Source organism: Hevea brasiliensis, chromosome 1, assembly GCF_030052815.1.
Source record: "Hevea brasiliensis isolate MT/VB/25A 57/8 chromosome 1, ASM3005281v1, whole genome shotgun sequence".
Lineage (NCBI taxonomy): Eukaryota > Viridiplantae > Streptophyta > Magnoliopsida > Malpighiales > Euphorbiaceae > Hevea > Hevea brasiliensis.
In genome coordinates, this window is record NC_079493.1 from 10,183,302 (window position 1) to 10,255,390 (window position 72,089).

The window sequence follows — 72,089 nt, forward strand, 5'->3', positions numbered from 1 at the left end:
GGTTTCTATACCAAAGTTGTGCCATTATGTGTCTAGTTTCATGTCTAATTGGCCTTGCACCAATTGCACCTACACCTTTTAAGTTACAGTTGCCCAAACCTATTGGACTCACACCTAGGCCTGTAGGTCACCAAGGGCAGCATACCTAACTTCAATTGCATTGTCCTAAATCACTTCAATTCCTCATCACATATAGTTAAATGGTCACTAATTGACCATTATAATGTTCCTATACCATTACATGAGAAAACCCTAATTTTGTTCAAGTCTCCAAGTTCTCAAAGTACAATTTATGCATTAAACTTACAATTTCAACTTATATCATGTCCTTAAACATGAATTGAGTGAGAGAGAGAATAAATTGGGCAATAACCTTGATTTAGCTAATTCTCAAAGCTTGAGAACTCTTCTTTTTCTCTTGCTTTTTGCTACCCAAGACTTGCTCTAGGTGTAAGGGTAAATATTTGTGAAGGGAAGCTAGGGTTTTGGGGTAATTTGTGTGGGTTAGCTCAAGCTTGATCAAGCTTCCATGGAGTTTTCTTTCCTCTCTCTCTCTCTCTCTCTACATTTTTTTGGCTGCCCAAAGGTTGAAGAAGCAACTGATTTTTCTTTCTTTTTTTCTACCCATTAAGTCATTTTAAATAAGTTAATGCCATGTGTCAAAGTTTGATTAGGTGGGAGGATTTTTAATGACATCATAATGATGTCATAATTCCAATTCCTTTAATTTTCTTTCCTTTTCTTGTCTACTAAATTTCAATTTAATTTTTAGCAGTATTTATTCATATATTATGTCATAATAATTATTTACTTAACTGGACAAGTCGGCCAAAAATCATCTCTGAAGACGAAATGACCAAAATGCCCTCCATTTGGCTTATTGAGCCAAAATCATCTGTACCGATTGAAAAAACTTTTCTAAGCATTTTCTTGCCATTCTAATGTCTTAGAAACCTCAATGACCCTTCTCTGGAGTTCCAAAAATTATTTTATGAATTTTCTCTTGGGTCTAGGGCTCCTAGTTGCGAGAACCGCAACTTCCCACTAGGTTATCCATCGCTAGGGCATCGGCTCATTTAACTTAGTTGTATTTTATTTCTAAAATTTTTTCTAAATTTTTCTTATTAATATTTGAGTTAATTATGGTTCCTCACTTTAGTTTAAATATTTTTCCGGATGTTCTAGCTGTCCGGACCGACACTGATCACCGGAACAGTAGAATGTACGGAGTTGCTACAAGGAGGGTGTTATAGTTTACATTTTGTAAAATGGAGCTAGGTATTTCTTAAGTAGAAAACTTAGAGGAACTAGGCAAATGTAAGTAGAATACCTAAGCTGGATGTTTGGAATGAGATTTGGTTTCATAATAGGCAAACTTATGACAAAAGGTAAGTGAGAAACTCTTCCTATGTCTACCGTACTAGATGTTGAAGAATTATCTGAAATCCTAAAGCTCCTATTAAAGCTAAGGCTAACTCTTCCATCTTCGTACTGGGTTATTTGCCTTAATTGGATATTTGGTTCAATAATTTTGGAAGATTTTAGTTAGATAGTGTCTTCTAAGATCCATTCTTCTGGCAGAGTTATGTCTTTCCATTGAATAAATCTAGGAATTATAGTATTTACTTTTGAAAGATCAGTTTGTAAAATCAATGTTTCTCCTTTTTGGCTTTGAAACCTATGTTTTGTAGTAAAAGCAGAAATCATAGTTTTGTAATGTATTTTATAAATCAATGCAAGAGGAATAGATCCATCTCTCATTGATCCATCTATCATTTTGTAGTTATGTGTTTTCATTTGTAAAACAAGTAATTTTGTAATGTTAGTGTCGTTTAACGAACAGTAAAGTTTTGATAACATTCAAAAGAGATTGGTTCACTATACATGCTAGACTCTATTGAACTAAGCAATGTGTAATAATCTGAATTTTAAAAATATAAATTTTATATTTCTTTATATGGTATTTGAATATTATTTTAATAGTATCTAACTAATTTATAATTTTTGTAAAAGCCCTCATTTATATATTCTTAATATTATTTTTAAACATATTTTATAAATTATTTAATAGTCTAATTTAATTGAAATGATTAGTTTTAAATATTAATATTTAATCAATTAACAAGATATAACATTATATTATTTCTAACATTGATTTTAAGATTTGATTTAATTGTTAGTAATTTGATTATTATCATTATTATCAATATTGTAGATATTATTTATTTTATATTCTTTATTATTTTAATTTTAATTTATTAAGTAAGAGTTTATTATAAATGTTAATAATATTTTAATTATGTTTTGATTAGAATTTAATAAAGGTGTTTAATAAATATTATGTATGTAAATGTTAAAAGTATTAGTTTTATATATTATAATATATTATAATTTAATTTAATATATATGTTAAAAAAAAAAGATTTGAGGTGACTTTACATGTGGCAGTGGGAGTGACAGTGGAACGTGTCAGTTAAAAAAAAATTTAAATTTTACAAATGAAAATCGGGAGGAATTTCCCCCCCTCTCCCATTTCTCTCTCATCTCCTCCCCTCTCTTCTTCTTCTTCCTTTCTCCAGTGACAGGCTAGCGATGCTACCAGTAACCAAGCACGACTCCGACGACCTCCAGGAACCCAAAACGGTGGCACATGGTGGTTTTCCGGTGACACAAAAAGATGAGAGAGAAAAATGGGTCTCAAACTTTGAAAGCTCATATTTAGCAATCCCGACATCCAATTGGAGTGATTCAAGTTACTATGGACTCTTGGTGAAGAGTACTTTCAGATGAGACCCACCATGCAGGAGTTGGTGGCTGTTTCTGGCATCGGTAAAGAGAGAGAAAGTGCAGCTTTTTTTTAAGCTTTTCGGCCACTATTCCAGCGATCCGACCATTGGATCGAAAATCTGAGACCACCAACGAGCTCCATTCGATGAGAGCTTCACGATAATATAAATTTCAAAATTTTTCGATATCATTTTTTGGTGGGTCTCACCGAATTTTGCAGTGTTTTTTCGGATATTAAATGAGCTTAATAAATTCCGTAAAAATTATGTACTAACCCCTGTGTTATGAGCTTCACGTAGGTACACTCAATTCATGAAAATTCGACTATTAATCGAGTCTGTATTTTTGGGCCAGACCGACAGACGATCGAAGTTACTTCAGAACTGAGTCAAGATTATAAGCTATCCCACCGTTTCCAGATGTCTCGGATACGTTTTCAATATCAGAATTAGCGTAGGTAAACCCGAACCCTAAGTTTCCTTAATTATTTAGTTTTGAATTTAGATTAAAAATCTATAAAATATTCGTGGGTGGTTAGAAAATTATAATTCCTTTTGTATTAGCTTAGTAATATTGCTAAGGACCATGGGACAAAATTTCAGAATTTTTAGAGCTCATTTGGGTAGTTTTTGCAAAAATGGTTAGTTGTAAAGACTAAATTATAAATTTCCAAAATTATGGTTGTTGACTATTTGGATGGGCCCAGGAGGGGCCATGTGATGTGATTGAGATATGGTTGTGTGACTTGTGGATGTAGAAGTGTATTTTTGAGCCCTTTGCAGGTTGGGTAGGTCCTAGGTATAGGGGGAATTCTGTCGAATTTTCAACACAATTAGGGTGTTTTTGGTTCTTTTTAACCTTTTATTGAGTCAATTATATTAAATAATTGTAATGTAATTATCAGGTGAGCCGGGACAGCCTTCCTCCTCCACCCAGCCACCACAGTTACCTTGATTTACTTCTGTGAGTAAAATATTAATTTTAATTATAATTTCAATATTATTATATGTTTAGGCATGCCTATGCATCACTTATAAATATATATTTATGTGGTTAAATACTAGGTACATTTTATATTGCATCTTTAATTGATGAAATGTTATGGATGTTGTTTTATGGTAATTTGGAGCAGTGTGCGTGTGTTGGTGTGTGTGTGGTGTGTGATATTGGATATGGACAGAACGGGTAGACGCGGCTGGAGCTTGACTCGCTGGGACCTGATCTTTTTATGGATAAGTCGGAGTAGGCACGGCTCGAGATGATCTCGCTGGCCCTCGCATTTGGTCTATTAAGAGAAAGTCTGGCTTGAGATGTACTCACTGGCAGAGGTTGGATTAAAAGAGCTGTATAAAGGATTAGCTCCCATATATGTACTGTTTGAATATTATATGGGTGTGTGAGTGCTCCAAATTACTTTTTGTTGTTTATGATGTGATTTATATGAAAGCTATGAAGGTGTTACATTCTATTGTTATTTATGATGTGATTTATATGAAAGCTATGAAGGTGTTACATTCTACTCCTTAGGATACTTTAACTTTAGATAGCTATAGAAATTGTACTTAAATCAGTTTTTACTCTCTGAATCAAACGCTCACTCCTGTTCACCTATTTTTCCAAGATACAGCAGGTCCTTTATTAAGTTTAACCTGCTTTCTTCTTCGCAGGTCTACTGTCGGCACTTAATTGTATTTTGTTCTTTTATTCTGTTCTAGAACTCTGCATGTATTATTATTATTAGTGATGTATTCATTGGATCTGTTATGTATGTATTAACTAGAATTGTAAGCATGATATATAAGTATGCATGGATGATCATTGGGTTGAGTGAGGGAGCTGAGCTCCCAGTTGAATTAATATTGTTATGAGTATGTGGAGGGTGAGCTGAGCTCCCCAAATTGTTATATATATTATGCTTACAGGTCGGGTGAGTCAAAAACTCCCTGTTCGATGGTCCATGTTATGGCCAGACTCTGTCTGGTGATTTCTTAAAATTGGGATCAATATGGGCCTTAAGATTGAGTTAAGGAATAGTTAAGCTTATTACGAGCCTCGAGGGCTTTAGGCTGGCCCAAGTTCTAGTGCCGGTCTGGCCCATAGGTTGGGTCGTGACACAAGGAGTCTTGAAAGTTTATGAACCTAGTGTCTCTAAGAACTGCTAGGATTGAGGTGTTCAATCCTTCTTTTGTAAGAGGCTTAATTCCTACTTGAACTAAACCTATGTGGATGTATTTGTATTGTTTTCCTTTATGTTTTTGTAAATATTTTTTAGAGAGGAGAAATAGTCTCAAAAGGTTTTGAAATTCGTAGATCTCTCTCTTCGGTTTTGATGGTGAAATCGGTTTTGAAATAATTGAGTTTTGAAGTCTGATAGATCTGATCTTTTTGTACTTTTAGAATTTCCCAATTATCTATTGATTTTTTAAAATCTTTGGTTATAATTTTTTCACTATTAACTGTCTTTCTTGACTTGGAGGACGAGATAGAAGAGTTTGAAGAGGAAACAGTCCCACAAAAAATAGGATTTATATCTAAAAAAGTTTCTTAGGTTGATGTTCTGAGTTAAGTGGCTAATACTAAAGGATTCATTGCCTAACTCGCCTTTCCCACGGCCTTAAAAATGGGACTTACTACCCAAGTCTATTGACAGCCTAAAGAACACCTCGCACTGCGATATTCACCTCAAGATCATAGATTAACCCTCAAAAATTCCCCAAATATGAATACTATCCTCGGTAACACTCTTTCCCCCCTCTCGGTAACACTCTGCATTTGTATTTTTCAAATTTGATATGAAATCAAGATTTTGGCAAATACAAATTGATCCAAAAGATAGATACAAAATCGCATTCACAGTTCTCTTTGGACAGTATGAATGGAAAGTCATGCCTTTTGATTTAAAAAATGCTCCATCAGAATTCCAAATTATTATGAATGAAATTTTCAACCCATATTCAAAATTGTGTATAGTTTATATAGATGACGTTATTATGTTTTCAGGATCAATTGAACAACATTTTATACACTTAAGAAGATTCTTCTTTGTTATAAAATAAAATGGTCTAGCTTTTTCAAAATAAAAAATTTCTCTCTTCCAAACCAGGGTAAGGTTTCTAAGTCATTACATTTCTCAGGGAACCATTACTCCAATAGAAAGAAGCTTAAAATTTGCAGATAAATTTCCTGATAAAATCTTAGACAAAACCAAGCTACAGAGATTTCAAGGTAGCTTGAACTATATCTTAGATTTTTATCTAAATATTAACCGTCTAGCAAAACCCTTGCATGATAGGTTAAAGAAAAACCCTATTCCATGGACAGATCATCATACTGAAGTGGTCCATCACATTAAACAGCAAGTCCAAATCATTCCTTGTTTGCATTTAGCAGACCCATTAGCCCCTAAGGTAGTAGAAACAGATGCCTCAGAGTTAGGTTATGGTGGAATTTTAAAACAAATCCAAAATGGAAGATAACAAATAGTTCAATTTTATTATGCATATTAGAATGATTGTCAAAAGAAGTACTCTACTATTAAAAAAGAGATTCTTACAATTGTCATGTGCATACAAAAATTTCAAAGTGATTTATTAAATCAAAAATTTTTTTGCTTAGAATTGATTACAAATCTGCCAAGGAAGTTTTGCAAAAAGATATTTAAAATCTTACATCAAATTAAATTTTTGCACGACGGTAAGCGATTTTAAGTGTTTTTTATTTTGAAATTGAATTTATAAAAGGAGATACAAATTCCATTCCAGACTTTCTAAACAGAGAGTTTCTTCAAAACAGGCCATAATGCCCAGAAAGCCCAAAAACAAAGCTGAAACCCCAGCTCTTACAAAACAAAACCCTATAAAACCAATAATCTTTTCAGCAAAGCCTATTCAAACCTGGGCAAACATAGCTAAAGAAGAAGAAAAAAAATCATACAAAATTCATTGAGTCTCAGGCTCCAGAGACTGACAGCCAGATTCAAAAATGGATAGATTCATTATCCAACTCTCCTGAAGTACTTCAGGCCTTACAAAACATAACTCAGGCCACTTAGGCCAAGAAAGGTAATTTTACAAAACTTGTTTCCAAAACCTATGAGAAAGGAGAGTCTTCTTCTCAAAAAACCCTTTCTCAAAATGTTTCTCAAACTAATGAGATTTTACAAATTGATTTCCAAAACAATGTTTCCCAATCAAATTCTTCTCAAATAATTGTCACAAACAAAATTAAAAAGGAAGTCTTCATATTGGATTTTAAAATCACATTTTCAAAATGTTTTACTTTTTTTAGAGGATGAGTTTTCACATAACAATGCCTCTATAGCAGTTTCAAAAGCTTTCCCGAAAGGATGGCACTACAAACCATGGCATCTCACTAAGACCCAAGCTTATTACCAAGCAATTCTTGAGTTCACTGGTTCATCAAAGTTCAAACACTTTTACCTAAAAGAAAACCATGTTGATCTTGCCTACTCAACTTGTCATATCCAAAATGTCCTTAATCCCACTGATTGGGGACAAGAACTTACAAAACCAAAAATTTTCCCTTTAACATTTTAAAACAAGATAGACCATTGCCAATATTTCAATTATTGGGATTATCAATAGGCATGGTACAATACCTTTTTTATATAAAACCATATGAATAGTCATTCTTGGCTATTCTATTTTCAAAACTCATTTGATCCTTCCAAAACCCCTTATTGGTTTGCTCAATGGTGGAAGTATTTTAGTGCACTACCTGAAATTTTTACACCAGAAATCTCAGAGAGCTTAAACCTTTTCAAAACTCATTACAAACCTTCACCCAAAGAGAAAAGGTACCCACCTCTTCTCTTGTTTTGTTCAAAATTCTTCTTGCCTTGGGTCTTGATCTGGTTTTTTGAATATCGAATTCAAGATGGATTGAACTCCATTACCAGAAGATTTAAGTTTAAGTGGTGGGACTCACTAAATGTCCCAGAAACAATTACAAATCAAGGTATAAAAAACTGGCTTAAGGGAAAAAACCTTTTGCCACCAACTCCATTCCAAAAACTTTCAAATCAATTGTTTTTGGCCCAAAGATCACATGCTATGGCAAGATTAGCAGGAGTAAAAAATGATGAAGAATATTTTGTAATAATGGAACAACTGTAGCAAAACAGAACTAATACTTCTACATTAGATTCAGATTAAGAACCCATAATCTATTTGGGAGAAGATAACGAAAAAAGCTGTGGTATCTCTTCACATATATAAAATCTTTTGCAAAAAATAAAATTTTAAAGACCGGCAAAAGAAATTTATGGTGACAATAAATTATTATCTTCTTTTACTTTTCTTTATTTAAAATTTTCACTTTACTTTTGTACTATTCTTTTTACTTTTCCTTTATTTTTACTTTTCCTTTATTTTTACTTTACAAAATCAGACAGGATACTGTTCACCTGTCACCTTTTACTGTTCACTTTTACTGTTCACATGTGAAGGGAGACAAGAATCACTGTTCACACATGAAAAAAGCAAGTGGCAAACACTATTCAAACATTCTAAAATTACAAAACATGCCATCCGCTACTTCTATTTAAGGAGGCTCTTATTCCATGAGAAGGCATCTCTCTAGCTTGGCATCTTACAAATTCTCCATCCTTCCATCTTTCCAAAACAAGTTCTCTTACAAAACCAAAGACGACGAAGAAGCAAGAAGATCATCCATCCTGCCCCAACCTCTGCCTCATTATAAAACCTTTGTAATTTCTTTATAGTAGATACTAGGAAGCTCATGTGCTGAGCAATCCTTGTAATACTTATCAGGAATTACATTCTCCAAAACCTCTTTGTACAAAACTTTCAAAAGTTTATAAAATTACAAAGTAAGTTCTTTCAAATCTTTTACAAAATTATAAATATTTATTTCTTTGCATGATTATGGCTGGTTATACCACCTATTCTGCATATATATATATATATATATATATTGTAACACCCCTACATGCATAGTCCTATACATTTTACTGTTCCGGTGACCGGTGTCAGTCCAGATAGTCAAGGGGCTTAGAACCATATTTAAGTCATCTAGAAAAGCCACGAACAAAAATTTATGGCCATTACATGAAGGTTAATTGCAAATCAAGAAAACTAGGCATAATGGGTTAAATAAATCAAGGCCACAGCGATGGGTGACCAAAACGGAAAGTGACTACGAGATCAGTCGCTATCCTATTTCCGAGTGGGACATTGTGGCACCCCAGGCCTAAGAATTATTGCAAAGCTAAAGGTATTATGAAAACCACAAAAAAGAACCAAGAACCAGTTCAAATAATTGAACCAGGATTCCGGAAACAATTAAATACTATTAGAGAAACGGATCAGACCAGTAAGGGGCAAAATGGTTAATTCACCCTTAGAGATGACTTTTGGCCTAAATGTCCAACAAAATGTAGGAAATTAAAATATTGAAAATTAAATTCAAAGAGAAGAGGTGAGGAAAAGAAAAAGAAAAAGAAAAGGAAAAATTCAAAAATGAAAAGCTTTATGACATCACCCATTAGGTAAGCATGATGCAATAAAGAAATTATTAATTAATTAAACTATTTTGAGATAATTAGAAAGGGATAAAAACAAAATTAAAAAGAAGACAATTAGTCATCTTCTTCCTACATCTATGCCGTCCCTCTCTCTCTTGAAATTTCTCTCAAAATTCCTCCATAGCCAAGCTTAATCAAGCTTCCAAACTCCCAACTTAACCCTAAATTTCATAAATTCTCTACTAAAAACCCTTAACTAGACCTTGGTAAGAAAGATTAGAGAAAGAAAATCAAGAAAATAAGTGAAAATTAAGAAGAGTGAAAGCTCCACATAAGGTAAGTTAATTTAATCCTTTCCTTTAGTATAAGTGATTTAATTGAGTGGTGAATTGAGGAAATTATGTAAAGAAAAGTGAAAAATCAAACATATATGGGACCTAGAGAAATTCGACCACCTTGAGTATGTGTAGGGTTTGATGGATTTTGATGAAATTAAAAGTGTATTCACGTTTAATTTAGTATGTAAATGTGTGTTTCATATACTTTGATTTCATGATTTAAAGCTATTGGAAATTAGGGTTCTTGACATTAGGGAAATTGGGGGAAAATTTGGGGAAATGGTAAATTAATGTAATTTGACCTAATTGAGGCTTGAATTGGTTAATTGGTATGTTTGGGAGTTGATTGAATGCATGGGAATTGAAGTGGGAATTGAAGGTGATGCTGCCCCAATCTGGACAGCTTGACCTTTATCCATTTAAAAGGTCATAATTGAAGTTCTGTTGCTCCAATTGGTGTAAGGCCAATTGGAGATGAAAATAGAGTCATAATACAACAATTTTGATGAAGAAATCTTGCCCTAAAACTGAACACAAATTGGTATAAAATTAGATTAAATTCGGATTAGGCACACTGCCACTGTGCAAAACTGACCATATGAACAGTACATGTTCAAATGGTCATAATTTGGTGTAGACAGGTCCAAACAAGTCCAAATGACCTGATTTTTATATCAATGGAAAGCTTAGACAAAGTAATACAACTTTCATGAAGAACACAAATCCAAATTCTACCCATAACCAAGTCAAATTGTCAACCAAATTTGATTGCTCAAAATTGCTAGAACCAAAATGGTACCCAGAATTCTGGGTTTGAACCAATCCTGTCAGCCACTTTAGAAATAGCATAACTTGAGCTACAAAACTCCAAATGGAGTGATTAAAAAAGGGAATTAAAGCTAAGACATTAAGGAACAACGTTGATGAAGGAAAGTTGGTCAAATTCCCACTGTAGAAAAACCAATGAAACAGTACAAGCAAGTGACCCAAAACTGAATTTTTGAAGTTTCACTTAGGGATATTACAAATTCAATTGGCAATCAATGCCAACATAATTATGACCTAAAATGTGGTATGTGGGAGTAATTAGAACTAACACACCTATTAAAGATGAAAATGTCAACATTTTGACTTGAATTGTAACACCCCTCACCCGACTACAGTGTAGCCGAGCAAGGCATGTCATACTCGGTGCCGGAGCACCCTATCTTATCTTACTTTATTCCTTTAATAATTTGATCTCGTTATATTTTAATATCAATTATTTTTCTACGGAGAAACCAGCGGAGTTTCCCCTATTTTATTATTAGTTGACGTATTTCACTATTCACCTGCTTGAAATTTTCAATAATATTTTACAATAAAAATATTATTCATGCTCATCATATTCATCTCACATTGAATTCTTGTAATTCACATACTCATTTGTACAAATTCATTCATACTCAATTCATATGTAAAAATTCTCAAATTACATAAGAAAAATTTTTAAATTTCCTTAATTTACATAATTTATAAAATAATTACATAATTTCATAATTTACATGATCTATAAATTAATTACAGTTCCATAATCTATACTTCAACATACAATTCATAGTTTACATTACAAATAATAACTAATTATAATGTACAAAATACATAATATGATCTATATGGGCCCTATCTACATGCATTGCTGAGGAGGTGACAACCTTGAACACTCTGCAGATCAAAACTCCAAAATCTCTGTTTGATATTCACTGGGCTTTAACTTCAGTACCTGCGCGAGGAAACAAATCCATCGCGCTAAGTATTGCTACTTAGTGGTGCAATAATATAACAAGTAAAAATAATTGGAGCATATTTTCTATACTCAAGAATTTTATTGGGTTCATATGAAATTTTTCATACAATATATCTTTCATCATTTATGTTGCTCTCTATAATCACTTCTTTCATAAGTTTACAATAATCATTTATATAATGTACAAATAAATCTAAAATTTAAACTTATACTTATATTCTTAGGAAAGTCACATTTGTAATGTTATTTAAGTTATAATTCTTCTACTAGTCTTTTTATCACTTCCTTGATACTTTCTAAGTTGTTTATAATCATTTTGTAATATTTAAATTTTTTTTTGGAGCTAATTTAATTTACTTCATATCATTCTAAGGAATAAATTTTTAGAGCTAATCTAATTTATTTCAGAACTTCTTCTCATTTATTTACTTTTTAGCATTTTTAATTGCTAATATTCGTAACTTATTTTAATAAATTAGACTGCCCAAGTAACCTACGCAGACTGACTAAACTGGATAACGGGTCGTTGGCACTGAACACCGCGTTGCCTCAGGCCGTCATACCATGGGAAGCAGAACGTCAACCACGTATGCAGTCAGTATAGCTAAAAATCCATGATAACACATAATCGGGCATTAAGCCATGAGTGCGGGCATAAAGCATGAATGCGGGCATAAAACCATGAATACGGGCATAAAGCTATGAATACAGGCATAAAGTCTTTCGCAATACTCCTATAACAATACCCTATTGGCATGCCAAACTATCCAATCTGACACACATGTCTAGGCAATACAAGGGCACATAATATCATTAAATATTAATATATTGTGTTTTATGACTTCATTATTTCATGATAAATTTCAATTATAATTTATACATTCATTTGATCATTTATATGATCACAATTCACATCAATTATCCTTTTATACCATTGTACTCAAAGTACTTTTCCTTCCTATAATAATGAGAACTAATGTCTCATTCATACATTAATATGGTTCATTTATTCATTCATTATGTTATTCATATTGATCATAATTCAAAACAATGATTCACATGTATCATTGTATTCAAAATATTTTTCCTTTCTCATTTATACATTTTATGAATTCTATTTGTGATGGGCATATAAGCCCTAACTACCTATTCACATCAATTAGGTGACTTACTTTTCATTTTTCAAGCAATCCATGAATATTTCATGAATTTCAAATTTATGGCCTTAATTTTCCTTTAACAATATAGTTCTTACACTTTGTGTCTTTGTACTACTATTCACATTACTATTCACTCAAATTGTTGACTTTTTAATACATAATAAATTTATTGAAGCTAAGTTCTCCAAGATACCACATTTTGCATTTTATTTTTGTTGGTATTGATTTCCAATACCATTTCAAAGCTTATCTTATGTTATTCAAAATTTTCAGATTTCATATCCTAGGTTTACTGTTCCATTGGTCATTTGTACAGTAGGAATTTGATAAAATTGTCTTCATGAAAGTTGTTTCTTATTGTGTCTAGTTACATTTATTTTTTTGAATCACTCCATTTGGAGTTTTGTAGCTCAAGTTATGGTCATTTTACCATAACTAGTCGGATTGACCTGAACCCAGAATTTCTGGGCAATTTGGTTCTGCCAGATTTGGTGACCTAAGTTTGGTTGGAAATTTGACTAGGTTATGGTTAGAATTTGGATTTATGTTCTTCATAAAAGTTGTAGGGCTATGTCTCAGCTTTCAGCTGGTAAAATTTCAGATCAATTAAACTTTTCTACACTAAGTTATGACCATTTGAACAAATACTGTTCATTTGGTCATTTTCCAGGGACAACATGTTAGTCACCCGGATTAGGGTAATTTTTAGGTTAACTTGGTTTGGTTTTCTGGGCAGGGTTTCTTCACCAAAGTTGTGCCATTATGTGTTTAATTTCATGTCCAATTAGCCTTGCACCAATTGAACCTATACAACTCCATTTATGGCTACCCAAACCTGCTGGACTCACAACCAGTCCTGCAGGTTACCAAGGGCAGCATGCCTAAGTTCAACTCCAACATCCTTACTCACTTCAATTCCTCCTCACACACATTCAAATGGTCACTAATTGACTATTACAAGGTTAACATACCATTACATAAGCAAAACTCTAATTTTTCAGAAATCCTAATTCCCAAGTGTCCATTTCATACTTTTCATGTTATCTAACACATCCAGCACACATAGTTCAACATCTAACTCAAGTTATCTCATTACAAACCACTTCTAAACAATTCAACTCATAAAAATCAAAAAATCTCATCCTTCTCCCATGACTACAAATTTTCATACACACTTCAATATAATTGTTTTGTTCAATTTTACAACAAATTCTCATTTAATTTGTCTTCCTAACAACGATTAAAAGATATGGAAGTGAGTATAAACACTAACCTCACTTGATGACTTAACAACTTCACTTCTACTCCTTCTTTTTACTATCAATGGCTTCCTTATGAGGTGAGGAGAAATTTTAATGAAGGCCAATTAGGGTTTTAAGTTGAGAAAAGCTTAAGAAAATAAGCTTAAAAGAAAAGAAAAATGGGTTTGGTTAAGGGAGCTACGGCTATGGAGTGTTGGAGAAGAAGAAGTGTTATTTTTATTTCATTTTAAGTCTTTTTAAATACATAATTATCTCCTCTTATTTGTTTGTTGAATTTCCATTGGCTACAAATTTAATTTTTATTCATTTATGACATCATGCTTATGTCATAAATCAAATTAAACTTTATTTTCTTTTCTTTTCTTTTCTTTTCTACTCATTTTCAATTTAATTTTTAATAATATTTATTCAAATTTTATGTCATAATAATTATTTACTTAATTGGACAAGTCAGCCAAAAATCATCTCTGAAGACGAAATGACCAAAATGCCCTCCGTTTGGCTTATTAAGCCAAAATCATCTGTACCGATCGAAAAAATTTTCTAAACCTTTTGTTGGCATTCTAATACCATAGAAATCTCAATGACTCTTCGCTGGAGTCCCAAAAATTATTTCATGAATTTTATCCCGGGTTTAGGGCTTCTAATTGCGAAGATCGCAACTTCCCACTGGGTTACCCATTGCTAGGGCATTGGCTTATTTAACTTGGTTGTATTTTATTTCTAAAATTTTTCCTAAATTTTTTCTTATTAATATTTGAGTTAATTATGGTTCCTCACTTTAGTTTAAATATTTTTCCAGACGTTCTAGCTGTCCGGACCTACACCGGTCACCGGAACAGTAGAATGTACGGAATGGATACAGTGAGGGTGTTACATGAATAGTAAAATGAATAGTAATCACCACCTTAACCAAAAATGCAAAGGGACTTAAAATATTATAAATTGCATGGGGTAGATTAAGTCTATAAAATTTAGTTGTTGGATTATTTATTAGTTAGAAATAAATTTAATGAATATTAAAACACTTTAAATTGTATGTTTCAGTAGAAAGAGACACTGAGAAATATAAGGAAAAAGTGAGTCAAAGCAAAGAGGCGACTCACTAAAGGTTTGTGCACAATAACTTTTCACTTTTGATTTGTTATTAGAAAATTTATTTGATTACATTTAGAACAATTTATGCTTAATAATGTCTTGAGAAATGTTGTGTTGCCTACTTGCAAATGAAAATTTGAAATGAAAATTAATTAATACTTTGTATGAAATGTTGAATAATATGATTTTGAAATTATTTTTTATTCACACTTGGCATGGCAATACCACTATGTGCCTCTTCCATTTTATGAGGTTGAGTTTGATTATTTTCCTCCCTCTCTGGCTTGCCAGTTTGAGGTTGAGTTCAGATGAGTACTCATATAACTAGCTAGCCACCTCCCTCATTGATTTCGATTAGTGGGGTTGAGATTGCTTTGTCGTAGTGTACAACACGACATCGTTTGGAAATTTTGTGTCATGACCTAAGTTGTGTTATTGATTGGCAACACTGTGGATTCTAAATTATTTGATAAAATAGTATTATAAGTTCAGTTTTGTGAAAAATGCTTGTGAAAGGTTTTAAAATTGCTGTTTATCGATGAATGATTGTTTTAGTAAATTTTAAATTACTCAGCTATAGCTTTATTTTGCTGTAGCAGATAAGAGACAGGACAAGGCAGTAGAGTGAGCTACTATTGTGACAAGGAAGTAAATTTTGAAGATCTTGTACGGGTATTTATTTATACCCTTGTAAATTTGCTTGATGTAAATATTTTTAGTTCATATGTATTTATGGAACTTATTGAGCAATTGTACAGTAAAGTTTGTAATAATATTATTTTTGATTTTCTTTTATTAAATTGATACTTGTGTATGTAAATTAAATTGAATGTAATGATGATGAACTTTATTGAAAATGAGTTGCTTTGTGTTGAATTGTGTTGAAATGAGAACTATTGGAGTTGGGTTTGAGAAAAATTTATTGGAATTGCTTTTTTTTTAGGTTTTTGAAGAACTATTTTCTCAAATTACAGCCGGCACTCTGCCGAAATTTTTATAAAATTTGCGAAAAATCAAACTTAACCAAAATATTTGTTTATGACATATACTCCAACTAAAGGCTTTTTAATAATGTTTTAACATCACTTTTCACTTTAAATGAATTGAATTTGTTTGAAATTCCTTGTAGTATATTAATGAGTTATCGGTAGGTGAAGTTCAGTAATTCACTAGGTATACTATGGAATCATATTATACCTTACGGAGGGGTAAGGTGTGACATATATATTCATAACAGACTGGCTCTGCCGCCTATTGAATACATGTATATTTCATTTTCATATATTTAAATTCATTTCTGTTTATTTCTATTCTTTCTTTTACATTCGATTTATTTCTTTAATTATTTATTTATTTTTCAAGATTTAGATAGTAGTTTCTTTGCTGTTAACGATTCCCCCTCTCGGTCAGTGGGTGTTCGTTGGTATCAGAGCCTAGGGGGGAAGGAGTGTTACCGAGGATAGTATCCATATTTGAGGAATTTTTTAGGGTTGATCTGTAATCTTGAGGTGAATATCGCAGTGCAGGGTATTCTTTAGGTTGTCAACAGACCTGGGTAGTAAGTCCCGTTTTTAAAGTCGTGGGAAAGGCAAGTTAGGGCAGTGAATCCTTTGGAGTTAGCCACTTAACTCAGAACATCAACTTAAGAAACTTTTTTAGATATGAATCTTATTTTCTGTAAGACTGTTTCCTCTTTAAACTCTTTTACCCCGTCCTCTGAATCGAGAAAGATAGTTAATAGTAAAGAAATTATAATCAAAGATTTTGAAAAATCAATAGATAATTGGAAAATTCCAAAAGTACAAAAAAATCAGATCTATTAGATTTCAAAACTCAATTTTTTTCAAAACCAATTTCACCATCAAAACTGAAGAGAGAGATCTACAAATTTTTCAATTGAATTTTTTTACTAACCCCAATTAAACAAAAAAAAAAGTCAATATTCTAAAAATTTTAATATTTTTATTTGTACAATTAAATTGAAAAGTGGCTTGTATCTTAAAATTTCTTTTTTTAGTAATTAAAAAATTTAAAAAGAATTAAATTGTGAATAAAATACAGAAGAGATATAGATCAAAATGTTGCATCCATCCAATATTGGACTCAAGAGCTAAAAAGGATCATTGCCCCTAAAGAAATTTTAATTTTAATTTAGAGTAGTTTAAATATGGACATATTCATGATAAACTCTCATATGTTATAAAATTCTAAAAAGTTAATATTTTTTTATTGGACAAATTAAAAAAAAATTAATAATTTCATATCTTAATAATTTAAAAAAAATCAAATTATAGCCGAGGTATACAAGATTGAGGTCTAAATATTGTATCTATTGTTGACTTTTTATATCGAAAAACTATAACTGCCATTAATTTATGTTTTTACTGGCCCAATTAACCATAAAATTTAACTAGTTATTTTATTTGCACATTATACATATTATTTATCATTTTATTTTAATAATATAATTTAATATATTTTTTATTTTATTTTTTATTTTGTAATTGTATTATAAAATTTTAATAACAATACAATCCTAATAATTATAATTTTGTTTCAAATTTAATAAATAAATAATTTAATTAATAATTTTTTTTATTAATCTTTAAATTACATATACCAATAAAATAATAAATAAAATAAAAAAAAACATACCACTTGGCAATTTTTCAAATATCATTATTAAATTCTTATATTTTAAATATACGAAATGCATATATATATATATATATGAATGATAAGATTTTAATAGTAGAAATTTAAAAATATTTAAGTAAAAATTAATATAATTAATATAATAAGTTAATTTTTATATATAAAATTAAAAGAAAATATTAAAAAAGGTGTCATATGGCAATTATTTAAGCATTTTTACTATCTCTCACTCATTTGGATTTTTCAAAACACCCTTCCTTTTTCTATTACTTATAAAAATATAAAACATATATTTATAGCAAGAGATAAATGATTTGTTGCCAAAAATATAATAGCAACAAAACTCTATCACTAATTCAAATTACTTTATTATTAATAATTTTTAGTGATAAATCTACGTCGCCAACGCTTAGCAATGAGATGTTTACTAGTGATCATATAACATTATTAGCGATGAAATATCCATCGCTAAATCTTTAAATAATTTCAAAATTCAATATTAAAATAGATAATATAAATTAAAATTTTAATATTATTTTAATAATAATAATAATAATTCTAATTATATTAAAAATCCTATTATAAATCTTAATTTATTAATTCACTAAAATTTTTTTAATTTATTATAATAAAATTAATAAAAACCTTAAACAATGAATTTTACCTCTACTAATTTATTTTTAAAAGAATTACAAATTTACAATATTAAATTTTATTTTAATTTTTGCCTAAAAAATATTTTAATTATATATATAAGTGAAAAGGAAATATCCTTACCATAATTATAAAATAACTATTAAAAAATAATTATTTAATTAACGCAATTAAAAGAATTATTATTAAAAAATTAAATATTTTATTAAATAAAAATTTGCAATTTTATTGATAGATATAAAATTTTAATCTTGTTCAATGACAATTATTTTATTTCTTACAGATTTGCACTCATTTTAATATATATTTAATACTTAGTTAAATATTACCAGTTAATAATATATATATATATATATATATATATATATATATATATATATATATTACTAACTGGTAATATTTAACTAAGTATTAAAATAAAAAAATATTAATTTTTAATCAGATCAAGTAGAATAACTATTTTATTGTTATAATTTTTTTTAAAAAAATTATTGATATTAACATAAATTAGAATTTATTTTTATATATAAACCTTTTTATTTATTATATTTTCTTTAAAAATAAAAATAAAATATATTTATATTCTTAAATTATTTATTAATATAATAAAATAATTAGAAATGCATTTGAGTTTTGACTAATTCAGATGAATAAAATAAAACAACATTAGTTTTCTATCTTGATAAAATTTGCTAAACTAAAATTTTAAATAAAATTAAAAAGTTATTAGATTATTTTTATTAATTAGTATTTTTTAAATAAATTTTATTTTTTATATCAATAAATATTTTAATTTATAAATTTATTAATAATTAAAAAATGCTATTCATAAAAATTATTTAGGCTTTATTTAGATAATTAATCATTTAAAATAAAATAAATTTTGATTTTGTATTAAAATATAATAAAAAATCACAATATCATATTTAAATACGCATTCATTTCAAATTTTTATCTATCAAAACAAATTTTATATTATTATTTAATTATGTATGTATAAGTAATATAATTATAACAATATATTTCTAAATTTTATATATATATATATATATATATATATATATATGAATGAGGAGAATATTAATTTTATCTAAATTGCCTTTTATTTTTAAAATTAATTATAATTATATTTTTATTATTTATATAAATTTAAAATTCTTAATCCTATTTATATTTAATTTCAAATAAATATAAAATGTTACAATAAGCAATTAAATAAATATATATATATATATTTTGATCGTATTACAATATTAAGTAAAATACTTTATTAGTATCTAAGTTTTCAAATTTATATTTATTATTAGTTATTTATTATATATATTTAAAAATATTTTATTAGTTGCATGTTATTTTGGTAAGTTAATTTTCATTTAAGATTTTTTTTTCTATTTCAATGAAACAATATTAATATTTATAAAATTATGAATATTAATTAAAATTATATATTTTAATAACTATAATTTATAAAAACAAAAATAAAAATAATATAAATCATCCAATGATTATTATTAATTTTAAAATTTATAAAATAAAAATAATTATTATTAATTTTAAAATTTATAAAATAAACAACTTAAAAGAAATTTGGTTTAATCTATATTATATATAAGTGTATGAAGGGGGAGGGGAAACATTTGCATTGCTCAAATTACAATTCATACTTAAAATTAATTATAAAAAACATTCGCATTGAACAAATTGCCATTCATACTTAGAATTAATTACAATTATATTTTTATTATTTAAATTAATTTTAAAGTTTATATAAATTTAAAATTTTTAATTTTTAAAATTTATATAAATTTAAAATTCTTAATCATACTTATATTTCACTTTAATTAAATATAAAATTTTAATAGAAGTAATTAACTAAAATAATAAAGTAATAAATAAAAAATATTATTAATCTATCTATTATTTAAAAAATATAAAAAATCATATTTATAGCGACAGACAAATAATTTATCGCCAATAATGTATATTACAGACAATAATATTAGCTAATCTATATCTATATACTATATAAAAGTGGGAAGGGGAGAACATTGGGAATGTTAACAATACCCTTCATTATTTATATTATTATAATTATATAATTTTTATTATTTAAATTAATTTTAGAGTTAATATAAATTTAAAATTCTTAGCCTACTTGTATTTAACTTCTACTTAATTCAAAACAAAATTTTGAGAAAGAAATTCACATTTTCTAAAAATAATTGTGTTTGGAATTTAAAAAAAAATGATCAATTTTATGAAAAATAATTAACTAAAAAATTATAAATTTATGTTTTTTTTTATAGAAAGATATATGAAATATATTATATTATATGAAATATATAAATTTAAATTTTAATCCTATTAGATTTTTATTATAAAAGGAGTTTTATATGTGTGAGAAATTCTATTAGTACTAAACTTATTTGCAAGTCATGAATATGTTATATAATAATCATATTTCTTTATTTTTTTATAATTCCTTTTATTTGTGTTTTTATAATATTGCAAATAATTTTAAAAAGTAAGTATTTTGATAATTTATAAATTTGCCTCTCATTCATATATATATATATATAACAGATAGATATTATAGATAAAATGGGACAGAAGGAAATATTAAGATTGTCAAAAATATCTCTAATAATTTATTATAATGAAAATAAAAAAAACTATTTTATTTTATTTTAAATATTAATATTAATTTTTGATATATGTACTTAATTTCTATTTCACTTAATATTAATTTATTAATTTTTCATAGTTCTATATGAACTTGAATTCTATTTTACACAAAATTCGTATGTATATAAACTAGATTTATTGAAATAATAATTTAAATCATTTGAAACTAATATTATTTAATTAATTTGAAATATTATATTGTAAATTACATATCATTAACTCTCCAAAACATATTATAATTTAAATTTTAAAAAATATAATAAAAAAATAAAAATAATATTCGAGTAATTAAAAGGAAATTATCTTTTATTTAAAAAAAAGAAATTATTATGTTATAAACATATTATTTTAATTGATCATTGAAAATAAATATATTATGGTAATATTATGTTATATACAATAAATTAATATAAAATTATATATAAACAAATTAAATCACTAGTATGTACATGTAATGCACGTTTAATAAAAACTAGTTTTAATTGAAGATAAATACTAACAAAAAAAATCATTAAAGATAATTAAATTTAAACCTAATTAATATATATATATATATATTATTGCAAGTATAATTTTTTAAAAATTGTTATTATATAGCTAATATTATGCCACTTAGAAAATACTATCTCTTACATTAATAATAAATAAATGAGTAATATTAATAATATATTAATAATTAGATTTATATTTTTATTATTATGTATTAATTTTTTTTTATTTTTATTTTTTTAACATTTAAAATAGTAGTGATCATGATTCTTATTCTTTTGAATAAAAAAAAATTGATGAGAATTGAAATATAGTATTGGAGTAAATTTATTTTATTATACTGATATAGTTCTAATTTTCTATTAATAATCAAAATCAAAAATTATATTATACCCAAATCATGCTAAACACCAAATAAAGAAATAATTAAACCTGAAATTAATTTTATAAAAATATTTGTTATGATTTTTAAAAAAATATAATATAATTTTAATATAATTAAAATTTAAACACGTATGTACTGTGGTGTATTTATAATAATAGATTATATATACTATAATATATTTATAAGGGGCCAACTTTTGAACTAATAAAAATATCTTATAAATATTAATAATATAAATTTATATTTTCCTTTTATAAATTTATTTTTTACAAATTATTTTATAGAAATTTTATTATAATTTTAATTTAGAATTAAAAGCCTAAATCAATATATATATATATATATATATATATATATATATATATATATATATATATATATATATCACTTATAAATTCAATTTTAATTAGAACATATATGATTAAATTTATATTTATATTCTAATCAATAATTTATTTATAACATATATAATGTAATCTATAATTTTTAAAAATAAAATTCTTATTAAATATATTAAATAATTAATATATTAAATATGTTTTAAAATTTGTTGTATCAAATAATATGGCAGTATAAAATTTTAAGATATATAATAAAAAAGAAAATTTTATAATTGATAATATGTTAGACTAACAAAAATTCATTTTAAAAATTATTCTATTTTTAATTTTATAAATAATTTTCTTTCACATTAATCTAAATATACAATTTTATTATGTAAGTTAATAAATTATGAAAAATTAAAATAAAATATACATAAATCAATTTTTATAAAAAATTAAATTAATAGAGTTTAAATGAATTAAATTGAGCTAATTTATATTTATTATTAATTTATTTTAATTTTTATACATTTTGGTCTATTTATATTTTTAAAACTTATTATTGTATTTTTTTTATTATATTTCATTTAAGTTTATAATTAAGTTAATATTATAGGTTAATTATATAACATATAACTTTCATAAAAATGTTATCGAACAAAAAAAATATAATTTTTAAATTGATAAATGTTTTATTTATATAATTAATTAAAATAATATTAAAAATAATATTTTAATTTAAATAATTAAATATAATATTTATAATATTATAATAATATTATATGGTATATAAAAAATTAAATAATAAATTTTTATAACAAATATAATAATATGCAACACACATTTTTTACAAAGGGTGCGGATGGTGTGGTTTTCTAATTGATGATTAGGAAAATCGTGTGATTTGTGGGATGTTAATTGATAAAATATTTAACTCCTATATTTATCAAGGAAGTTTAATTTGGTTCATTTTTAATTTTTTATCTAAATTAAATTAAAAGTTTCAATTTAAATAAAAAATGAGAAAATTCAGTTTTTTTTTTAATTTTTAGATTAAATTATTTAATTTGTTGATTTAAATTCAAAAACTAAGAAACTTAATTTTTTAATTTTTTTTAATTTTTGAGTTAAATTGAATTTAAATTTAAATTTTTAAATTAAATTAGATAAAAAGTTAAAAATGAGCTAAACTGAACCTCGATTGTAATTGAGCTTTAAGTTGATGTTAATTTCAAATTCTATTTTTTTGATTTTTTTTTCTTATTTTACGTATTGGGCAAAGCCAACCGATTGGTTATATAGCTAATTTGTTGAACCTATATGAACTTCGACCTCCCACCAGAGGAGAAAATGGCCACCATGTATTGGTATAACTTTATTTTGTTTTATGCATATTCTTGGAGGTTTCTTTTTGTTTGATGTTTTCCAATTCTAATTCACTTTTATTGTTCATTTTAGGCATGGCACAATTTGTCAGGTATCTCTTCATTTCTCTTCTCTAGTGCATTGTTGAGATTGCAGACGTTATCTTCATTGCGTTGGGCATGGATCATGTTTATTTTACACTTCTGAGCGATGGGTTGTAGAACTGAATGAATGAGGGAATGGAAGAAAACATGTTGCTCACTTGAATCGTTTTAGCTTGAAAGTTTGCCTCCAGTTTGCTACTAAGCAATCCATCCATTGCCCGTATGTGGATAATGTACCTAAAAAATTGGTGGAATGCAATATCAAAGGATAAATTAGTTAAATGGTATCTAAATTTAGAGTATGTAATAGTGAAATATTTAAACTTTAATTTGTAAAATAAAATTCTTAATATTTAATTTAAGTAATATAAAATTTCTATATATATTTCAGCAATTGATTTTTAAATTATTTATACTAACGTGATATTCATTAAATTGAAAAAAATTATATTTTTATGAATTGATAATTTTAAGTAAATAGATTTTGAGTTACTAAAATATCAGTATGTGTAATTTTAATGTCGTGGTTGTAAACAGATATAAAATTAAAATTATTTTTCATGATAAGTGTCAAATTAATGAAGAAAAAATATAAATTTTAATATAACATGTGTCTTATCAATAAAAATAACCTAAAAATAAGCTACTAAATATCGATATTACTCTTAGATTTTAGAACTCATACATAAGATAAGCGGCATCTAATATGAATCTAATGATAGCTTGAATACTCAATCAATCAATTATGAACCGATTAAAATTTACTTATATTTGTCATTAAGATTCAATTAGATATGCTTCCTGACTTGATCTAGTGTTTGAAGACGTATAATTGATTTAACAGATTCAAGTTTGATTTTTATTTTTTCAAATCTTTATTATAAAAGAAATTCAATTAGACACAAATAATTGTGGTAAAATTAATATTGAATTTGACAAATTGAACCAGTTTGGCACAAATTTAAAAATTAAGACATGACACAATAGAGGTGATTGGGGGCTAGCATATTGGAATGATAAATTACATTTTAGTCCTTGATACTTTGTGAACATAATAATTAAGTCTTATTATTATTATTTTTTTTAAAATTTTACGAAGAAAATGTCTTCAAAAAATTATTTTTGGAAACTTTATTAGAGAGGAAAGAAAATCAGGGAGGAAAAATAAGGAAGAAAAATAAAAGTGGTGCAAAAGTTATTTGCTCTCTTTGTTTGGATATCTGGGAGAAAAATGAGAGGGGAAAATAGGATATGGCTTTCTCGGTATAAGTGATGATATCTATATAGATGGATGTTATATATCGTAAAATGAATAAGAACATTTAACTATTATTCTTAAGAAATGACCAGGTTTGGCTCATTCCTCGAAAAAAGTTTTGAAGGGATCCTTATTTATCAAGATTTTTTACTTTTAGTTTTTTAAATAGTAAAATATTTATTTTATTTTTTTATTTAAAATTAAAATAAATAATTATAAGAAAAAAAAATAATTTTATTTATTTTTTACTCACTTCCTTTTCAAAATAGAAAGAAAATAAACAGTGACATTTATTTATTATTATTTACCATTATTTTCCTTCTTTCTCAAATTTTCCTCATTTCCAAACAAGATAAGATAGAAAATATTTTTATTTTCCTTCGTTCTTTATTTTCCTTCAATCCAAATATAGCATAAGTCACAATAGTTATTTTTATATCTAATTAAGTCTTTATATCAATTATAAAAGTCAAATTAACTTTATATATATATATATAAAATTTGAATTCAATTTAAATTTGATTTGGCTATTAAGTATTAAATTTTTAAATAAGAGCAATTAAGGTTAGAGATTGGAAAAATCAGAGACTCAAATGTACTTGTCAAGCGATAAGCTTTTAGCTATTGAACCAAACAAGATTAGACAACATCAGATTCAATTTGCTACCTAAAAATAATTGACAGATTACTATCCCTGAACTCAGATCCATTTAGCAGTAAAGCCCCGATATCAACCAGAAGGATATATTCAGTTTTGAGTTTTAGTCAAGTATTTCATATTACTGAGATTGCCACAATGAAGAAGACACTCAGATTAGTAGAATCACATTTAACCATTTGAATGATTCTTATCTTATGATAGTATTTAATTCAATTCTATTAAAAGAATTTAATTAATTCTATTAAAAGAATTCGATTTGAATAAATTTATAAGAAAATTTATGTGTTTGAATTAATTTTTAAAATGATGGAATTTATTTGAATTTTATTATTTAAAATAATTAATAACTAAAATGAATATGTTTATATTCATATTTGAACCTCATTTATATATAAAAAATAAACATAACTTGAGTAGTATATTTCAGGCATTTAATAAAAAAAATTTCATTAATTGTTGCGTGTTTAATATTGATTAGTTGATTGATTTGTAAACATACTCTGTAATTCAGTGTGTATGATATGAAGAAATCCTAATTCTTTTATCAGTTCATCCCTTTCTCCTCTAAATTCTGATGTTCTTCTATATCTCTCTCCTTTTGTGGTTCATTTCTTCTTTAATTTGCATCACTGGTGTCAGAGTCGATGTAACGCAATTAACTATTTAATCTTAAATAAATTATTTAATTCATGAAAAACTTTTATTAAATTATTTAATCATTTCGTTAAGTTTTTCGCTAGTCAATATTAGTCAACCTATTATTAATTTTTTTATTTTAGTGAAACTAATTAATTAATTTTTATATTTTAAAAAAATATATTAGTTAATTCATACAATTTGACTCTGTTAACTATTTAGTTTCATAATTATTTTTTATACCTAAACTATCCTAATTTTCTCTCTTATTTTTTTTATTATCCCTCCTTATTTATTTCTCAATGTTTTTTCTCTTCTACACTCATATCTTTTCTCTACACTCGTATCTTTCTTCTCCTTACTCTTTCTATGTTTTTATTTATTAATAAAAATGGTGTAAGTTCTCTACAAAAAAAATTAATTATTTTCTTTAAATTTTTAAATAATTAACAAAAATTATTTTTAAGTAAAGAAAATATATTATGTCAAAAGAATTGGAAATTTAAAAATAATGTAAATTAAGATTTAGTTTCTACATAATAAAATTTTTATTTTTATTTAAAAATATATATTTTAAAATATATGAGTTAGCTAATTAGTTTCATTAAAATAGAAAAATCAAATAATAGTATTTTTTAAAGTACAAAGATAAATTAATTAATTTTATTAAAATATAAAGACTAAATAGTGGTGTGAATAGTATGGGTAACGAAGAATTTAATGGGAGAACTAAATAGTTTAACGGAAATTTTTATAGAACTAAATAATATATTTTTTAAAATACATGAACTAAATAATTAGTTTCGTTAAAATATAGAATCTAAATAATAATTTTACCAAAATTTTTTTTTGTCCTAAATTACTGTTTTCAAAATAATTCATTTATAAGCCATAATTCACACTATAACAAGTTTAATATTTTTTAAATTAAATATTTATATTAAAATTTATATAAAATTAATTAATATTTATATATATACATATAAAATATATAATATATAAATTTATATGTTAATATTTAATATAATAATTGAAAATTTTATTTAGCACTCGGTAGTTGCGCACATTTTAAAACTTTTAAACGGTAAAAAATTCAATTGAATTAAATTCTAAAATTCTTTCATTTCAAAACTTCCAAACACACAAGTGAGTCTACTCCCTCTGTTTTGGCCGTTATAGGAGAACGAGAATGGGTTTTCGTCTCATCCAATATATTACGCGACTGCCACAATTGAGATTGGCTTGCCCATTTCAATATAAATAGAGGCGACTGGTGAGGTTGTAATGGGGCTCTCAATTCTTGATTCAGCAATGAATCCTCAAGCCATTGGAACTTGCAGAGACTACTCAGTCTCTCTTGCTTACTCCTACACCTTCCCCAATTCACTCCCTACTTCAAATTTCAAATCCCATTTCATTCCTCAAAATCTAACGTTTCGAAAATCAAAAACCACTTTCTCTGCGACAAGGCCGACTCGAAGTCTTGTAATTTGCTCTGCCGAGAGAACTTCTCCGGCCAAGGCTTTGCGCCTGATTCTTGGATCGCCTGGTATCCACCAGGGCCCTGCTTGTTTTGATGCTCTTAGTGCAAAGCTCGTGGAGAGAGCGGGATTCGATTACTGCTTCACTAGTGGTACGTGTTTTCTTTTTGTTTATTTGATTTGTGAATTCTTTTGTTGATAAAAGGGTTTTCCTTGTATTGGAATTACACAGCGTTGTTTAAATGATTGCATACTGTTAACTATAGTGTTCACTAGTTCTTGGTTATGGATGCTAACAGTTTGAGTTTGTTATGAGGTTGAAGTTTTCTTGGCCGCTTACCCATATAATTCTTTGATCAGACACCCAAGAAATAAAAGATCCGATTGTTAGATATAATTTTTCTATCAGGGTTTTGTTCATTCTGGTGCTTAGATTTTTTGTTCTTGATGACACATATGCCACTACTGTTTAGTAATTTGGTTGTGATTGGAATTGATGAATCAGATGATTATTTCTCATCTTGTGTTCTTGGTCGATGCCTTTTTTCTTCTTAAGAACTTGTTTAGGGGCTGTGAATCTAAATTATTTTATTCTGATGTCTCAATGCATGTTTGGTTGAATTCCTACATATGTTTATCTTCTTGCGTATTAGTTTCAAAAAGGCAAACAAGTTTCTTCATTCCATGTTATCCTTCCATTAGGATTTTCAATATCGGCTGCTAGATTGGCATTGCCTGATACTGGCTTTATTTCCTATGGGGAAATGGTGGATCAGGGGCAATTAATCACTCAAGCTGTGTCAATTCCTATCATTGGGGATGGTGATAATGGCTATGGAAATGCCATGAATGTCAAAAGAACTGTTAAGGGATACATAAAAGCTGGCTTTGCGGGAATCATTCTTGAAGATCAGGTATGTATTATTTAAATTTTACATATGCACACACATGCAACATAGATTATTGATCTCTTGCTCAGTTTTCCTTTGGTTTTCTTTTTGACTCTCTCTCTCTCTCTCTCTCTCTCTCTCTCTCTCTCTCTCGACAATGTGCATTTTGTAATTGAAATGAAAAGAAATTGATGAATGATTGTCATATATTTACTGATATTAATTAATTAATTAATATGATAAATTGTAAGTATAAAAATAATAAATAAGTGAAATGATATATTTATTTTGCTATATCTTTTGAATCAATAGAAATCCTAGGTTTATATCGATATCGGTGAAAACTAACTTTAATCTAAGATTCCTTTTCCTTCTGTAGAATTAATAAAAAAACAAACTGAAGTACTGATACACAGAAAAGGAAATTTGGGACCAATAGCAACAACAAGAGAATTGTGTTATTCACGCCACCCTTCCCAAGAGATTACATCAGTATATATTGGCTATACACTGACGGAATACAGTTTACTAACTACACATGCTAACTAACATGAATCCTCTCCAATCTTTGCTTGACACGTGTCTTCCTCAACGTAACCCACTCTAACAACTCTAACAGCCATAACAGCCATACAGCACAGCTCCAATTCTCCCGCCTTTCCTCTTAAGCTCAGCGCACCATTTTGCGTTATTCTTATAACAAGTACTTAGTGTCACTGTAATTATGATGAGAAACAATATTCTTTTAGTAAACTTCTTTGAATAGGGATTTGTTTATTCATTATTGTAAATCACTTCTGTTTAGATTTGTGTTGCTTATAAATCGTAGCATGTAAGGTGTTCCCAAAAGCTTGTGGTCACACACGTGGTAGGAAAGTGGTGTCTAGAGAAGAAGCAGTGATGCATATAAAAGCAGCTGTTGATGCTCGGGAAGAGGTTGGCTCTGACATTGTTATTGTTGCACGAACTGATTCTCGACAAGCAATATCCTTGGATGAATCACTTTGGAGGTCAAGAGCTTTTGCTGATGCTGGAGCTGATGTTCTTTTTATCGATGCACTAGCTTCAAGAGAAGAGATGAAGTCTTTCTGTGAAATCTCTCCTCTAGTTCCAAAAATGGTAAATTTCTTTTCCTCAGTGTAAGACCAAATTGGACTTGTAATGGTGTGTGGAGTAATTAACTTTACCGTTTTATGTCTCTATAAAATTATTGCATCACATCCCATAAAAAATAATAGCTAGGTTTATCATTATAATCTGAAACAGGGATACAATGTCTTCTCAATTTTCACTTTTTCGTAAGTTGGAGTCATTGGAGTTTGCCTTGTTAGATCATGTACCTATTCACATAATTAATCATGTGATAAAATGCTTTATTGATGATGCTCACATAATTTTCACATCTCTGCTTTTCTTTCACTTGTTTTTCTCTGATAATACAGATGTCGTCCAAGTATTCATTTTTAGCATTTGATTTTCATGAACCTCATATCAAAATTATGATGTTATTGGTATTTTATTTTATCAAAGTATCAAGGCTATTCAGGAATTCTAATATGTGAAGTGTAGATGATGGTAGAGTTGTTTGATTCCTTTTAAAATTGTGTGTAATGATGCATATTTTAGAAATCAACATTTAATTTCTTTTAATCTGGATATAACTAGGTAAATTGACTCGTTATAGTCTGCTTCAGTTAATTTAAAAACAACAATGTGATAAATGGCACACAGCCTTGTCTTGAATAATCCTCTATCCCTCTTTAAGAGGTTTTAGGTCTATTCATACATATGAATTGGTCACAAAATAATTATAAATATTACAAAGATAAATACGAATAAATATGGCTAATTACATTTATAATATATATCTGTAACATTGAAAAGGGCAGGTTATTTAATGATGAGATGAATTAGATTCTACTAGCAAATATATTTGGCATCTTTAGTGAATAAAAGCAGGATGACTTTGCTGAAGTTGTATGACATTTATAGAGATATGTTGTTCTTTATATGGGATTTAAATCAGCAAACAACCACCACTATCTTGACGATAACAACCACTAGAGATATGCTGCTCTTTAAAGAAGTTATTGCTTAATTTTTTGCTCTCTCACTTCCATCTAGGCCATTTTTTAGAATATATCAATTTGTAAGACATAACTCAGATGAGCTGCCAACATCAATCTTCCTAAGTAACATGCTTTCCAGTGCATGCCATTATTATAAAGCTTTTGTATTCCTATGCAGGCCAATATGCTTGAAGGAGGGGGGAAAACTCCAATACTCAATCCTTTGGAACTTGAGGAAGTTGGATATAAACTTGTGGCTTACCCTCTTTCCTTGATCGGGGTATCTATACAAGCGATGCAGGTCATATAACTAAACCTTTGAAAGAAAGAAAAATTGTGTTTGAAAACTTTAATTAAACATTTATCTTTTGATGAATAACAATGGCAAAGCTTGATTTCAATAAATTAAAATGAAAATGTTTTTAAAAAATTCATTAGTACTGATCCTGTTGTAATTTTGATCTATTCTGAGCATAATGCATCATACTTAATTGCATAAACTCGTAAACTAGTATATTTTTATGACTATGTGATCTTTTCTTTCTACAAAGAATATAGGAATGTAAATGTTGATATTTTCTCTAATACTTGATTATTATTTTTTGCATAGTTTGTTTTTATAGTTGATATTTTCTCTTTCCTTGATTTATTATTGCAAACTGCAATTCTGGATGAACTTTCTAACTGCTGTTCGATTGAATATTGCTGCAAATGACTCTGTAATTGAATGCAAAAGATAGGTTGTTTGGTCAAGCCTGAAAAATATGAAACTCTATTGTTTTACCAAAGATTCTAACTTTTCGTGGTTCACTTGTAGGATGCATTAACTGCCATTAAAGGAGGTCGGATTCCTCCTCCTGGAAGCATGCCGACTTTTGAAGGAATAAAGGAAATATTAGGTTTCAACTCTTATTATGAAGAAGAGAAGCGGTATGCTATCAGCACAAGTCAAATGCTTAGGCCAGGAGGTGAGTGAGAATTGGACCTTTACACCTGGACCAGCTTGATTTGCCTAAGAACTATCTTACTTTGAACTTTGCTAAGATATTTTAGGTGTTCTAGCATGTCAATAATCAAAGCTTCAAAGCTAGATTTTTTTTTCCCTGGTTCATTTTGTTACTCTCCTCATTAGAGTTTCTTGTTTCTTTGTTAAGTGAAAGATTGGTTTGGTAAATCCTCCAATCTAAATACTTAAACTACTGTCTGGAAAGAGGCAGGAAACCCATCTAAGAGCTTATCTTATTGTCATGGGACAATGTACTCAAACATCACCTTTCATGTTCAGGCGAAGAAAAAGGCACAAGTTCCTTCCTTTGAGCTCTTTAACAACTATTATAGCTCACAAGTTCCTTCTTTTGCATGGACAGTTCCCAATTGAGAACTATATTAGCTTTTCAACAAAGCCATGTGACTATGGACTCTTACTTTCTTCTTTGTTTTTCCTAAATTTAGTCTTAATATAAACTTTATAATTTCCCATCTATCAACCGGCTACTATGCAAGTCTAAGATAAGACAGCCTGCTATTACTTGTTGTAATTCTGATAAATGTAGGTTATACATCAGCAAGCAGTAATGTATATGGTATACAACGGAGGTCTCCAGATGATACACAGCAGAGAAGTCAAAGTCCTCAAGATCCTGTTGTTGAAGTGATAACTCCTGATGTATACAATAACTATGGTGCAGATGGTTTAAGAGATCCATTTTCTGGGATCTGGTCTCGGACATTGAGAATCAAAATAACTGGAAGAGATGGATTTGAAAAACTTGATGTTAGGATTCCTGTGAGTTATCCCTTTCCTCTTCTATTGCTGCTTGTTGCTATAATTAGACATCTAATTTCTCTTTCGATTCCTCATCAATATTGCTTTTTCTAACTGTTAACTGATATCTAGTTATCTATGTTTCCCACTAAAAATAAAATCCGATAATGTAGGTTTGCCATTTCATGCTTTTCAAATTATTGAGAGCTGAGCAGTAAATTTACAGTATAAAAGGAGGAAATAGATCAATACCCATTTTTTAGTGAAAAGTGCAACACCCAGTATGAGCATTACCTAATTTGAGTAATCGACTTGACTGACACCATTGCTACACTTGTTAACAATATTATGTGACATTGGTAGTTGTAACACTAGTAAAATAAACGAAGTGGACACAGCAGAACCTTGAACTTCCAACTAGTTAACATTGTGTAGGTAGAATCCTACTGTGTGTAGGCTACCAATCCCACCACTGGTTATATCAATAATGGTAGATGCAAGATGGTGGAATTACCCGCCTTGATGAGTTACTCTAATAATTTTGTTGCAGCAGCAGAAGGTAGAGAGAAAAAGAAAGAAAATTTCCAATTTTATTAATATTGAAACCTCTGTATTACAGAATATTCTTGTAGTCCTGTTTATGGGCTAAACCCTTGAAGTAATTGGGAATGACAATCCTACTAAACAGGAAATATAATAAAAGTTCCTCAATAAAATAACTTCCTAAATACTGAAGATCCTAAAGTAGATTCACCAGTCTTCCTGTATAGAAAATCAAAATCTGGAAGTTATAAGAAAATATTCCTAAGCAAAACTTTAACTTAAAGGTTAAGCAATTAAGAATTGATATAAAAATATGGAAATTTATTGCAAGTATTTGCTTATTGAATAAGCTTGGGACATTTTTGAATCATCATGTGTCTAAACTCATTATTTTTCTTTCTTTTTTGTTGTGTCCATTACTTTCCATATAATTGGAACCAGTACTGATTGAGGCCAAATGTATTCTTATGAGTTATGATTGGATATATTCTAATATATTTTTATTTTTATTTTTTTTGCTTTTTGTAACATTCTAAAACCATATATTTCAGAAATTCCAATTGATTTCATGCATACAAATACATTGCATCTGTCTTCCTGCATAAATCTATGGTTAACGGTCTACAGATGCATGCTGCAGCCTCTATTTGTTCATTCCTCTTTGAAGGATCTTGATATAAGATGGGATTGCTTGTAGCACTACTAATACCCCTTATTTATACTTCAAAAATATATAGTGCCCAGTAGCACATCTTACATTCATTGTTGTAGATCATGACAGAGAATTTCGCATCAGCAGGCACATTCTATTTTCTATGGAACCTAAGTGCATTCATGACTATTTGAACAGAGAAGATGCTACTTGTGCCAGGATGGTGGAGTGTCCTCCATCCCATCACTTTTAGAGATAGACATGGGGGGTGGATTGTTTAATTAAATGAAACATTTCCTCTACTGCTCTATTTTTTCTCTTGGAATGCACAAGTTTTTATCTCATTTTGTAGTGACACTTCATATCTTCAGTTTTGACATTTTGAAATAATTCATATATTACAAAAATTAATGATCCATCTGTTCTAATTTTATCTTCTGCATCACCAATAATTTGTTTCATAAAATACACTAATATTCTCTCTCTCCTTTTTTTTTGGTGTCTTTTTCTCCATGTATTGGCAGGCTGGGTTCTTAGAAGGTATCACAAATATTGTTCCAGGTATTATCAATATCTCCCAAAATTATTCACAATGACTACTTTATGGAAATAACTGAAATGTGAGAAAAAAAATTTTGCTCATTTTTGATAAACAGCTTTGGGGGGTGTGAACATCAAAGAGCTCTTGGATGATGCAGCTGGAGAAGTAGGAGGCAAGTTGTTGTTGGATTTTAATGATACCATGGGTGACAGAATTCAAGTACTTCTAGAATAATTTTTTCCCAAGCCAATGGAAAGGTATCTTTTTTTAAATTTCTTTTTGAATTATCTTGTACATTTTTTTAGTGATACCATGCTGTACATGTATTTCAGCTTTGAGGGGTGTCAATATCAAAGAGCTCTTGGATGATGCAACCGGGAACTAGAAGACAAGTTGTTGGATTTTAAATTTTAATTATAACGTGGGTGACAGAATTCAAGTATTTCTAGAATAAAATTTTTTCCCCAAGTCAATGGAAAAGGTACCTCTAACTTTAGGTAAAACAACTTTTCAATTCAGCAGTTCTTTCTATTTCTTCTTATATAGTCCCTTTTTTTTTTGACTTGTTCAATTTAGAAGTGTTTTGTTCCTCAAATGCGAACTCTAGAAGACAATCTGAAAAATCAGACATCATAAAATAGGAAAACAGTAATTGGAAAATATCACAGTTCTTCTTTCCCTTCTGACAATGAATGAAACCCTCGATTTGAACAGCCATCACACTAGACTTGTTTTACCTCAACCTATTATTCTGTTAGAAGAATATCATTATGAGTACAACAGTGTTAGGCAAAGCATGCCTAATGACCCAATATAATGTAGTTTATGCTAGAATATTATTTAGAAAAAGGATTCGAACCAAATGTCATTATAGGATTCTTTCAATTCACAATATACCCTCAAAGTAAACCAACACTAAATTTATCGACAAGTACAACATTTCTTGTGCCATGCAAAGAAATTGATATTTTTCTTGTATAGGGACAACAAATTGAGTTTTTCCCCCTACTCTTGTCAACCTGAAATATAGTAAGAGTTGGAGTGGCAATTTAATGTGCTCTACACCATGTATAGGAGTTAAAGTAGCAATTTAATATTCTCCACCCCATGTATATTTTGATGAGTGGATTCAATGGGTTTTCTGTATATTTCATTATCAAGAAATAGTTACATATATGTATACACATCTAGTCTCTTAACTAATTAGGAATATAATCCCCATGAATATGCTATAATCCTTATGAATCTGCTTCTAACTAGGAATACAATAGTTAAACAAATATATACATGGTTGACTTCTTGTAACATATATCAAACACTTGGTTCTTTCATAATAATTACAATGACATTAAGTGCTCTAGTTTGATTTTTAATTTTAATTTAGTTAGAATGCATGAGTGCCTTCTCTGATACTTCCTTTTGGTTCCTATAAATTCACATTTATACTAATAGAACTCAAATTCAAGTATGAAGATGGTTGGTGTCACAATATCATGAAACACTTGCTTATGAGGGATTTTTTTCTCTTCTCCGTCTTTGTTAGGTTGTTGAATCAACCTCTCTTATTGTTTGTTCGTCCTTCTTCCTTAGTTTTGAGAAGACATCAAAATATCTTTGATCCATGGAACATCTTTGATGCAATTCTAATAGAAAAGAGAGAATAGAAGAAGAATACTCAAATAAGAGAGAAACATCTAGAGAGAAGAGTAGTTTCATTCAATTAATATAGTAATGATCTTCTAAAATTAGAGATCAAACTAGCTAACTAATAGCTTAACAACTCTCTAACTGATAGCTAAAATCCAACAACTCATCCCTTTACTCAAACAACATGTATCAATACTCTCCTCCTTAAGATTCCTTGTCCTCAAGGAATATAGTTCTGCTATAAATGTCCAAGAAGAGTTTATAGAAGAATGAGTAGCACCTAGCTCATGGTCATGCAGATGCACATAGTTGTAGAACACATTAATCTAACTGAAAAGAGAGTTCAATTGAAATTGAATTTCTTGTTATTTGAAGAGAAGCCTCTTTATCTAGCATTTTATCATTTTCAAATGTCCAATTGAAATTGAATTTCTTTGCAATTTGAAGAACTTCATCTTGTATTGTATCATTTCCAAATGACCAATTGAATTTTGTCTTAATATTTGTTTCATCTTGCATCTGATTCTTTCTGCATCTAACTCTAATACTTCCACCACATTTATGCCCTCTGACATGAAATCTCTTTTTCTACAAGTAAAATTACAACCAACCATTGGACCCCGAAAGACCCATGTCTGCTCAACTGCAGATGCAACAATAGTAGGAAGCAATTGAAATTGCAGGAGACCCAAAATATCAAAATAAACATAGCAAGGAGCTTCCCAAGGACAACCAGCTTTATGGCCATCATCCACCTGTTTGGCAAATGCTTCACCAGCGACTCTTTAGGCATATGCTAATAAGCTAGCTATCTTATGCATAAAACCAAGTAGAAGAAAAGCACCAAACAAATCTTGCTTATTAAACCAATTTCAGTAACAAGTAATCCATTGTTAGCTAAATTGACCCTGAGCAATTGGGTAGATTCCAAGTTAAAAACCTTTGCTACAATTTGGCTTCACAAGTTCATCTTCAGATTTTAATACTATGGCATTTTTCTCAATGTCACCTCCTTATTTTAACTCAAATAAACTATCTTCAATTTTTTCAATACCCTCAACTTGAACAACTGCATGAGCACCATCTTCCGCAATTTCATAATCATCATTTTCTTTCACAACATCAAAGCTTCATTGAATTTGTTGTTTCTCTTCATAGGACCATGTGAAATCTTCAATAACATCATCATTCTTCCCATCTTCTTCATTGAATTCAAAATCTCCAATGACTTCCTCATTTTCAACATTAGTGGTGACCCATATTGGTTCTTTGTGTGTACATTTCTACACACCAAAGACAAAGACGTTGTTCTCTCCTTTTATTTAATTCTGAGATAGTCTTTGTGATTGAGAGATGAACATCAGTTCTTAATTTCCAAAGATATGTTTTTCCAACTTGGCTTTCATTACTCTTTCCTCGTTGAATTGATAATTCCAATTCACCTCCACTGTTCCCATTCTCACAACCATTACTCCAATAATTATCTATTTCTTGGATTTGGACATCCAATTCTGGTTCAAAACTATGAAATTTTGTTTCTTCTTGAGCTAACTTCTCAAAATTTTTCATTTTCTTTTCCTATCTTTCGATAATTTTGAGTGTACCATGAATAATCTTTTTTAGTTCCATGGTCTACTATTGGTACTTTATAGAAACTAAAGAAATTAAAGGAAGAAATAGAAGGGAATGAGTTGCAAGGAAGATAAATATGAACCCTAAATTCAGAGTTACAGTTGAAGAAAAGAAGAGAAATAGAAAATAGTGAAGAAAAGAATATGTTCTTGACAGTTACAGAAAGAAAGGGATTTAGAGAGCAAAAGACTATCGGGAAGAAGAAAGAAGAGTTAGGGGGAAGAAAGGGAAGGAATTTCAGGGAAGAAGGAAGAAGAAAGAGAAAAAAAAAAAAAGAAACTTGTAAATCCACCATGGCTGAGGATCAACTTGCTTTGGTACCACTGATGCAATTCCAATTAAAAATAGAGAGAAAAGAAGAAGAAAACTCAAATAAGAGAAAAGAATCCAGAGAGAAGGGTAATTTCATTCTACAATTAGAGATTTATATATATTTAAGTAATAACCACCTCTAACTCGCTAACTAATAGCTTAACAACTCTCTAACTGATAGCTAAAACTCATAAGCTCATCTTTTTACTTAAACAACACGTATCAATCTTACTTGACAAGAGCAATAAAGGAGCAATTATAGATTGCAGGAGTAGATGCATCAATGTTAGCTCCATAACATTGCTTCTTTAGTTTTTAGTAAGTAAAGTTTCTAGTTAGAGGCTTTGATTGGCTTGTTATTCATTATTTTTTTTAATATAATTAGTTTCGATTGAAATTCAAACTCAATTAATCCTTGAGGTGACTCCAGTACCATTGAACTAAGTCTCATTAATATTATTTATTATGGTCATTTACAACCAAGTCCTTGAGGCATGTTAATCATTGTTTTACGTTTGGGTAATGATTTAGTCTTTATATTTTACTTCTGTTAATAAATTGGTCTTTCTATTAAATTGAGCCCAATTAATTGTTAATTATTTGTGAAATGTCGAGATTGCTCCATTCCTCCTGATTAGGGGTGAGCAGATATCGGTTTAAACAAAAAAACTGAACCGAACTGAGTTAATTCGGTTCAATCGGTTTGGTTCGATTTTATATTAAAAAAATTTCGGTTATTTCGATTCGGTTCGATTTTGTAGAGAAAAAATTGGTTGAACCGAATCGAATAATAATTTTATATATTCAAATCGAACTGAATCAAATCGAATCAATTTTTGAATTGATTTATTTTTATAGTGAATTTATGAATTATATTTAATTATATATATAAATTGTTTAATTTCATTGATTAATGGTAATTAGGTTCAAATCAAAATTAAAATTAGACCAAATAACTTGACAATTAAGTCTAAATTAAAAAATCAATCAAAAATTAAAACCGATCGGTTTGAATTGAAACGAACATAAATAGAGCGGTTCCGTTTGATTTTTAATCCATTTCAATTCGGTTCTCTTTCTAAAATTTGTAATTCAGTTTTCATTATTTAATTCGGTTCGATTCGGTTTGAACCGAATGCTTACCCCCACACTTGCTTGATGACCCACCACCCTACTTGCTTCCAAATGCCTTCCTCGCCACCTCATTCTCTAAGAAAAAGTACTCCATCCCTATCACTAACCCAAACAAATGGATCTTCCAAGCATACAACAACACCGTTGCTCTCTTTATTCAAATGGAAGAATATCACAGTGGTCTAAAGACCTTTGCGATGGTGGCGCTCACTTCAAAGCCCATTCAAGTGTTCGGTCGTTCCTAGTATAAGTGCGATTGGATTTCTAATAATGGTTCTTCTGTAAAAACTAGTTACTTCGTACCAAATTTGATAAATATGTAACAAAATCACAAATTTTAATTTGCTATAACATCTGCGAATTCAAGAAGGAGAATAAGTAGAGTCAAATTGTGGGATGATGTGGGTTAAACGTTGAAGGTGATATGGAGGTATAGTAATTTTATTCATTAATTATTTTTATGCCTAAGAATTAATTAAGTTAATTTTTTTTGAAATTAATTTAATTAATTTTATTTTATTAATTTAATTAATTTATGACATGAGATAATAATTAATAAAAGAATTAATGATGGTTGTTGGATAAGATATTTGAGATAAGGAAGTTGGCAACAGTTTATAGCAGTTTCAAGGAGTGGGTAGGTGATTGCAGGTAATCGCAGAACGTGGCAGAATATATTCTAAAGTCTTCTAGGAGCTTTGCAGATACTTGCATGGCAATTTGTAAAGGTTCTAAGGAGTTTCAAGAAGTGGGCAGATAATTGCAAGTAACCGCAGAACGTGGTAGAGTGTGTTCTAGAATTTTCAGGAGTCTTCCAGATACTAGTGCATTTTGGAACGGATTTATTTCCTTTCATTATGTTTGTAGAAAACACTATTATAGGCAGAACTATAAATGTCAAACACTCTACAACGTGAAAAACTCCAACCACTCAAACATCAAACAGCAACTTAATCGGACTAGAGCAGTCTTTCATCTTTATTTTATCAATCATTTATTTTTTCAAAACTCTTACATTTAATTTTAAGCCTTATACTCTCTTTTCAATTAATCAAAGTTTCCTTTCAATTTCTAGTTTCCTTTTAATTTTGGAGTGAGATTGACGAAACTGTGTTCAATATAGTTAGTTCCTACAGTCGTTTGATCCAGAAGTTAAAGCTCAATTCTAGATGATATACTCAGTATTTGGCATGCCTACGCATTTATTAAGTTGTTAGCTAGCTAAAATTATTTTTTAAGGAAATAATTTTTGGCACGTTCAGTGGGACGAAAGTCTCATTTCATTCGACATTACTTTATAATTTTCATTTTTTGTAGGTAATATTATGCCTTCAAAAATCAGAAATGCTATTGGCAAAGAAACCACTGGGTCTCAGGACACAGATGGGAGTCCTACAGCAGTTGGCCTAAATCCTCAAGTTTCACTCATGGTGGAACGATTTGAGAAAGAACCAGCTATTCATAAAGAAGAAGTGCAGAATCCAAATGTGTTAGAAACTATACATACCTTGACTCACGCTCAAACTAGGAGCCAGGTGGTCCAATTTTTGTTATTAATGAAAGAAATAGTATCAACCATTGCCGTTGTCTTGGAGAAGGGCATAGGAAGGCGGATGAATATAGCTCTTGAAAAAATTAATGCAAATACGGAGAGGATCATTTTGTTGATTCAGTCATTGGCTGAAAAATTTAATTTTCTTATTCTGTTACCTTTTGATAGCCAGGTCTAGGGTAGAGGAATTTGATGTGGTACCCTAGGGAGGTAACTCTAGTCCCAAACTTCTCAGGGCAGAGCTAAGGTAAGCCATGCCAGCAGTGAGGAAAGATACCAGATGTGAAATGTGTTAGTGATAATTTTATTGAAAAATGGGAGAAAATTCAAAAGAAAAAACAAAGGAAGCATTCTGGAGTGAAAACGGGAGAAAACAACAAGTTTGAGGCAAGTTTTGGTAGGTAGTAAGAGGAGCTATGTTTTTTAATTAATTTTTTTTCTTATCTTCAGCAGTCCTAGATCAAATTAGACTCCTTGATTAACAAGAGTAATTATTCAGAATTAATTTTGAGGCTTTTTCTATTCTATTTAGGATTTAATCATGTTTCCTACTTAGACTAGGACTAGTTAATTTTCTACTTTATCTTTATCTTCCTAATGTATTTGGGTTTAGTTTAAATTCCTATTTAGTAGTTATATTCTTATTAGGTTTGGGAGTCTAAAACTCTATAAATACTCCCAAAACTATGTATTTCATATTCAGATTTTAATTAATAAATTTTCAGCAAAGATTTTACTCTCAAATTCTCTCTCACATGTGTGTGTGAGTGATTTATCTAGCTTCGCTGCGTCAGGTGGTATCAGAGTAAGGATGGCAACTAGCATTGATGATAACAATGGCCCTTGCGACGGTGATTGGAGAGCTAGAGCCCTTAAACCATGGGACGATGAGTTGCAACGTTTGGAGCAATTATTAGAGCAACAGGTGGACCACAGATTCGAGTGTATATAAAGACGTCTAGAAGGAATTGCGGATTGCCTTGATGCTTTAGAAATCAATGGCAACAGAGATCGGGTGGTGGATAATAAAAGGCCAAGGGATGGTACAGCCCATGGTGACCCTATTGAACGGTCGATTGTTACACATAGGCATCATGTTTACAATGAGGACTCTAAAGAAGAGGATGAATATGAACCCCATGAATTCCCTAGACACCAATGACAAGGGGAATATGGGAGGAGAGGTTATGATGAGCTGGAGAACAAGGATCTTTAGCTCAAAGTTGATATTCCCAACTTCAATGGGAGTTTTAACATTGAGGAATTTTTGGATTGGATAGCTGATGTGGAAAGATTCTTCGATTACATGGAGACAGCTCCAAAAAGGAGGGTGAAAGTAGTAGCATGTCGATTGAAGGGTGGTGCTTCTGCTTGGTGGGTGAGACTGTAATCTAGGAGGGGTCGAGAAGGTAAGGGACTAGTTTGAACTTGATACCGGATAAAGTATTTGCTACAATAAGAGTTTTTGCCTCCAGATTACTAGCAAATTCTCGTCCAACAATACCAAAGATGCCAATAAGGTAGCCGAATGGTTCATGGATACACAGGTGAATTCATGAGGTTGGCTGAAAGAAACAACCTTTATGAATCTGAAGGGTAGCAGATTGCAAGATATTTGGAGGGACTAAAGCTGTCCATCGAGGATTGGATTGGACTTCAAGTATTGCTGACCTTATTCAAGGCTAAAAATATGGCCTTGAAGGCGGAGATGATGTAAAAGGAGGAGTTTTAATTCCTATAAAACCACAAGTCCAAGTGTTAGAGCTAAAACAAATGATTATGGTGGATCTTATGAGATGTATGGTAGCAACCGTACTAGCAAGTAGCTTCCAACAGGAGAAAGTAGCTAGAAAGCATCCAATGAATGAAGGGAAAGAGAAAGAGATGCCTAAAGCTGCCAATCCTTATGCTAGACTGGTCTATGGGAAGTGTTTTAATTGCAACCGGCAAGGGCATTGTTCTAGTGATTGTTGTTTGGGAGGCCATGGCAATATGATGTCAATGCATAATACTTCGGAAGAACCAATACTTATAACATTGAGAAGAAAGGGGTGAAGTATTATCTTTTGCCATTAAAGAACAAATCAACAAAGAAGGAGGTGCAGAACTTCTTAGTAGTCACTAAAGAGTTCGAGGTGGAGGCCAAGGAAACAAAGCAAGTCCATGCTTTGGTTATGAAGCAAATACTTATGGTGGAGTCAAAATCCCAAGCGTAGAAGCCTCTCGAGCTAGTAAGACCATTGTTGAAGGAGTTCGAGGAGTTGATACTGGATGACATACTAGATGGATTGCCTCCCATGCGTGATATCCAAATCACATTGATCTTATTCCAGGTCCTAGCTTACCAAATTTGCCACATTATCGCATGAGTTCTAAGGAGAGTGAGATACTTAAGGAGAAAATAGAGGAGCTCTTGCGAAAGGGGCTTATCAAGGAAAGCATGAGTCCATGTGCTGTTCCCACATTGTTAACACCTAAGAAGGATGGGAGTTGGAGGATGTGTGTAGATAGTCGTGCCATCAACAAGATTACGGTGGGTTGTAAATTCCCAATTCCTAAATTAGATGATATGTTAGATCAATTACTTGGTATAGTTTTGAAAAATGGGTACCATCAAATACGTATAAGACTTGGTGATGAATGGAAAACAACATTCAAAATAAAGGATGGGCTTTATGAGTGGCTTGTCATGCCATTAGGGTTGTCAATTGCACCTCGTACCTTCATAAGATTGATGAACCAGGTATTAAAACCTTTTATTGGGCACTTTGTGGTTATTTATTTTGATGACATTTTAATATATAGCAAGTTAGAAGAGGACCACTCAATGAACTTGAGAAAGGTGTTATTAGCCTTGCAAGAGAACAAGCTATACATCAACCTTAAGAAGTGTAGTTTCATGACCAACAAACTCTTGGGGTATGTTGTGAGTGTAAAAGGCATACAAGTAGATGAGGCAAAGGTCAAAGCAATCAAAGAGTGGCCAACTCCAATTACTGTTTTGGACGTTTAGAGTTTCCATGGGTTAGCCACACATTATCGGCGATTCATCAAAGATTTCAGCACCATAGCGGTGCTAATGATCGAGTGCCTAAAGAAGGGGAGGTTTTAATAGGGTGAGGAAGCCGCAAATAGCTTTTCAATTCTCAAGGAAAAGCTTTGCACCACATTGGTACTAGCTTTACCAAACTTTGAAAAGCTATTTGAGGTGGATTGTGATGTAAGTGGAATCGGGATTGGAGAGGTTTTATCCCAAGAAAAAGCGCTTGTGGCATATTTTAGTGAAAAGCTAAGTGATGCTAGGAGGTATTAGAGCACCTATGATAAAGAGTTCTATTCGTTGGTGCCTGCTCTTAAAACTTGGGGAGCACTATTTGATAGGTAAGTAGTCATCTTGTATTTAGACCATGAGGTCTTGAAGTACCTAAATAGCCAAAAGAGGATTAGTAAGGATATGCATGCAAGGTGGTGCTAATTCTTACAACGATTTCCTTTTAGGCTCAAGCACAAATCTGGAGCCTAAAGAACTCTACACGAATGATGAGGACTTTAGAGAAATATGGGGTAAGTGTTCTCAAGGCCATCCTCATAAAAAATTTTATATGCTTGATGGGTATTTGATGCATGAGAACTAGCTTTGCCTTCCTCAAACCTTATTACGAGAGAAGGTAATCCGAGATTTGCATGGAGGGGGACTAGCTGGCCACTTGGGAAGAGATAAGATTATTGCAGCGGTTAAAGAAAGATATTTTTGTCCTAAATTGACAAGGATGTAACGAAGTTCATCATGAAGTGCTTTACTTGTCAAACTTCTAAAGGACAATCTCAAAATACAGGTTTATACATGCCTTTTAAAGACTTGTACTTGAAAGTATTTGGGAAGATTTATCCATGGATTTTGTGTTGGGATTGCCAAGAAAACAAAGGGGAGTGGATTCGGTGTTTGTAGTTATTGATAGATTTTTTAGGATGTCACATTTTATTCCTAGTAGAAAGACTTCAGATGCAATTCATGTTGCTAAATTGTTCTTCAAGGAAGTGGTTCGCTTGCATGGGGTGCCTAAGTTAATCACTTCAGATCGAGATAGTTGAAGTGCACAAAGTGGTAAAGTTGATGTTGGAAGAGGCTAACAAGAAGTACAAAGAAGCAATTGATAAACACAAGCGAAAGCAAGTGTTTGAGGTGGGTGACAAGGTGATGGTGTTCCTAAGGCATGAAAGGTTTCCCGTGGGTTTTTATAGTACATTGCAACCAAAGAAATATGGACCTTATGAAATTGTCAAATGAATCAATGACAATGCATATGTTGTTGATTTTCCAAATAGCATGGGAATTTCGTGTACTTTCAATGTAGCTAATTTGTATCCATACCACTCCATGGATGAGCCTTTGCATCCTCTTGATGACTCAAACTCGAGGTCATGTTCTTTTAAAGTAAAGGAGACTGATGCGGAATGTATTATTGATAATTTTATTGAAAAATGGGAGAAGGTTTAAAGGAAAAAAACAAAGGAAGCATTCTAGAGTGAAAACGGGAGAAAAACAACAAGTTTGAGGCAAGTTTCGGCGGACAGTAAAAGAAGCTACATTTTTCAAATTTTTTTTTTTAATCTTCAGTAGTCCTAGATCAATTTGGACTCCTTGTTTACCAAGAGTAATTGTTTTAAAATTAATTTTGAGGCTTTCCCTATTTTATTGAGGACTCAATCATGTTTCCTACTTAGACTAGGACTAGTTATTTTCTACTTTATCTTTATCTTCCTAATGTATTTGGGTTTATTTTAAATTCCTATGTAGTAGCTATTTTCCTATTAGGATTGAGAATCTAAAACTCTATAAATACTCTCAAAACTATATATTTCATATTCAGATTTTAATTAATAAATTTTCAGCAAAGATTTTACTCTCAAATTCTCTCACGTGTGTGTGCGAGTGATTTATCTAGCTTAGCTGCGTCACATGCCACAGGAGAGAAGAACAGGTGGCTAGCCAAACAAAAACACCAGTCCAACTTAGCCGCCCCAGTGGCAAAACTATTGTTCCCACCTAAATCGTTGGTAACATTAACCTGGTTATTCTCCCTAGTGTTTATGATGCAGGAGCAATCGCAAGTCCTTAGGTGGTATCAGCTCTTCACTAGCAGTAGCAGGTGCAGTTGCCCTAGGTGACCTTTGGCTCTTTTGGCTTAGGGGGCAACAACTTCAAAAAAACTACAGTGTCTGCTGTGGTTGACTTAGTGATTACTGGTACTTTTTTCTGTCTTGCTTTAGGTGTTCTGAACAAGCCAACTCCATAAAGGAAGACACAATTTGCTTCAAATATGCCACTCTAGTATGCCTTCGATACCAGCAAAACGGAGGAGATATTCGACTTCTTCTTGAAGGAGAAGTTCATTAATATTCACCCTGAACACAAACTGCCAACTAGGTGTTGTGTTCTTAGGGAAGTGATTCAAGACCACATCAACAAAGGTGTCTTAAAGTTCCCAGAGAAAAAAGAAGTAATGATCATTGATGAGTTCATTGATGACGCCCCTCAGATCCATAATGGTTGTGTTGATGGGAGCCATGGGCAAAAATAGGTCAAAAGACTACAGGTTCAAACTGAGGTAATCTAGAAATCCAGAGGTTCCTATCATTGGTGTTCAGCCTGTGGAACTCTCCCATGGGTTGCTAGGGGTTTAGTTAACAGATGCCTCTAATTTGAATCGCTATCTAGGAAGTGGCTAGGTGACAAGTACCAAGGTGACAGGTATTAGAGTGCTAACAAATACCAAGGTACTAAGGGAGTCAATAGGAGAGTTGGTTACTAGTTAGACTACTTTCCTCAGAAGGTCAAAAATCCCACAACTGCCATACCTGATGCACCTTTAGTGAAGTTTTAGAAGAATCAACCTAGGTTCATAGCATCACCTCTAGTACTACCAAGTAAAAAATGGCAGGTAGTGTGCCATCCCAAATTCCCACAGCCACTGAGTTGAACAAAGAAGAGGAGGCTTTAGAGGCAGAGGGCAGCAGAAAGAAGACGAACAGAAGTTGAAACAGAAAAGCCTCTGCTAAAAAGTAAATTCAACAGAAAGACAACAGAGGATTCTGAGTTAATGGGAACTTCTGAAGAGGTACCACACTAGGGAAAGGGAGGTAAGAAACTACCTATTAAATGTGATGTTATGTGCTTGCTGTTACTTGCTGCTTTTCAGAAGGCGAGGGTGGAAGAGCCTGAGGAGGTTCCTGAGAAATCAGTAGATCCCTTAGAAGCTGAAGTATGAAGTGGAGTTACCATACAATGTACCAACCTTAGGGAACCAAAGAAAGTTGTAATCGATAAACCATCTAAAAGGATGACCAGGCACCTGCGTCCTTTGTACATTACATTATGGCTTATCTCAACGGCCGTCCAACTTCTAAGGTGTTGATTGATAATAAGTCGGCAGTTAACATTATGCCATTCAAGATGCTGTTATCTTAGGAAAGATGGAAGAGGACCTTATCACAACTGTGGGGAGTAAGTCTTCTAATATACTACATTTTTTTTTTGTTCGTTTTACTGTAACTTATCAAGCTTTGTTGGGGAGGGACACATGCGAACTGTTGCATTCCTTCTTTCCTTCACTAAATTTTAATGTTTCTTAAAGAGAACGATGTAGAATGGTATGGGCAGATGTTAAGCCTTTTGTGACAAACTCAAAGGCAATTAAAGGCATCAACTCACAATGCCCTTGGAGAAAGTCATATGGTGTATGCTAAGACCATGGCAGCCTCCTTACCTGTAGAAAAGTTGTAGGAGAGGGAATCAGAGGAGCTAACAAAGAAAGATGGATAAATACTGTTGGCTGATGAAGGAGCCCTTGAGTGAAGAGCTCCAAGATGAGTAGCAAACACACACGGGCAAAATTAGTAGTAGCTGCAGTTGTCATTTTCAAAGTTTAGATGCAACAACTCTTTGATAGAATGGAGATGGAAGAGATCCTGGAGGTAGAAGGAGCTGAGGTCATATATGAAGAAGCACCAAAGGATCTAGATCTAGCACCTGCAAAGCTGGATTACTTATTGATTGGTGTACAAGATCCTCTGGAGGATGTAAACCTTAGCTCACCTGCAGAACCAAGGGTAACTTACATAAGCTCTCTATTAAGGAAAGACTTAAAATAAAAAATAATTTCTTTATTTCATGAATACAAAGACTATTTTGCATGGGAGTTCCATGAGGTGCCAGGTCTCTAAAGAAGTTTGGTGGAACACAGGCTACTAATGAAGCTTGAGTACAGACCCCACTGCCAAACACCTAGAGGAATGTCAAGGAAGGTAATCCTAAAGGTAAAGGAAGAGATAGAAAAACTCTTAAAAGCAGGATTTAGCAGACTAACCAGGTACAGTCAATGGTTATCTAACATTGAACCTGTAGTTAAGAACAATGGAAAATTGCGAGTCTATATTGATTTTAGGGACCTGAATATTGCAACACTGAAGGGCATTTATGTGATGCCAACTGCAGATATGCTCATTGATGCTGCAGCCAAGAATGAGCTTTATCCTTTTCTTGACGGCTTCTCAGTTTACAATCAAATTCATTGCTTCAGAAGATGTGTTAAAGACTGCCTTCAGGTGTCCAGGTTCCATTTGGGACATTTGAGTGGCTAGTCATGACATACTAGAGGGCGATGAACGCACTATTCCATGACATGCTGGGACACTTCATGGAAGTCTATATTGATGACATAGTTGTGAAGTCCAAGAGGTTTGATGAACACGTGGAGCATCTGATAAAAAGCTTTCAATGGATGAGGCAACACCAGTTGAAGATAAATCCAATCAAGTGCGCCTTTGATGTCAAATCCGGAAACTTCTTGGTGCATCAAAAGAGAATAGAAGTAGATCAGAACAAAATGAAAGCTATCCAGGAGGCAAAATTGCCCCAGACTAAAAAATAGTTACAGAGATTCTTGGGATAGGTAAATTACTTAAGAAGATTCATATCTAACCTTGCAGGTAAAGCAAAATAATTCTTTGATATGTTGAGGCTTAAACAGTAGAGTAATTCAGATGGGAAGATAAGCACTAGCAGGCCTTTGATAAATGAAGGAGTATCTCACTAAGCCGCTAGTGCTTGTTCCTCCAAGGTACGGTGATCCATTGAATCTTTATTTGTCTGTCGCTTTTGATTTGTTGGATGTCTACTAGCACAAGATAACCAATTGGGACATGAGCAGGCAATATACTACTTGAGTCGAAACCTAACAGACACAAAGACCATTAATACTCCAATCGAAAAGCTTTGCTTGGCCTTGTACTTTTCCTATACAAAATTAAGGCATTATTTAATAGGTTTCAAGGTATATGTAGTTTCACAAACAAATTTAATGAAATATTGTTGTCCAAACCACTGGTTACTGGAAGGATTGGAAAATGGTTATTAGCCTTATCAAAATTTATTTTAAGTTATTTCCCCAGAAATCTGTGAAGGGACAGGTACTGGTAGACTTTTTAACTGATCACCCATGTTTGGAGGCAATAGATTCAATGGAGCAAGGGTTAAATGTCTACAATATAGAGAAGATACCATGGTCCCTATGGTTCTACAGCTCCAATACAGAGGCTTCAGCAGGTGCAGGAATCATCTTTGTGTCATCTGCTAGTACCAAGACAACTATTTCCTTCAGTATGGAATTTCGATGTACTAGCAACCAAGCTGAGTATGAGGCATTAATCATTGGCTTGGAGATCCTCAAAGAATTGGGGGCAGAGAAGGTACATGTTATGGGAGATTCACAGCTAGTCATTAAGCAATTGACATGTTATGGGAGATTCACAGCTAGTCATTAAGCAATTGACTGGAGAGTACAAGTGTGGTAGCTTCTCCCTTGCCCTTTAATTTACTGTTACTGTACAAATTATAGACTGCTTCAAAGAAGCTTCTTTTACACATGTGCCAATGGAAGCCAATTGGGAAGCTGATGAGTTGACTTAGCTAGCTTCTGGCTTGAGAATGTCTCAGGAGCTAACACATAGGATGATTCTAGTAAGAAAGATAAAACATCCTTCCATAAAAGAAAGAGGTATACCTATTGATTTATTTAATATTGACCTGGATGTTATAGATGATTAAAGATTGAAGAGGTACTTGGAGTCTCCATCAGCTAAAACACTTGTATTATTGTTGCCACAAACTATTTCACCAAGTGGGTGGAAGTAGTACCTGCAAAGGTGAAACAAAGCGACATGATTCAGTTCATCAGACCATCACAACTGACTAGGGAACAATGTTCACTGGTCAAGATATGAAGGACTTTGTAGAGGATTATAACATAAAACTGCTCACCTCAACTCCGTACTATGCCTAGGCCAATGGGCAAGCAGAAGCATCCAACATGGTTTTGATTGGGATCCTAGAGAAGATGATTGACGGAAACCCAAAAGAGTGGTACCTGCTCTTGTTAAAGACCTTGTGGGCATACAGGACCTTCAAGCGAGATGCAACATAGACAAGGTCTTCTGCCTTTATGGGCATGATGTGGTACTCCCAATGAATGGCCTTACTCTAGATGAATACACTCAGGTATAGGCATGGAGTTGGAAGACTTGGATGAAGTTCGGATGCAAGCATTCAACCACATGGTTGTACAGAAGAAGAAAGTGTCAAGGATCTACAACAAAAGGATAAAAAGACATAATTTTAAATAAGGAGACTTAATCTGGAAGACTGTGTTACCTATTAGTGCCAAAGACAGACAATTTAGCAAATGGTCTCGAAATTGGGAAGGTCCCTTCCAGGTGCATCAGGTGCTCAGAGGTAATACTTATTGGTTGGCAAGCTTTGTAGGAGAGCCACACAAGAAGTCAATCAATGGTAGGTACTTGAAGAAATATTTTCCCACTATGTGGGAAATGCAAGAAAAATAGACAGAAGAAAATAAGTAGAATCGACCCACGGCCTCATTAAAAGCTGACCCCACAGCTAGTATAGGGTTCCTTCACAAACAGTTAAAGCCAACATAAATAGCTAGACATTCAATGTGATAAAAAAAGACATTCAACCATAGCACATAAATAAAAAAGGCCAACAAATTGCTTATCATTCAATAGCTGTCAAAATTAATCATATTATAAAAATGAAATAAATGTACTAAAACTGTAGTCAGAAATCTAGTTCATAATAAGACCAAGAATCAAAATAACAGGATCTAGAGTTGAGATAAAATAGAGTCACAGAGGACAAGCCAATGACTCCAACAGGAAATTAAAAAGTCTGAGCAGGATTGGTGCTCCTGAATCTTTGCCTCTATAGGTGCAGCCAGCTCTCTCAAAGGATCTCCCTCAAGTAAGATCACGCCCTTGTCTATTATGTGCTCAACCAGCTGGTCGTCCTCCAGTCGTATGAGAGAAGTTTTCTCGACCTTCAACTCAGTGATCTCTGCCTTTAGGCAAGATATTTACTTCTCTAGATTAGCTACTTTGCCTCTAATGGCTTTCATCCTGTCCCCCCTCTCCTTGGCCTGCACCAGATAAGACTGAGCCTTCTGAACAAGCTCCTTCAGCTCATGGTGCCTGTGTAAAAGTCATAATAGAAGTAGAGAGTGTTACAAAAGACTGAATCCTCCCAGCATAAGTAGGCAAGATCTCAACCACCTGTGTCTGCATGTCCTAGAGTGGTGTGTCTACTGCAATCAAAGTGGACAGAGTAGAAAGTAGTATTGATCTTTGCTCCTCTGTATGAGAGCTAAGCTCTATAGACAGCAGGTAGCATAGTTCTTGGCCGCTGTGATCGTCGTCTCAAATGGTGTAGCTAAAGGTAAGCGCTGGAGCTACTAGAAAACTGAGCCAGAAATGAGAAATCAAGATCTTGGAGAGGATCAACTATATATCAGCCAAGATGAGGGCTCTCTAGCCTGAAATAGTAGAGGAACTTGGAGTAGAAGAAGTTATAGGGGTTGGAGCTGAGGTAGCAGGAACCTGCAAACAGAAAGGCAAGTATTAGATCGGATGATAGAAAAATTTGACTTGATACCTCCCGTGTAGCATGGTCGCTCTTAGAGGAGATTGGGCTCTGTACCTCTTCTTGAGTCCTAGAGTGTCCCTCAGAAGAAGTATCGCTTGTAAAAGATGAGTCAGCACCTGAAGGAGTCTCTGAGCTAGTGCTACTGGTGTTAGACAACTTTACTGGAGCTGCAAGGGGACCTGAGGCTTCTTGACCTTAGGTACATAACGGCCAAAACACCTGATAAGAGGAAAGGATGAGCTTCCTTGCTCCTTATTCTAAGGAGGCTTTCATAAATCTTGGGTTTATATCTCTTTGCCAGTGCCTTAGTACTTGGGTGGACGAAGCTGTGACTGAGAAGGCATACTATTTCGCTTCTAAGAAGGGCTTCACTATGCTTAGATAGATGCCAAAGGTAGTAGCGGTATGTAAGTATCGGATAGCAGTGATAGCGGCCCAGTGGCTAATAGCATCGTTTATAAAGATAGCTATGGAGCAAATAAGACAGACAGGAAAGCCAGCAGACTCAAAGGCCCTAGTATCATTAGAAGGGGTGAAAACAGAGAAACCCTGAGCGGATAGCTGAATCAGGAAACCCAGTACCTTGTTCTCATCCCAAGTATAAGCCAGAGAAACAACCTTTCTGCCAAAGACACTATTTACAGGGACTGGTGGAGTGTTTGCCATCTCAAAGAAGGTAGAAAAGTAGCCATAGCTGCACAATCCAGAAAATGCCATTGACCTTGCTCAATGGCACATCATCTGATACCATGTAAGACAAAGCCTAGAAAATAGAAGCCAGCAGCATGGTACTTAGGGCGCAGGGCTGAGCCAAGGCAAGAGAGCAGGCTAGTGGTAGATGTTCAGTATAAGGACACCCAAAAGAGGGATAGAAGATGAATCTACAGATCAAGCACCAGAGAAATAAAGTATAATCAAATTGGCTGATACTTGTGCCGCTCAATGAGGGCACTGCAGGAGTTGAATTTGTCCAGCTTCTTATATTTGGAGGGCAACTCTATAAAGAAACTAGGAATCTCATTGCCAATGACAGGAAGGCCTATTAGGACTTAAGTCCTTCATTGTGATGGACATAGGCCCCATTGGCAAGATGAAAGAGTTGCAAGATCTGGACCATAATCTCAAAGAGCCAGCCAATAACCCAGGATATAAGGTGGACTATATTTGGATAGCTTGATGAAGTTATATATGCCTAGGAGCTTCCAAGTTTGAGAGAAGTGGGGGTAGAGTCGGTCTATCCATGGAGCACTTAGAAGAGTGCTTCGGCCAGGATTTGTTGTCACCTGGATGAGGGAGGGACGATAGCTCATGGTCAAGCAGTAGCTTTTGGTAATTTCCCAGAGGGAAAGGAGCCAGTGGAATGTCACAACGAAAAACAGAGGGACCCCCTTGCTATAAGACCCTGCAAGGAAGAAGTAAGTGATGTCAGGTACTTGGATAAAATTTTGTATAAGAAGTAAGTGATGTCAGGTACTTGGATAAAATTTTGTATTAAGTAACATAGAGAAGCACAAGACTTACTAAAAGAGGACTAGATGATGGAATAGTCTGAGTCCTACCAAAACTGGCTCTTACAAATCTCGATGAGCTAGCACCTGCAAGTTCCGATGAGCCGGCACCTGCAAAAGCAAAAGTCGGTATCTGGTGAGATAAAAATTGGGCAGAGATTCTCCTATAAAATGGACAACTAGTTCTTCAAATACAAGCAAATGGTCACACATAATAATTAATCACAACTTGCAGAAAACTCACATATGCAAGAAGTTCAGAAATTACCTCTAGTAGCATGAAAGAATAAGTTGGCAATGGGCATGGGGAAGGTCGGTGGAGTTACTCGCAAGGCAAAAGAGGTAGCACTCAATCTAGGAACGCCACTACTGATGGGAGAAATCAGTAGTACTATTAATAGTGCCTGCGGAGTTGCTAGAACCTGGGTAGGTACTTGGGCAAGAACCAGGGTAAATGGTTAGTACCTGTGAACCAAAAGAAGGGTTTGATGTGAACCAAAAGAAGGGTTTGATGCCATAACTGCAAAAATAGGGGGTAGAATGAACATTCCCAAGCAATGAAAGTCAAGTAAGAAACGTAAACATACAAGTTTTACAATACTTATGTTTAACAAATGCAGGCAATTGGCAGGTATCGACTGCAGGAGCCAACCAACACATTTGCAGGTACCGACCAACATTTTACAGGTACCAACTAATATACTGTAAATACAAATCAACATTCTGCGAGCACCTGAGTAGGTACTTGCAAAATCAACAATTCTGGAAGCAATTAACATAGCCCAATCACATTCTCAATCATCATTGAATATCAAAAATCTCAAAGCTACCAATTCAAGCAAGAATGGCAAGAAGACCTTGAGAAATTGCAACAAAGTGCAAGATAGAAGGAAAATATCAATCGAAGTATGATGGTCAATCGGCATGCATGAATGGTTGATGAGTGATGAAGACGAATGATGGTGATTGGCGTTGGTGAATGGCTAAGACGCAAGTGAATCGGCGATGGAGCAATGCTGGCGTGAAGGAGCACCAAGGGATCAGCAATGGTAATCACATAAGAGAAGAAGAAAAGAAGAAGAAGAAAAGGAAGTATGGTGCATCGAATGGGAGAAAGAGAGAAGAGAGAAAGAAAAAGAGAGAGATGGCATGGAAGAATTTCTGAGAGGGATATCCAACAGAGATAGATTAATAAAGTAAAATAGAGAAAGAATAACAGAGAATCAAAGAATTATAAGTACAGCAAAATAATTAAAACAAAAGCATAAAGATTAAATTAAACAAAACAAATTAAACTAGGGCGATAGAACTAACCACAAATATAGGTATAAGATTAAAAGATATAGAAAGCAAAACAGATAAAGATAGAATTATAAGAAAATAGTTTTTATTGAAGCTCTAATATCGGTTACTTACAAGAAGATAAGAATTATGGGGAGAAAAGAAGAGGTAACCGAAACAATGACTTTCAAAATGAAGTAGAGCGCCTCTTCCTTTTATACATGAAGGAAAGAGGTTTACAATCATTACAAGTTACTATTGAAGCTATTATTACACATGTGAAAGTTAAAAGATGCCGAAAGTTGAGTGATGATTGCTGCAAGTTGGGTGGAAAATGTCAAAAGTTGTTGCAAGTGGAGTTCCTGTAGTCTTGTGATGACCAAAAGTTATATTGATAACAGTCAGAGGAGTTGGCTTTGAAGAGTTATTGGTGCTTTAAGGCAGAAAATATTCCAAAGCAGTCATCCTCGTTTTCATTACTGAGACTGACAACATCAGAAGATGCAATGGCTTGGCTTGGAGTTTTTGAAGTGGAAGACCTGTTAATTAGTAGTTGTTGCATGATTGTGAAGTATACTCTTCAGACTTGGCTTGGGCCAGGAGGACTTGAGCATGTGACTTTTCAGCTAGGAAAGTTGTAGAGCTTTGAGCAGAAGTTGAAGGAAGTTGTTTTTGTTCCTTAGGCTATTTGAGTAGCCATTCCTCTATAGCTGCTAAGGAGGCTTTTTGATGCTTTTTGAAACTTGGACCACCATCTAATTTTGAATTTTTCGATTAGAACTGGTCCTTGGAGAAGTTGATCAGTCTTGTAATCATAATCCCATGAGAGGACCCATGGTATAAAGAATTTTGAAGCAAAAAGTATTAGCGGATGAAATAGATCTTCTTCAGTTGTAGGCTTATAGCAGGCTTTAAAAGTTGTATACCCTTGATAAATTTTAGAGGGCAAAATATTGGGGGTGGCTCCTATCCAGTTCCACCATTGGGCGAATCATCTGGGAAAGAGAAATTTGGAGACAGTGTTGAAGAAAAATAGCCAAGTGTGACAGTTGCTAGAGCTTTGAATTAGGAAAGCATTTATTCAGGCTTGGTGATAGTCCTAGTATGTGAAAGTTGTGGTAGTGGGAAGGCTTTGGCCAAATTTGGCTTGAAATTTCTTTGGAAGAGGTAGGTCTTGACCCCAGTTGGAGGGATAGATGACTTTGATAATGGTACAAGTGGAATAGTTTGGAACAGGGGAGTTTTCTGGGAAGTGTTTGATCTTGACTGACCCAGTTTCAATCAAGATGCTTTGGTAGTATGTTGGATCTTTAGATCTATCCCATGGCTTATAGTGCCAAAAACTAAAAAATTTAGCTGCACATGAACAAGGGTTAGGATCATAAAAGCCATCTTCAACAGTTAAAATGCTTTGATAATAATCTTTTAAAATCCAGTTAAAAGTTGAACCAAAGTCTTGGGAAAAATTTTGTGAAACCACTGGTTCTTTTGGTTTCAAAGTTAAATCTATTGTAGGAATAAGTTTGGGAGTTAAAACAGTTTGGGAAACTTGTTTTTGAGAGAGGGTTTTGGGCTTTTGAATAACAACTTCTCTCTCAGCTTCTTGAGTGCAACAAACTTGAGCTGTAGAAGAATGGTTACTCAAACAGCCTACGGAACAAAAACAACTTCCTTCAACTTCTGCTCAAAGCTCTATAACTTTCCTAGCTCAAAAGTCACATGCTCAAGTCCTCCTGGCCCAAGCCAAGTCTGAAGAGGAATACTTCACAATCATGCAACAAATGCTGACTAACAGGTCTTCCATTTCAAAAACTCCAAGCCAAGCCAGCTCATCTTCTGATGTTGTCAGTCTCGGTAATGAAAACGGGGATGACTGCTTTGAAATATTTTCTGCCTTAAAGCACACAAATAACTCTTCAAAGCCAACTCCTCTGACTGTTATCAAGACAACTTTTGATCATCACAAGACTATACAGGAACTCCACTTGCGATAACTTTTGGCATTTTCCACTCAACATGCAGTACCATCACTCAACTTTCGGCATCTATTAACTTTCACATGTGTAATAATAGCTTCAATAGTAACTTGTAATGATTGTAAACCTCTCTTTCCTTCATCTATAAAAGGAAGAGGCGCTCTACTTCATTTTGGAAGTCATTGTTTCAGTTACTTCTTCATTTCTCCCTATAATTCTTATCTCCTTGTAAGTAACCGATATTAGAGCTTCAATAAAAGCTATTTTCTTACAATTCTATCTTTATCTGTTTTGCTTTCTATATCGTTTAATCTTATACCTATATCTGTGGCTGGTTCTCTCGCCCTAGTTTAATAGCTTAATTTGTTTTTATCTGTTTTGCTTTCTATATCTTTTAATCTTATACCTATATCTGTGGCTGGTTCTACCACCCTAGTTTAATTTGTTTTGTTTAATTTAATTTTTGTTTTAATTATTTTGCTTACATACTTATAATTCTTTGATTCTCTATTATTCTTTCTCTGTTTTCTCTGATTAATCTATTTCTGTTGGATATCCTTCTCGATCCTGCGTCCCTTTGTATATATATATATTGGGTTCTTTAAGTGATTTAGTTGAAGAAATAAATCTATAGTGTTAAGACATTTGCAATGATTAAAAGTCTGTGGGTTGATAATTTGTAAGGATTAGAGTTCCAGTGGAAGTTAAATTCTTATCGAATAGAGTTGGCTTGAATTTCAAATTCCCCCAGAGGATTATAGGTGATAATTGATTATTTTTTAAATTTTAAATAGCAAAGGGTGAGCTAAAATCAGATCTTGTCCACTCAGAATGGCTTAGCCAATCAGGTGCGGGGGGCAATTGTTTACACCAAAAATTGTAATTTTATTTATTAATTATTTTTGAGCCTAAGAATTAATTAAGTTAAATTTTTGTGAAATTAATTTAATTAATTTTATTTTATTAATTTAATTAATTTATGGCTTGAGATAATTAATAAAAGAATTAATGATGGTTATTAGATAAGATATCTGAGATGAGGAAGTTGATGGCAGTTTATAGCAGTTTCATGCAATTCCAAGGAGTGAGCAATTGACTGCAAGTAACTGCAGGTAACCGTAGAACGTGACAGAATATATTCCAGAGTCTTCCAAGAGCTTTCCAGATACCTGCACGACAATTTATGGCAGTTCTAAGTAGTTTCGAGAAGTAGGTAGACAACTACAGGTAATCACAGAACGTGGCAGAGTGTGTTCCAGAATCTTTACTAGTCTTTCAGCCTACAGGCAGAACTATAAATGTCAAATACTCTGCAATGTGAAAAACCCCAACCACTCAAACAACAACTTAACCAGACTCTAACAGTTTTTTATCTTTATTTTATTAGTCATATATTTTTCCAAAGCTCTTGCATTTAATTTCAAGCATTGTACTCTCTTTTCAATTAATCAAAGCGTCTTTTCGATTTCCAATTTACTTGCCTTTTAATTTTGAAGTAGATTGATAAAACTGTATTCATTGTAGTCATTTCCCGCAGTTGTTTGATCCAAAAGTTAGAGCGCAATCCCAGGTGATATACTTAGCATCTAGCACGCCCGTGCATTTTCTAAGTTATTAGCTAACCAAATTATTTTTTAAGGAAACAGTTGTATTAGCATAATTACAACAATTAGCATGATTATAAAAGATTTGTGTAGCATAATTACAGTAATTAGCATGATTATAGGAGATTTAATGTAGCCCAAATTGAATTTTAAGGCCTAATTAAACCTTAACTGTAAAAAATTAATTTTTACAAAAATATATTTTTTATTTCTAACCATTTTTAAACCACTCTTGAGAAAATTAAAAATCAAATGGTTATTTTTAATAATTTCCATGTACGTGATGACCAACACTAATGGCGGGAATTAGCATAGCCCGAGTGATTAATTCCTCCTAATCCACCATTTCATTAGTGTATTATTAAAATAATGTTAAAATAAAAGTAATTACCAAAGTGAAGTTAAAATAATTTATTAAAATAATATTTAAAAAATGCTATTTGTGTTTCCATAACCAAGTTATCTCATCACTGCAGGGAGAAAATGCTCAAGAAAACACCATTTTTATTGGTGTTTTTAAAAGCAATTTGTTCGATCACAAGTTCCCTACTAGGGGTGTTTGATTTTGATTCTAGCTAAGTCGGAACTGGAATCAAACCTTTGATTACTAGACTTGGAACCAAACTTCGGTGCCAGTTTCGGTTTGGTTTTAAGCAATTTTGGTAAAATTCTAGTTCTAGTTTCGGTTATATTTTAATTTTAATTTTGGTTAAAATTTCATTTCAAATCTTGATTTTTATACCTAAAACTATAACATTCTTGTAGTCATTTTATATAGAAAATATAATCTTAAATTTCTAATATGAGAACTACGATAAAAATAACAATACTAAAATTAAAATAATAATATTAATGTGATTTAGTCATACAATTAAAAAGTTGGGAAAATAAAAAATAATACTAAATTATATGCACTTATAAATAAAGATAACAAAAAAAAATGTATAAAATCAATTCTTAGATTTCAGTTCGGTTTTGGTGCAGTTTCGATTTGATTGTTGATGAAATAATCAGAACTAAATCAAAACAGTAAATAAAAGTTCAGTTCAATTCAATTCTTATAGTAATGGTTCTTTTTTTGTTCCACTACAATTCAGCGGTAATCAAAACAAAGAGAGAAAATGCTGCAAGAAAATGCCAATGCTCAAGAAAAAGCCAATCAAAGTGGCATTTTCTTTAGCAATATTTGGACTTGAATGATACATGGGAGGGAACTATAGTGGCACAAGTAAGTATTAGTGAAAGTAGCAATTTCTTGTGCTGTGAAGCAAATTAATATTATGTTGAAGGAAATTTAATATAAATATTTCTTATGATATTGTTTATATCAAAATAATTTTGTTAGGCTATTAATTATTTTCAGATCTATAATTAATTAAATTAGTTTTTTATAAAGTTAATTTATTTTATTTTATTTTATTAATTTAATTATGAGGTCTAAAAATTATTTATTAAATAATTATTTGGTGATTTAAGGGATAATTATTGAGAGAAGTTAACTGAAGGCAGGAAGTTAGCTACGAGAAAGAAGTTAAGAGATGGGTTGTAGCTTCCTCAACACATCGAACGTGGAAAGAGGCATTTCTAGAGGGTTCTAGGTACTTGCAAAGAGAATTGTAAATAGCAGATGTCTAATATTGCAAATCCCACTCAACTAATTAATCAACTCAACAAACTAGACTTCAGTTGTCTTTTATCCTTTACATTTATTGTCATGTTCAATTCCAAGCTATCTTTTAATTTCCAAGCTATTGAACTTTAATTTCTAAGCCTCGTAATTACATTTTGCAATCAATACATGTTCTCTTTCAATTCTAGTTACAAACTTGCTTTAATTTCTAAGGTGAAACTGCATTCGATAGAACCTGTTCTTGTAATCATCTGTTTAGAAGTCAGAGCGCATTTAGTTTATACACTCTATATCTAGCATGTCCACAATCAAGCTATTAGCCAACCAATTGTTTTTTCATGAGTAAACAATTTTTTTGCATTCTTAGTGAGACCTATTCTCACTTTTTATCACCATCCATATTTTTTACAAGGTGTCACAATGCCTTCGAAGATAAAAAGTGTACTAGGCAAAAACGCTGTAGGGTCTCAGGATACAAAAGAAAGTCCTACGGCAATTGGTCTAAATGTTCAGGTTCCCTTAATGGAGGAACACTTTGAAAAGAGGTCAACTCCTTAGAGAGAAGAAATTCAGAATTCAAATCTAATGGAATGGACAAAGTTTCTTCACTTATGGAATTGTTAGTTGAAAAGGTTGAAGGAATCTAACATTGCATCCATGAGTGCTAGGGAGCTCTAAGGGCAACCTCAACGACAAACTTCCTAAGCTAATACTGATGGAAGTTATGATCAAAGTAAAGAAAAGTATCAGCCACCTCATAAGAGAAAGGAGCAAGTGGTTAATCAATTTAGAACACCAACTCAACCTAGCCGCCCCTGTGACAAGACTACTCCCACCTAAATTCTCAGCAATATTAATCCTAAAATCCAGAGGTTCCCCTCACATGTGTTCATCCTATAGCACTCTCTCAAGGGTTGCTAGGGGCTCAGTCAGGAGATGCCTCCAATTTGAATCACCATCCAAGCAGTGGTCAAGTGACAGGTACCGAAGTTCCAACAGATACCTAGGTACTAGGGAAGTCAATAGGAGAGGTGGTTATAAGCCAGACCAATTTCCTTAGAAAGTAAAAAATCCCACACTTGCTTCATCAACAGTAAAGTTCTAGAGGAGCCAACCCAAGTTCGTGGCTTCACCTCCAGAACAACCAAGCAAAAAATGGCAGGCAGTGTGCCATCCCAAATTCCCATAGCCACTAAACCAAATACAAAAGAGAAGGCTTCAGAGACAAAGGGTGTGACACCCCTTACCCGTCTACAGTGTAGCTGAGTAAGATATGCCACACAGTGTGCCGGAGCACCATAACTTAACTCATTGATATTTATCATTTCTTAATTTATTTATTTATGGGTCACTAAGTGAAACTTATGAAATTGATATCATTTACATCATTTATTGAAAATTTTTGAATTAATTTGAGGTTCCGAAAATTTTATAGAAAATCCGGCAGAGTGCAGACTAAAAATGAAGAAATCAGTTCTTCGAAACCTGTGGAAAACACTTCCAAATATTTCTCCAATCATTCTCAACTCCAAATAATCAATATCATCTCAACATTTCTCAACAATTTCTCAACAACTTTCATTCATTCAATTCATATCATATATAATTCAATTCGAACTCAAATTTATGAAGGCAATACTTAATTTCATTAATTTACAATACAAAATAATACAATTGTTTATAATTTGCATGATAACATAAAGATCTAAATACAAAATATAATTTACAAAAATACAAAAGAGAATCCTAGTGCCCTACCAAAATACACTGCATATGAGAGGTGACACAGGACACTGGTAGATCTGACTCTCACCCAATCTGGGGTCTACTGGGCTCACTCTCCGTATCTCCTGTACCTACGCGTGGTAAAAGCAACGCGCTAAGCCATACTACTTAGTAGTGCCAATAATAAAATAAAAATAACTAAAATGAAATAAACATGCAAAGTGTATGTTGACATTTGCAATTATTTGCAGTAATCTGATACTTTTTATGTTAATTATTTGATTAAAATTTGGTAAGATTTATTTTAATTGCCCAAGTAACCTACACTAGTTGACTGGACTGGATAAACGGGAAAATTGGCACTGGGTACTAAGTACCTTAGACCGTCACACCATCGGTCGCAATGTGTCTCTCGGTGTGCAACAGAACAACTAATAAGCTGTAATAATTATTAAGCATGAAACCAAGTATAGTAATCTCAATCAAAATAGCCAAAGGCTATTATATCACAAAATGGCACAAAAGGCCATAAAACATAGAATGGTATGAAGCCATATGCAGTACTGATAACAGAACCCTATTGGCATACCAACCTATCCAAACCAATCATTCTAGACATACTAGGGCATTTTACACAATTAATTATTTAATTATTTATTTTTGTAGTGTAGAGGTCACTATTCACTTGACTATTTCCACTTAAAAGTAGACTTTTTAATTTATAATAGATTTGTTGAGCCTAAGTTCACCAAGATGCCACATTTTGCATTATATTTTTGTTGGCATTGATTGCCAAACTCAATTTCTAGCCTTCTAGGTTGTATTTTAAATTTTCAGAATTTGAGGTCCATATTTTCTATTCCATTGGATCTTGCTACAGTAAAAATTTGACAAAATTCTCTTCTTCAAAGTTGTTCCTTATTATTTCTTCTTTAATTTCCTTTTTGAATCACTCCATTTGGAGTTTTCTAGCTCAAGTTATGCTAATTTCTTTAAGACTGGCCAGATTGGTATCTATCCAGAATTTCTGGGCAGAAATGGTTTTGGCAGTTTTGATACCCTGACTTTGGTTAGCAATTCAGATAGGTTATGATCAGAATTTGATTTGGTGTTTTTCATGAAAGTTGTTCTAAATTGTCTAAGCTTTTCATTGATATAAATTTCATATCAATTGGACTCTTCTACACTGATTTATGACCATTTGAACAAACACTGTTCATTTGGTCATTTTCCAGGGACAGCTTGTGTGTTGTCCGGATTGAGGCAATTTTTAGGTCAACTTAAGTTGGTTTTCTGGGCAAGATTTCTTCATCAAAGTTGTGCCATTATGTGTCTAGTTTTATTTCTAATTAGCCTTGCACCAATTGAACCTACACCTCTTAAGTTACAGCTACCCAAACTTGCTGGACTCACATCTAACCCTGCAGGTCACCTAAGGCAGCATACCTAACCTCAATTCCATTGGCATAAATCACTTCAATTCCTCATCAAATATAGCCAAATGGTCACTAATTGACCATTAGGACTCCAATTCCACAACACATGAATAAAACCCTAACTTCATGCCTCAAACCCTAATTCTCAAATTTTAATTTATGCAAGCTCATAAGATTTCAACTCCAATTCATATATACCCATCAATAGACATTAAATATACAAGTTTAGTTTCAACTAAACCCTCACCCTCTCTTAGCTGCCAAAATTTAGGGTGGCTATAACATGCATATTTTGCTTTCTTTTTCCACAATTCTTAGTTGAATTTGAGATCCTAGCATGAAACAAAAAGAGAGAAAGAGAGGTATGGCACTAACCTTTGTTGGAGAGTTTCTCACACTTGCAAAACTTCTTTTTTTCTTCTTCTAATTGCTGCCTAGTGGTGATTTAAGGTGTGAGGAGAAATTTTAGTAAAGGAAGTAAAGGGTAATAAGGTGAAATAGTGGGGTATAAAGCTTGATAAAGCTTTAATGGAGGTTTGGGGTTAGGGAAGATTTCGGCTGGGTTGAGAGAGGTAGGGGATGCAGATTTTTCTTTTTAATTTCTACCCATTTAACTCTTTTTAAGTTGATTTATAATAGCTTGGTGAAATTTGATTGGTGGAGGCTTTAATAATGACATCATAGTGATGTCATAATTCAAGTTTTAATTTATTTTCTTGTCTTTTCTTTTTCCACTCATTTCTAATTAATTTTTCATCAATATTTGTTCATATTTTATATCATATAATTCACTTACTTAAATGAATAAGTTGGTCAAAAATCGTCTCTGAAGACGAAATGACCAAAATGCCCTCCGTTTGGCTTAATGAGCTAAAATCGTGTGTACCGATTGATTTAATTTTTCTTGTGTTTTCTTAGCAATTTATTATCATTAAAACTCCAATAATCCTTCCCTGGAATCCCAAAAATTATTTCACAGAGTTTCTCCCGGGTCTAGGGTTGCTAACAGCCCTCACCGTCACTTCCCGTTAAGGTCACTCATCGCTAGGGCTATGGCTCATTTAATCTTAGTGCATTTCATTTCTAAAAATTTTCCTTAATTTTTCTTATCATTATTTGGTTTATTTATAACTTCTCACTCTAGTCTAATTATGATTCCAAATATTCTAGCTGCCCGGACCGACATAGGTCACCGGAACAGTAGAACGTACGGACTAGCTAAAGTGAGGATGTTATAGCTCTTCCCCTCTAATAAAAATTTCGTCCTCGAAATTTACCTAATGCAAACAGTTGAGGAAACTGTTGCCTCATCGTCTCTTCACTTTTCCAAGTTGCCTCATCATTATTATGGTGCCTCCAAAGCACTTTCACCAGTGGAATTTGTTTATTTAAGTTCCTTCACTTCTCGAGCCAGGATCCGTATGGGTTCTTCTGCATATGTCAAGTCCGGTTGAATTTCAATCTCTTCCATGGAGATGATATGTGAAGGGTCTGAGCGGTATCTTCTTAGCATAGATACATGAAACACATTGTTGATCTTATCCAGCTCTGGCGGTAAAGCTAGCCGATAGTCCATTGGTCCCACACGCTCAATGACTTCATATGGGCTAATGAACCTAGGGCTTAACTTACCATTTCTTCCAAACCTCGGTACCTTCTTCCACGGTGAGACTTTGAGGAACACTTTGTCGCCAACTGCATATTCTATCTCTTTTCTCTTCAAGTCGTCATAAGACTTCTGTCTATCTGAGGCAACCTTCAAATTAGCCTTTATCAATTTAACCTTTTCCTCAGTCTGTTTCACCAGGTCAGGTCCCACGAGCTTATCTTCACCCAATTCAGTCCAACACACTGGGGTTCTATACTTCCTCCCATACAGTGCTTCATGCGAGGCCATTTAGATGCTAGCTTGATAGCTATTGTTATATGCGAATTCTGCCAGTGGGAGGTATCTATCCCAACTTCCCTCAAACTCGATGACACAACTCCTCAGCATGTCCTCAAGGACCTAACATATTTTTCACATTATTATTATCATTTCAGTTTAATATTTATACTAATTCAATTGGTTTCAATGCTTACATGGATTACTCTTTCTGATTGCCCATCCGCCTGAGGTTGAAAAGCTATGCTAAAGTGGAGTTGTGTGCCCAAGGATTCTTGCAACTTCTTCAAAAATCTCGATGTAAACCTTGGGTCTCGATCAGATATGATGGAAAGTGGAATTCTATGCAGTCTAACTACCTCACTGATATACAATTCTGCTAGCTTTTCCAGTGAGTAATCAATCCTAACTAGTAGAAAGTATGTTGACTTCGTCAATCTATCCACTATCACCCATACTGCATCATGCTTTTTCTGGGTGAGAGGTAGACCACTTACAAAATCCATAGTGACCCGATCCCATTTCCATTCAGGTATGCTTATAGGTTGTAGCAACCCTGATAGAACTTGATGTTCTACTTTAACTTGCTGACATGTCAAGCACCTGGTAACATAGTCAGCTATATCCTTCTTCATACCAAGCCACCAATAGTGAGGCTTCAGATCATGATAAATTTTTGTGCTTCCCGAGTGCATAGCATAAGCACTAGTGTGTGCCTCCATCAGAATACTAATCTTCAATTCCCCATCATCTAGTACACACACTCTTCCTTTGTAGTGCAGACACCCATTGGCTTTCACCTCATAATCAGTTTCTTTCCCCTCTGAGATTTTACCCACAATAGCCATTAATTTTTCATCTGTCTTCTGCCCATCTTGTATCTGCTGTAGTAGGTTTGGCTTTACTTGCAACTCAGCTAAAATAGCTCCATCTCGAGCCAAGGATAGACAGCATTCAGTGATCTCAGGGCCGTAATAGATTTTCTGCTTATGGCATCGACAACTACATTTGCCTTTTCAGGATGGTAGTCAATCACACAATCATAATCTTTCAGGAACTCAATCCACCGCCTCTGTCTAAGGTTGAGCTCCTTCTTGGTTGGCAAGTACTTTAGACTTTTATGGTCTGTGTAAATATAACACTTTTCACCATACAGGTAGTGCCTCCATATCTTCAGTGCGAAGATCATTGCTGCTAGTTCCAGATCAAGGGTAGGGTAGTTCTGTTCATGTGGCCTTAACTGCCTGGAAGCATAGGCGACCACCTTCCCCTCTTGCATCAACACACACCCTAACCCATTATGAGAGTCATCACTGTAGACCACAAAGTCCTTTTTCAATACTGGTTGTGTTAACACTGGTGCCTCTGTCAACATAGCCTTCAGCCTCTCAAAACTGGCTTGACACTTGTCATTCTAGTCGAAGCTCACATTCTTGTGTAACAACTTGGTCATTGGAGCAGCTATCAGAGAGAACCCCTTCACAAATCTTCTGTAATACCCAGCTAGCCCTAAGAAACTTCTGACCTCAGTTGTATTTCTGAGAGGCTTCTATTCCATCACTGCTTCTATCTTCTTGGGATCTACTCTAATCCCATCAGCTGATACTATGTGTCCAAGGAAGGAAATTTCACTCAACTAGAAGTCACACTTGGACAACTTAGCATACAGCTTTTTCTCTTTCAGAGTTTGTAGAACAATCCTGAAATGTTCATCATGTTCTGCTTTATCCTTGGAATACATAACGATGTCATCTATGAAGACCACTACAAATCGATCTAGATATGGATGGAAGATACGGTTCATAAGGTCCATGAATGATGCTGGTGCATTTGTTAACCCAAACAGCATCACTAAAAATTCATAGTACCCATACCGGGTCCTGAATGTAGTTTTAGATACATCTGCATCGGTATGGGTTAGGTTTAAAGGAGTTCATGTTTTGGCTATAAATTTCCCTTCTGACTTGGACAAATTTCCCTTTTATGCTTTCCTCAAATTTGTTGCATGAGTGAGAAAAAAAAAAAGAAACAAAAAAAGAAAAAAGAGGAACAATGACTTGTTATGTTGCAGAAAGATTTGAGCAACTAGACTGGGATGCACGTCTGAATATTATTATGGAAGCATTAAAAGGACTAGCCTATCTGCATCACGATTGTTCCCCTAGGATCACACACCGTGACATAAAGTCGAGTAAAATTTTACTTGATGCCAATTTGGAGGCCCGAGTATCTGACTTTGGACTTGCCAAACTGTTAGAGGATGAAGAATCACACATTACAACCATTGTTGCAGGAACATTTGGTTATCTAGCTCCTGGTAAGTGAGGTTTTTAGGCTTGAACCATTTTTTGGCTTGACCCAAACTATTGGGATGAATTTTTCTTATGATGTTAACACTAAACTCGCTTGCAGCCAATGTCATTTTTGGCTTATATAAATTTGTACCCCAATCTCATAATTCGTTGAGAAGGTCTAGTGCTTTCATGACCTGATCTTTATAATTGATAATGCTTGACAGTGCTTTAAAGGTTCAGTGTAAAAATGAAGAATGTCCTTGTAACGGTCAGGCTCCAACCACTAGAGGAATTGTGTCTACTTTGGCCGTAAGCCTCACGGTTTTATCCCATAGGAGGAGTGGAGAACCTCCCACCACTTTGTTCGAGCTACACTATTTCTTCTAACCTTACTTGAATTGTTCCTAAACTTAACATCCAAGACCACTAACCGATGTTGACTTGTTAAAGCCTCTGCTGGAATGACCTTGCAGTCCTTGCATAGAGCTTTATTTGTCTTCCTAGTTAAGAGAAAGTCAATTTGGCTTATATGTTGCCCACTTTTAAAAGTCACTAAATGTGACTCTCTTTTTATAAAGTAGGTATTTGCTAGAGAGGACTGTAACGGTCATTCCAGTAGAGGCTTTAACAAGTCAACATTGGTTAGTGGTCTTGGATGTTAAGTTTAGGAACAATTCAAGTAAGGTTAAAAGAAATAGTGTAGCTCGAACTAAGTGGTGGGAAGTTCTCCACTCCACCTATAGGACAAAACCATGAGGCTTACGGCCAAAGAGAATAATTCCTCTAGTGGTTGGAGCTTGACTGTTACAATTGGTATCAAAGCCGAAAGCTCTCTCCGTACGGTGAGACAAGTGAGGAAACTTGTGGCGGAAGCTAGTAGGCCACAAGGCCCTAAGGCAGTGCCCCAGTAATTCCGTTGGACGAGGCAAAAAGCTCTCTAAAAGATGGGAAACACGTCCCACATCAGAATGGGAGCAGAAAGTAATGATATATAAAATGGGGAAACTAATCACTAGAGGTGCCTTTTAGTAGAATGGCCTGGAGAGTTGGAAGAACTTCGGGGTTAAGCATCCTCGCTTAAGAGAAATTCTAGGATGGGTTACTTCCTAGGAAGTTCTCCATTCCACCTATGGGACAAAATTGTGAGGCTTATGACCAAAGCGGACAATTCCTATTGTGGTTAGAGCCTGACCGTTACAATGGCACCCTCTTGGATATGGGTTCTACCTGTTAATAAATTCTGGATATGGTTTATGGAACTTTAGATGACCAATTTGTCTAAAGCCAAGACCATACAACTGCTGCACAGCATCTCTAGCAGCTGGAATGGTAGGTACCTAGACTGCAGGAGTTAGTACCTAAGGCAGAGGTGTTAGTACTGGTTGAGGTATTTACACAGCAGACACTATAGTCCCTCTAAAGTTGTTGCCCCCCAAGCCAAAGGAGCCCAAGGTCACCTGGGGCATTTGCACTTGCTGCTGCTGGAGAGCTGGTACCACCTGAGGACCTATAACTAACTCTACATGATAAATACTAGGGTGAGTGACCGGGTTAGTGTTACTACTAACTTAGGTGTGAACAACAATTTTTCTCGCTAGGGTGGCTGGGTTGAACTGGTGTTCTTGGTTAACTAGCCATCTTTTCTTCTCTCCTATAAGGTGGCTAGTATCTTTCATCGCTGTTGTCATGGCTTCTCTCAGTACTGCCCTGAGGAGTTTAGAATTTGACTTGCCTCCCAGGCTCCCTAGCACCTCTGGGTACCGCGTCAGACTCTTTTAGCCTAGAGACCTAGCCATTAGAAGGTAACATAATAAGCAAATTAAACTTTTAAGCCAGTGACTGGATCAGCAAAACAATCTTCTCCATGTTTGCATCGATTTTGTTGAAAGCTATATCCATCTGCCTTCCTATGCCCTTCTCTAGGCTATCAGTAATGGTTGTTGTGAGGTTTATTTTATTAACAACAAAAATTGAACCACCTTGCTCTTGGTTTGGAGCGTTGGTCAAGGTATGTACAATTTTTAAAACATCTAGATTTTGCACTTCTTCTTCATGAGTAACTGGTCCTTTCTTAAATCGTTTCACCATGATAGGAACTTGAAGATTTGGGCCAACTACTGTAGGACTCTTCTCTGTGTCCTAAAACTCGAAGGTTTCTTTATCAAGCGCACTTCTAGTTTTTGGAAGCATAGTGTTGCTTGCAAATAGAATGAGAACAGTAATGTCAAATGAAATGAGACCTTGGGATCACTGGATGTGACAAAAATTATTTTCTTGGAAAACTTGACTAGCTAATAGTTTAGGAAATGCAGTCGTGCATGATACTAAGTATTTCAACTGTGCACTTCTCTGGCTTCTTTCAAACAATTGTAGGAACTTGATTAGACTAAACGTTGTTTCGTAAAAAATCTCACTTTAGATTTAATAGAAACAGTAACAGAAATTGTATTAATTGCCAGAAATTTAAGTACAAGGCTTGAAAAATAAATGCAAAACTTAGAAAATTAAAAGACAAATAAAATTAAAGATGGATAGACTTCTAGATTCTGTTGTTGTTGTTGTTGAATTGGTTGGTTGGGCCTTTCTCATTGCTGCATATTTGACTCTTATAGTTCTGCTTGCAGGTACCAGGAAGACTCTGAAAAGCATTTTCTTCACGTTCTGTAGTTACCTGCTTACTCCTTGAAACTGCTTGGAATCGCTTAAAACTGCTATCAACCTCTTAATCTCAGATAATCATCTAATAACTTCCCAGATCTTTACTTAATAATTATCCTAGGCCATAAGTTAATTAAATTAATAAAATAAAACTAATTAAATTAATTTCACAAAAATTAATTTAATTAATTTTTAAACCTAAAAATAATTAATAAATTAATTAATTATTTTAGTGTAAACAAGTCTCTACACTTCATTATTGTACACGGGTCACAAATTTTTTCACATTATTATTATATAATTTTAAATTTAATTTATTAAAAATAAATTTATATTTTTCTCTCTACCTCTTACCCGCAATCTATATTCCTCTAACTATACATGCCTTTCTTTTCCTTTCTTTCAAAATTAAAAAAAAAAATTATTAAGAATTTAACATAAACTTATATATATATATATATATATATATATATATATATATATATATATATATATATTAAGGACCATTCTTTTTTTTTTTTCGCAAAGCCATGATCAACCATGATTATTTGCCTTGAAATTGCCATTTTCAATTTTTTTTCCCTAACAACCAATCTTGTGGACATAATAGTTTTATTGATTGGCGTTTTCACAAGTAAATTGTCTTATCATTATAGAGAAAAAAAAAATATTTAAGAAAATGCCAATTAAAGTGATCTCCCATATGACTGAAATTAGGGGTGTGCAGTTTTCGGTTTAAACCGAAAAATCAAACCGAACCGATTAATTCGGTTCAATCGGTTCGATTTTAAAATTTAATCGGTTCGGTTCGATTTATAATTTTGATAATTTCGATTAATCGGTTCGGTTTGGTTATTTTCATAAAAAAATAAAAAAACCGAACCGAACTAAAATTATTAATATATATATAGGAAATAAAAAAAATCGAATCAAATTGAATCGAATCGAACCGAACCGAAATCAAAGAAAACCGAACCGACCCTAAAGATTTTTGAGTTTTGATTTCTAATTTTTTTTGTTTTTATGTTTTTATTATTTAGATTTAATGTTAAAAATATGAAATTTTATGAATTTCGGTTTGATCGGTTTAAAACCGAACCGAACCGAAATTTATCGGTTCGATTCGGTTCGATTTTCTCTTATCAATCGATTCGATTCGATTTTTAAAATTTTTGATTTTTGATTTTCGATTTTATCGGTTCGATTCGGTTCAGAACCGAACCGACCGTTTGCACACCCCTAACTGAAATCCAAAAGATGTTCAAGAAAATGCTACTTTGATTGGTATTTTATTGTATTACAAACATTTCCTTCTATGCTTTATTCAAGTACAAAATATTTCTGAGAAAACCCCACTTTAATGCATTTTCATAAGCAGACATCATTGCAGAGAGAAAATGCTCAAAGAAATGTCACATTGAATGGTGTTTTCATAAGAGTTTTCTCTGTACAGTGGATGGCACAATTTATTTATGAAAACACCAATTGATGTAGCTTTTTTTAGCATTTTTTTCTCTATATAATGATGGGACAATTTACCTATGAAAACATCAATCAAGTAGTATTTTTTAACACACCACATTATTTTGATAAATAATTTTAATTCAACATTAATTTGGTAAAATACTTTATATTGTAACATTATTTTAATAATAAAGCCCCCATCCCCCCATAGGAAATAAAGTTAGTAGTAAGCAATGCCAACCTAAAGCCAAGCAAATTGAGAAATTCCTCATGGAAGGACAATGTGGCATTAATTAACTTGTTTATCTTTGAAACTATTACACAAGAAGATAAAAGCCACCCAAAGCAAACCCATATGCAGTAGACAAATAATTTAATTTTTTTCCTTTTAAATAAAACAAAAACTGAATAAATTGAAATATATAATACATCATATTAAATTAAATCGAGTTAAAAAGAAAATTAAATTGAATCAAATTGAATTGATTGATTTGTCCATTTGTACTCTATCTTAAATTTATTTTGGACTCATTTTAGATTTAATTTTAATTATATTTTTAATTTTAATTTGAGATCTAATAATAATTAATTAAAATTATTTAATTTGATTTTATCAATTTTTTTTAAAAAATAAAAACTAAATTAAATACTGAATTTTTTAAAATTAAAAATAGAACTGAATCATTAAGAAAACTAAACTGAATTTTCAAATTAAATTAATTCGGTAGAATTTCCTTCTTGAGCTAACTTTTAAGGTAGAATTAAATTCGGTCCATTTTCTATATATAATATTATAGTCTGCCCTACTTTAATGATCTTTTATACTCTATATATTTATTATTGGGCGTAATTCACAAAAATGAGATAAAATATTAGCAACTTTTAGAAAAGTAGCCAATTGCATCAAAATTTAAAAATTAAATCACTAATATCGAAAAGGTTTGAATTATTTTTATAATTAGTTCTAATTTCAATAGCAAAATGAACAAAACCATATGGAAGGATGACATATAACCAATAAGATTATGAATATACAAATTTTAATATTATTGTTTACTGTTTTTTTTTTTTTATGGAAGAATTGATTGGTAAATTGTTTTCTTTAAAGATTGAAGTATTCTAATCATAATTTGTTATTAAAAAAAATGACGATTTTTTTTAATGTATTGTTAAATAGATTTCTTTTCCCATTTTAGTAGATGATATTTATTATGATAAAATTTAAACACAATCTAAAAATATTAAGATAATCAAACCATAATT

At 32.2% G+C, this 72,089-nt stretch overlaps 2 protein-coding genes across 2 annotated transcripts; both read left to right on the plus strand.

Annotated features, from left to right (window-relative positions):
- Positions 1 to 27,292: 27,292 nt before the first annotated feature.
- LOC110643581 (uncharacterized) lies at positions 27,293 to 34,633 on the plus strand. Its single transcript, XM_058143957.1, has 9 exons — positions 27,293 to 27,784; positions 28,335 to 28,546; positions 29,360 to 29,641; positions 30,770 to 30,892; positions 31,409 to 31,559; positions 32,145 to 32,377; positions 34,076 to 34,112; positions 34,208 to 34,349; positions 34,425 to 34,633. Exons 1-8 carry the CDS (start codon positions 27,436 to 27,438, stop codon positions 34,324 to 34,326), a joined length of 1,506 nt encoding a protein of 501 aa, XP_057999940.1. The 5' UTR covers positions 27,293 to 27,435; the 3' UTR covers positions 34,327 to 34,349; positions 34,425 to 34,633.
- LOC110643583 (uncharacterized) lies at positions 34,453 to 40,566 on the plus strand. The gene is made up of 2 exons (XM_021796034.2): positions 34,453 to 34,589; positions 40,135 to 40,566. Exons 1-2 carry the CDS (start codon positions 34,565 to 34,567, stop codon positions 40,545 to 40,547), a joined length of 438 nt encoding a protein of 145 aa, XP_021651726.1. The 5' UTR covers positions 34,453 to 34,564; the 3' UTR covers positions 40,548 to 40,566.
- Positions 40,567 to 72,089: the final 31,523 nt, after the last annotated feature.

What these genes read in the sequence shown, in the direction of transcription:
- LOC110643583 (XM_021796034.2), top strand. Translation starts at nt 34,565, where the DNA reads ATGGAAAAGGTACCTCTAACTTTAG. An exon ending in AAAGGTACCTCTAACTTTAG is followed by an intron (nt 34,590 to 40,134) that starts GTAAAACAACTT and finishes CATTTTTTGTAG; the next exon opens with GTAATATTATGCCTTCAAAA.
- LOC110643581 (XM_058143957.1), top strand. Translation starts at nt 27,436, where the DNA reads ATGGGGCTCTCAATTCTTGATTCAGCAATGAATCCTCAAGCCATTGGA. An exon ending in CTCCTCTAGTTCCAAAAATG is followed by an intron (nt 29,642 to 30,769) that starts GTAAATTTCTTT and finishes ATTCCTATGCAG; the next exon opens with GCCAATATGCTTGAAGGAGG. An exon ending in TATCTATACAAGCGATGCAG is followed by an intron (nt 30,893 to 31,408) that starts GTCATATAACTA and finishes GTTCACTTGTAG; the next exon opens with GATGCATTAACTGCCATTAA.